Genomic DNA, 69,751 nt, shown 5'->3' on the forward strand with positions numbered 1-69,751 from the left:
GAAAACTTCGAAAATCAATTTGACCGAGTTCAAAAAAGACGTCAAAGTTTTCGGCAAATTTCATAGTAACAGAATCTATGTCTGTTTACCTGGTTTGATTTCCCCATCCATCTGTTTGATAAATTTGTCAAAAAAGCATCATTTCAGTACTTTTCAATGAAGAACGTTTTTTTTTGTTAATGACTAGCCGCTTATTGATCTTCATCACCGATTAAGTCTCGCCTCTTTAAAACCCAATGTTTATCTGAGATTCTTGTAGTACCATATGCCATACTCATATTCTTAGTCCAGCATATATGCTTACTCCATAACATAAGTTTGGGTCTGACCAATCGGAAGCTCACCGTCTATTTCTACCAAATGATGACGATGAGATTCAATTGAGCATTAAACACTATTGTGTAGTAAATGAGTAATAATTGGTAATATAGGAATGAAGCAATTCACTTTTTAGAGATGCGACTTATCGGCCGGCCACAAAGACAATTATGCGGCCAATTCTGCATAGCTGAAGGCACCTGATGCCTTAATTTTGCAGCAAGACTAATTTTATTTAAAAAAAGAATTCATCATTTTTGGTTCATTTTGTTTTACATAATTGAGCTAGAAAGGTTAAGTCTAGAAACGAGGGCTATCCCCCCCCCCCCGCCCCTCACGCGAGCACTGATTGTTTGGTGTAACGAGTGCCCGCATCCAAGTTTAGGCGTAAGTAATCGAATTTAACGGATTATTTTGATGATTTTTTGACAATTATAATTGATTATAATTACCAAAATTAGGTGTTTAAAGGATTTATAATTGATTCTAATCGTGATAGTTTCCAAGAGATTCTTATCTCTTATAATCGATTAATATTGATTATAGTTCTTACAAAAAATCCTTAAAATAAATTCTAATCGATTATAATCGATTATAAATTTTTATTTCGCAAAAATTTTGTCAATTCAAAATCGTATTTAAATTTCATTTTATGAGATATTTTGTGTCACTAAAAAAATCTCTTAAAAGAGAGATCTTTTGAACACTTTGGTTCATCTGAACACAAAGTTTTACCACGGAACAAAAGTTTCATAGAGATCCTTTCATATTAGTGGAAAGGTTCCAACGGTAGATGTAAAATAAATCTTTTGAATCACTCATGAAAATAAATCAATTTGCTGATGTTTTGTTATTCAAAAAACGCATCACAAAATAACTCTAAAAGAGAAAAAAAGAAAAAAAATGAATTTGATAGGAAAACTTAAAAAAAAACTTTTTCTCATTTTTCATAGGAACCAACGTCTGCAAACTGCATAAAATACAAGCAAGTTAGATGCAACGTCGATGACAAAAGGGAGAATCAAAAAGGATTATAATCAACTATAATCAATTATAATGGATTTTTGTGCAAAACTGAGGAATTAGAGATTTGAATAAAAAATTGGATTAAAATTAATTACAATTTGATTATAAAAAGAAAAGTTATAATTGATTATTAATTGATTAAAATCGATTGTTTCTCAATTTTAGTAAAACTAATACTAAAATTGTCTTATAATTGATTATTAACGCTTGCAATTGGATGCGGGTGGTTTTAAAAGGTTGGTTTTGAAGACTAAATATGTTTACCGGGTCGAGATGGTGGCTTGATGATCAGACGGTCGCGACTAAAACTGGACATTTTCAGACTGCCGCGACAAAAATTCGGTATTTCCAGACTTTGCAGACCGAGGCAATGTGTCCGCAACCGGCGCAACTGAATGAAAGTTAGCAGCAATCAGCGCGACCAAAGGAATCTTTACCACGACCGGAGCGACCTAAAGAAAATTAGTCGCAGCGGTCGAAAAATTAGTCGCGGTGGTCGAAAAAATAGCCGCATCGGTCGATAAATTAGTCGCGGCTTGATCAAAAAATTAGTCGCGGCGGTCGAAAAAATAGTCGCGGCGGTCGAAAAATCAGTCGCGGCTGTCGAAAACTTAGTCGCGGCTGTCGGAAAAATTAGTTGCAGTGATCGAAACATTAAACGAAGCGGTCAAAAAATTAGTCTAGGCGGTCAAATAGTTAGTCGCGGCTGTCAAAAAATTAGTCGCGGCGTTCAAAAAATTAGTTGCGGCATGTTCGAAAAATTAGTCGTGGCGGTCAAAAAATTAGTCGCGGCGGTCAAAAAATTGCTCGCCGCGGTCGAAAAATTAGTCATGGCATGGTCGAAAAACTAGTCGCGACGGTCGAAAAAATCATGGCCTAATTAGTCTGTATATCAATTTTTATAAAAATTGGACAATGAGAACAATAAGTGTACCTGTAAAATATTGTAGGTGGTAGGGGGCGGGGGACGAGCCGAAACGACAATTGAAGAAAGTTTGCTGAAGTACAGATTATTGAACCGCATTTTACCAGCCCATAAATTTCGGGATATCTTTCAAAGGGGGCTATTCTCATGCGCGAAGGACCGAATGGGCGAAAAAACTCGTGAGCGAAACACCTCAAACCAAATAAGCCGAAAATCAATTTTTGAAAATAAGCAATTGCCATTCAATTGAAATGGATTAATTGAAAAAAAAAAAATTGTATATTTTGTATATTTCGTATATTTCTGTATTTCTGCCGTTTTTATATCCGGCCAAAATCAATATTCAGTCCCTGGAAATATTTCCTTTCTTTCCAAATTTTAGATTACTCAAATCTGATTGGCTGATTTTTGTTTTAGCGCATTTGGTCCTTCGCGTATGAGGGATTCCAACTATTCGAAGATATCAAAATCAAAGGGTTCAAAGGATTGCAAAGTACAAATAGTATTGCAAAGATTATATCAACCGGTCTGTTTTCTCGAATGTGTTCAGTTTTGTCACATCGGCACAACCATAATTGCAATCGACTGTAGTATCCGATATAAAAGACTGGATTTGCTGTGATGGGTTAAGCTATATTTGAATGGGGTCAACAATGTATGCTAAAAGAGAGTAGGCTGCATGATCTAAGTTTTGCAAAGATTATGTCTTTGAAATAATGATAGTTTGTACAGCATTTTGGGTAGCTTGAATGCATACGGGATTATCACTTTGGCAGTGAGATTAACCCGGGTTGATCAAAGGCCGCTATTTTTTATAAGACTTTTATAAGTATTTACAAAATTAGGCGGCTTCAAAAACCTTACAAAAAAAGTTTCTTTTTCAAATATTTTTTTTATAATCAGTACCGATGTCACAGAGTACCGTAAAATTTCACATGAGGAAACTATTGGTTTTTGCAGTGAACGTAATTTGCTTATTATCAAATTTTATTTCAATAAGTATCTGAAACCCACATACAACATCTCCGAAGCAAAACGATTTTGACTTTCTATTGTCTCCAAAACAATTTTAAAACGCTAGGAGATTTATGAAAAAAATCTATTTCGCAGCTTTTTCAAAATTGGTTATTAGAAATGGTTTAGAAGCACCTTCAAAAAGTTATTGGCCATTTATAAGTTGTAAGATATGGAAAAGTTGCCTTTTAAAGTTGAAAGATGAAGGAAAATTGCTAAGAAACCGTGAAGAAGTTCTAAGATAGGAGAATTTTTGTAGGATGTTCAACCCGGAAAGACTGAGGCTAACGTCGCTCTAAAACATGGCAACAAGCTTAGCACTAAATTAAATAGCCCCTGCACCATCTTGAAGGGTGTATCAACACATCATTAAGATTGTGTTGCAATATTTCTAGCTCTGTTAAACTCAATTAGCAGGCAAAGTGTGATAGTTATGTGACGCGAGTAAAACCCAGTCAGTAATTTATAAAATTTTTGCATTGAATCTGGATTTATCGGCCGATTACGAACTTGATTATACCATCAACAATATGGTTGACAAAATTTCAAAAATGTTTTTGTGTGAACATTCATTGGGAGAAATAATGGCATGCCATTAAGACGACGGGACATTAAGACGACACTTAAACATTATTACATGAAAAATAAGCAGCTCGAATTTAAGCGGGTTAGATTAAAAAAACTACATTGTAGAGAATTCCGTGTTGCGTCGCCGTAAAGTCCCACAAAAAGCGGTTGTCGTCATAGCAGCTGTCGTCTTATTGACCGAACACCCAGTGCATTTAAAATAAGTGCAGCCGGGCTTAATTTATTGCGATACACTAGCGCAGTTGCCATTCTGGCCAACAATACTATTTTGATTTAACCTTAAAATTTTAAAAATATTTTAGCATCGATTCAAAGGATGGAATAAATTTTACTATTGATTCTTTAGGATTAACAAAAAACAGTGAGTTTATCTGTTTAAAATTGACGCTTTATATCTGCGATTTCATTGTGAGAGAAAAATGTGATTTTATTTGAATAATTATTGAAAAAATGTTTTCAGGGGGATACGATGACGCACGAAGTCATTCTTGTGCATCCGGCAAAACTCAAACACCGATTTTTCAGCAAGAACCATTCACTTTTTTTAAACTTTTTCTGACTAGCCTGTAATATTGTTAACATAACCCGGAGTATAGAAAATACATGTTGATATTGATACCATTTTACAAATCAAAAAATATCAAGGCAATCCAGGCTGGCCTCTGAACAAAATTAAAAAGAAAAAAAAACAAAAAAAAAGGTAATTTTCATCAAAATAAAAAAGATTTAAAACGCGAATTACTTTTATTCGGCAGTTAATTGAAGTAATTTTTTTTGTATTCAGTTTAGTTTTCTACTTTTTGTTCTCTGGTTTCTAGGTTGAAAATTCATTATCTTGACACATATTCTAATAATTCAAAAACTCTATCAGTAACTAAATTCCAAAAACTTGTCCAGTAACCATTTTTTTATCCAAGCTGTATCGGTATTTATGTTGTAAGCAATATTTTTCCAGCTGAGTGATTGCTGGTTTCAGTGATTAGATTGAAACCTTTCAGCAAACAATTTTTTGTTATAAATAATTCTGCGGAAAATTTGTTGTTTTTTTCTAATGTTCATCACAACACCTGCGGAAATTTTTTCTCACGAGTTTTTTTGGCCCGTCAAAAAATCGATCTTTTATCTGCTGTAATCTATTGAAAATTATTACAGTAAAGCTGAAATGGGAAAACACAAAGGTTTTCAATAGCAAAATAAGAGCATAAATAGCATAAAGTAAGAAAATTTATGCCGTAAGACGTATATTGACAGAAACCCACACGCCAGCTTGCAAAATTATTTAATTTACAAAACTCAAAACAAAACATCCAATTTAACGCTCAGATACCGTGCTGAATCTCGGGTTTTCAAATCCCTCATCAATTCTGAACTGATTGAACCTCTGATTAATCTTATTAATCTTAGTTTAAATCTGATTAAACCTGTTTTCTCTGTATTAATCTTGATTTCCTTCAAAGATCAATATAGCGATAAAGACTTTAATCAACCATGTAGGTTAGCATTTTCAAATCCGGAAAATTTTGAAGCTGTGTCATCGCCAAGTTGAACGGTTCTGACACGAATTTCCAATTAACTCCTAAAATCGTTAACGTAGAATAAGTATTGTGCTACCCGTGATCTACCGTAACCCAGCAATACTTTGTATCAGTTTTTTTGACGACGTGTTTGCTACGCAAGTAAAATCAAAACTGCGGAAGTAGATCACATGCTTGAATGGAAAAAACACATTTAAAATTAGTTTGATTGGAAAAATATGATATGAAACAGTATTGAATGCTTCTTAATGCTTATAAAACGAGCTAATGTATAATTGTTTGTTTGAAGAAATTTCTCGACAGTTATTATCTCGTCATTCAATTACTTTTTTCTTGGAACCTAATTTCAATGTAGCGTAAAAAATAAACTTTTTTCTAGGCATGCAAAATTTTGTTTGAGCAGAAGACGCTAATATATTTGTAGCTAATTGCTTCTATTGGATCTCTTTTATGTATTTTAGGATCAATGAAAACTTCCTTCAGAACATCAGGAAACAAAGAAAGAAAATCTGTAAACGAAATAGTTAGTGTTAAGCAAAGTAAAGGAAACCTATAGGTCCTGCCAATTTTTTGTCAAATCAATCTAGTTCCTTGTGCGGTTTTTTTTGCAAATTGAAATGAAAACCGACACGAAAAAATTTTACTCCGACTGTCTTTTAAACTCATAGTCTAGAGTATTTTCTGCGAGTCATAGTCATAGTCAGAATTGCGCAAATACCGAGCTAGGTATTCTGATTATGTCCCTTCTTTTTTTTCAAATTTGTCGGGTTGTTTTGTTTTCTTCCAATGAATTTTTAAGAGATTTCTCTTCGTTTTTGGAGCGGAGATAGCTGAAAATATTGTTTTACAATAATCATTGTGAAGTTTTTTAACTTCAATCTTACAAGGTTGCGAGTAATGATAAATGATATGAAGGTTTTGTTCTTTTTTCTTTCTCTTCCACTCATTATACAGGGCATGTTTATGTAAAAATAGTTGTTTTTGCTGTTTAGTTAATTGGTATGAAACATTTGTGAAGAAAATGAACAAAACACAGATAGTTTTACGGTTTTTCTTTTGCTTATTATAATGGTTGAGTGATCTTAGAAAGATTTTGCACTTGTGTTTCAAATTTTGCCTTATTGTTCCAAATCTTGCACTAGTTTTTCAAACACTGCACCAGTTCTTCAAACATGAGATAGAAACATACTGAACACGTGCCTTCAACCGCTCATCGACTAAATTAGCATTTTGTTTTTTGCTTTGGTATTTTAAACAATGATTTTTAAATCAGTTTTCAATCACTTTATAGGTTAAATATTTTTAAAAAATTGAAATGAGTGGGTAAGTTTTTGTTTCATTCTTTCCTTTACAGACAAGGGTCAATTTTTACAAGTGGACCGATTTTACAAAAATTAATCAAAATTCGAATTAGAAATTTCGTCAAATGAGGGTTACATTTTTATTTAACAATCTTGTCAAATCAAAATTTGATGTTTTAAAACAACGTTTGATTGTTCGTGCGGATCAGATTGCTAAGCTTGGTGCTGAAAACACTTTGCATATAGATCCAAGTTTTTTTGTTCGAAATTAAGGATCTTTGCAAGGTTATTATATGTATTTTTAATTTTTTGAGCTTCATCTTTAATTGTTTATTTTTTATTTGCCGACTATTGGTAAGTGTTTTTCCTCCTATTGCACAAGGGAGGCATTTCGTTACAAAATTTTGGATGAAGGTTACTGCGATCAAATCAACCAATACAAAAACGAGTTAAGGTATTTCTGAGAAAAACAAAATCAACTTATTTGAAAAACCATCAACCCGGGTTGAGGTGTTCGACTCATGATTTTTCCGACATGGTCGAACGGAGTCCGATTTTCGTCGCAAATTAAGAGGTCGAACGAACACTATAGTCGAATAAAGCCGAATCATGAGTCGAACAGGGTCTAATCATGGGTCGAACAGGGTCGAATCATGAGTCGAACAGGGTCGAATCATGGGTCGAACAGGGTCGAATCATGAGTCGAACAGGGTCCAATCAGGAGTCGAACAGGGTCGAATCATGAGTCGAACAGGGTCGAATCATGAGTCGAACAGGGTCGAATCATGATACGAAAGTCAACACGAAAGTCCCACGAAAGTAAGATAAGAGCAGCTATAGAGGTAAAGGTTAGGAAAGTCGCGCGGTCGCCGCCTTGGTCCAGAAAAGCGCGCCGTCTCCGCCTTGGTCAAAATAGTCGCACCGTCATTGCATTGGCCTATTACCCCTATTTTCAGTTCTGATTGATTCATTAAACAGAAAATTTAGCAATTTAAAACTCAGTTGCGTCGATTACAGTTGAAAACAATTTCCTTTAGTTGAGACGTACGAAACACCGCTAATTTCTTCGAGTCATTCAAAATTTTCATTCGGCTGAGTCCTTTCAAAACTAATTGGCTTGCATCAAACACTGTCGAACATTTTATTCTTGGGTCGAGTCGGTCGAAACATAGCCAGCTTGGGTCGAGTCGGTCGCAACATAGTTAGCTTACAATAAACACAATCGAAGCCATTTTTTCTTTGATCGAGTTGGTCAAAACATACCAGAATTTGGTTGAGTCGGTCAAAACATGGACGTTTTTAAACGAACCGGTCGAAACATAGCCGTTTTTTGTCAGTTTTTTTGAAACGTAAGTCCAACAACTCAACTCGGGCTACACGAAACTACGATGCTCAATTTTGTGGCATTTTCTATTATTTTTTTTGGCTGCCCAGGTTAAGGTTTTTGAAAGATGATTTGACCGAATCAGTCAAATGTTACCCGAGTTTTGGTGTAGTTCAGGACTTTTCTGCTAATTCCCGATAAAGTCGAACAAAGTCAAACAATATCAGGCAAAGTCAAACAAAGTCGAACAAAGTCGAGCAAAAACAAAGAAAGTCGAACAAAGTCGAAAACGGACATTGTTCGACTCAAAAAGTCGAAATCGGACATCGTTCGACTGAAAAAGTCAAAAAAGCAAATCGTTTGACCATTTCGGTCTAATCATGAGTCGAGCACCTCAGCCCGGGAATTAAGAATTGAAATACGACAATCAATTAAGAATTGGAATATGCAATCAATCAAGAATAGCATGGACTTTAAGACTTGGTCGAATCATGAGTCGAACAGGGTCGAATCATGAGTCGAACAGGGTCGAATCATGATACGAAAGTCAACACGAAAGTCCCACGAAAGTAAGATAAGAGCAGCTATAGAGGTAAAGGTTGCATGGACTTGGTCGAATCATGAGTCGAACAGGGTCGAATCATGAGTCGAACAGGGTCGAATCATGATACGAAAGTCAACACGAAAGTCCCACGAAAGTAAGATAAGAGCAGCTATAGAGGTAAAGGTTAGGAAAGTCGCGCGGTCGCCGCCTTGGTCCAGAAAAGCGCGCCGTCTCCGCCTTGGTCAAAATAGTCGCACCGTCATTGCATTGGCCTATTACCCCTATTTTCAGTTCTGATTGATTCATTAAACAGAAAATTTAGCAATTTAAAACTCAGTTGCGTCGATTACAGTTGAAAACAATTTCCTTTAGTTGAGACGTACGAAACACCGCTAATTTCTTCGAGTCATTCAAAATTTTCATTCGGCTGAGTCCTTTCAAAACTAATTGGCTTGCATCAAACACTGTCGAACATTTTATTCTTGGGTCGAGTCGGTCGAAACATAGCCAGCTTGGGTCGAGTCGGTCGCAACATAGTTAGCTTACAATAAACACAATCGAAGCCATTTTTTCTTTGATCGAGTTGGTCAAAACATACCAGAATTTGGTTGAGTCGGTCAAAACATGGACGTTTTTAAACGAACCGGTCGAAACATAGCCGTTTTTTGTCAGTTTTTTTGAAACGTAAGTCCAACAACTCAACTCGGGCTACACGAAACTACGATGCTCAATTTTGTGGCATTTTCTATTATTTTTTTTGGCTGCCCAGGTTAAGGTTTTTGAAAGATGATTTGACCGAATCAGTCAAATGTTACCCGAGTTTTGGTGTAGTTCAGGACTTTTCTGCTAATTCCCGATAAAGTCGAACAAAGTCAAACAATATCAGGCAAAGTCAAACAAAGTCGAACAAAGTCGAGCAAAAACAAAGAAAGTCGAACAAAGTCGAAAACGGACATTGTTCGACTCAAAAAGTCGAAATCGGACATCGTTCGACTGAAAAAGTCAAAAAAGCAAATCGTTTGACCATTTCGGTCTAATCATGAGTCGAGCACCTCAGCCCGGGAATTAAGAATTGAAATACGACAATCAATTAAGAATTGGAATATGCAATCAATCAAGAATAGCATGGACTTTAAGACGGAAAAGTTGCCTCGCTAATTAAAATGAAACAATTTGGTCCTACTTCGAGTAATGATGAAAGTGAAAATGAAAGTTGTTGCCTTAGACGAAATTCAAAAAAAATAGATGTCGGAATACGAAGTCTTCACGCCTTAAACTGTACACCTCGATTCCGAATGAAATTTTTTCGCAAGTCCGAACTTTACTTACAACTAAAACAGCGTATGATTGCAAAGTGGGGTACACTGAGTATCACTTATCAGTGCAGTTCGTCAGTTTAGGAGAGATGTCTGCCCGAATTTTGCTTTAAAAGTAAATAAAATTAGGGGAACCATTGTGGTTGCTCAAAATGACGAATGCTCAAAATGACAATCCGGTTAGATAGGTAAATTTAAATTGAGCGGATATAGTCCGTTGATAACTGAAAAAAAAACTTTCAAATGCTTATCTTTTTGGCTTGGTTTTTGAAAAGCGCTACTGAAATTGATTCAGCATTATGGCAGTTTTTTTTTAAAGATGAGAATCTCGTAACAGTGGTGTTTATAGCAGTGATCCCATTTCAAATAAATTGTTTGCGTCCTTTTTTATGGCTTTAACACCGTTGCAAAACATGGAACTGCCAAAAATGTGTTGACTTAATTATTTGCAGCTTAATCCATTAAAAGTTGATAAAATATATATGAAAACTTTCAACAATTTTGTTTACAAAATATGAATAGGTTATAAAAGCTTACATGATTCCTTCAATTTTTCCCATTTTAACCTTCCCAACCAGCCTTACCAAAATATACAGCCCCTTAGACAGTGATTTTATTGTTAAAAAATATTTTTTTCATGAAAGAAAAGGATTGAGTCGATAGCTTCTAGAATTAACAAAAAATTGGCAGCAAAATTTTATGGTTCTCCAAAATACAAAAAAACTTCCTCGTCAAATTTAATTCTAACGTTTTTGAAATCATAAGGCCAGAGAAGCGGTAGAAAACTCTGAACAATTACAAGCCTCTCAACATAGAGAATTCATTTTTTATAAATATTCTCATACGACCTTCATTTTGTAGTTAGTGAAAAATCGCGTTTATTCAAACATATCTGAGCAGACAAATGTTTTGATCTATGTGAAACTTTAATAGTCCAACATTAGTCTAAAACCGCAAAAGAGACTAAAAATAGAAAATAGTGGTGTTGCGGTTTCTACAAGAAAAATGTTCTGGAAGCCGCTTAAAGTTCAGGTTTCGGCCTCGATATGAATCTTCATTGCAAACGTTTGGGATAAGTCAGCTAAACTAATTGACATGAGGAGTTAGTTTTCTAAGAAATATATTTGCTGTAACATTCTCGACACAAACATTTGGCGCTGGTTTATATTTTTTTAAAGTCAGTTTTGTTATTCAATTTGAGCCGATGTGATCTATTATTTCAAAAATGAAGATAAAAACTCAAGACGACATCATCAGCCTAATTACTACATTGATCAAAAATGAACTAGAAAAATGTCGGAATAGGTTGAGTAATAAATCATATTAAAGCGTTATCAGTCTTGACTTGCACAATGAAAAAGTTTCAAAAGCTTCCACAGAGAAACTAGCGCCTGCAGGTAAGCGCCCTACTCTCTCTACCGTAAGATCATTTTATCGTAGTTTGACCCAGAAGTTTGTAATGCTTGAGCAGGGCAGCTTGAGACGTTTTTGCATAAAAATTGGGCACTTCGGTCGCAATTATGATGTTCGGACAAAACTGGACCAGATAGCCTAAAAAACATTAAGGATTTTTTAATTTCTATTTTCGTAATATTTAGCGTCGGATGCTCCTCTGGTGGGACCCAAGAGGCCTACAGAGCATCCTGCAAGATTTTCAAATTGAAAATAAGAAAAAAAAATTTTCGAAAAATTTTTTTCGTTTGTTTTGTAAAAGTTTCGCTAAATTTTTCCAAATTTTATGAATCATGAACGTCTGCGGCAGATTACAATGCCTTTCACTAGTTTAGATATGACATTCCCTATTGCTAGGTATGACTTTTATATTAGAAGTAATTGTATGATAGACCTGGGTTCAAGTTTTTACTTTGTCCTTCAAACTTTATTAAAAAAAAGAAATTAGAGAAATAAAAAAGTGGAAAACTCATGTAAAAAAAAATTTCCTTTTTTTTTTGCTTTTCGAACATTCATATTACCCAATGGCGAACTCTTTTTGTATTCAGAATCAATTTTTTTTTCAAAATATTTTTTTTCATACTTAGATGACCTAAAAAGGAAATTTCATTTTTCTCAAAAACGGAAAAAAGGCCAAACGATTTAGACCATCAAATCACATCCCTTATGCACTATATGAAAGTTTTGCTTCATCAAAGAAAATCACCATCTCAAAAAAAAATCATTGCAAAACGGCATTGATCAACTGCCTTTCTTCCAGAAAGTGACAATTTTTTTAAGTTAATTTGTAACAATGGTCAAATGACAAATGTTTCGAGGAGGCCCCTACCCCCTCTTAATGCGTTTTTATAGCGTCGTGGGCACGCACCCATCCAGTGTGAAATTTTTAAATTTAGTCTGATTTTGACCAAGAATAGCGGTTTCCTATCACAGTAAAACTTTCAATGCGACAAAAAAATAAACTCACAAAAAGCAACTAACATATATCGCAGAAAACGTTTAACGAGAATGAAAATGCGAACAACTTTTTTTCCATGATTAAGTACTACAAGCGCTTTTTTTCGTTGTTTTTTAAATAATAATAAATTCGTTTCCAAGTATTGCAAGAATTTCAAGTGTACAGTTACTACCTTGGGGAGGACGTCAAAAGCAGTGAGCCTGTCAAACACGCCTCAGGAGCATTTTAATAAAATTCATCTTTTTGTAAAAATAGCATTTTTTCTGAGTAACACATGTGTTCACTGAAAAAAAAAATACAGAGAAAAAAAATTGCGTAACCTTTTTAGATGATCGAACAATTTATCTTGCAATTGACTGGTCGACACTACCTTTCTATTTTACAAAGTGTAAGACACGGTTTTGTTTTTCGGAAAATTAATGGGCAACTATATATTATCAAAAATATTTTCACTTTTGTCATGAAACATTAGTTTCACCCTCAATATCGTACAATATTTTCTAGCTTAACACAATATCCTCGTCCTCACTCTAAAACACACTCAAGAAGCTTCAAAACCGGTATATATTCTCCTTACACATAATATACCCAATGTTCATCAAGGTTTCATTTATAAGTAAACTATATGTCTGTTAGGGAGTAATTATAGCGTTTACTTAGGCAGTACACGGGATTATTTGTCCCACATTGTCCCACCTTGGCATGTCCCTGTCAAGGAGTCGCAATGAGCTGTTATACTGCCACAGTCGTCAAAATTGTTGCATTTGCGATTTTCACAAAACTTCTGGACTTCATCTCCCGAATTTTTTCCTATAACACAGAAAGGTTACTAGTTAGAGTGAATTTAGCATCTAGGCTCCAAAAAAGAAAAACAGCGTTAGACCATCAATTTTCCACGCAATCATATCACGAGGGAGAGATTTAGGGTGGGCGGGGGGCGGACGCACCTTTTCCTTAGGTTTCAACCACCTGCCGAACTGAAGGGTCCTCCCTTTGTACTATTTTGAGACATCGAATTTTTGGCTGACGGACCCTAAAATTGTTCTAAAGGCAATTTCGGCGCCAATACACGCTAATTTTCTAATAAAACTTTCCAAAATGTGCGTAAAAAAAAGACTATTTTTGGCCTGTTTTTCAAAATTTTACCTGAGCCGGAGAAATCTTGGCCAAAACAGGGTCTTTTTATTGCTTTGAGAGAGCTTGCGAAAATAATTTTGGTCGACCTAAAAAAGGACAAAATTTTGAGAAAATCCTAGATTCGTTCTTGCATATTACATGGTTTTAATCAGATAAGTACCACGTGTTTTAGATTCTAGCGTTTTTAATTAACTCTAGTTGATGGCTATTTTTTGCATCGCCGAAACTATTTTTAGTTAACGCTTATTCCTTGCTGCAGCGTTTTTCGTCTACAGCGAAAGTTCGTGCGACTATAACCCTTTCAAATGCCAATGAAGCAAAATTTTAGTCTTTCATTTCAGATCAAACAGAAAAAACTTCTTGCGTTCAAATGTTGCATTTATAGTCAATTACGGGTAACGAGTTTAGGCAGCATTTTCTTTTGATCTAGCGAGAAAATGGACGATTACATTGCATTATAAAATTATCAAACTGGCATGCCAACGTCGAGGAGCTGCAATGACTGTTAGACTTGTAGACTCGTCAAAATTCATGCATTTGCGATTTTCACAGAATTTCGAGACCTCAGCTTTTATGCTACGCCGAATTTTTATCCTACAATGCAGTAGACTGAATAATTAAATTGGACGTTCGCCGATTGTAAGAACAGGCGAATAGGGTTGAGTCATCGATTTTCTCCGCTATCATTTTAGATTTAACATTCCAGACATTCCAGCTTTCAAGTGAGCAGAACTAAGTGTTTCAATTTTTGTTTTCAAAAAAAGACAAATAGATCAATGCTACCTTGATTTGAATAAAAATCGTCCGTTTAAAATTTAGTTTTTTCAAGAAGTTTCCAGAAACTTCCATTCATTTTTAGTTCCGTTTATCATAAAATTGCAGGCAATAATTTGGAAAATGTTAACTGAAGCGTTAGCAGAAATGTTAGCTCTAAGCCTAATTGTTGTGATAATTTTTAAAATAGATGTCCTTTTCCTTTGTTCAAACCATGAGTTTTCAGATGATTTGAGCTAGAGGCATCAACATTTGATTAAGTTCGATAGTCATAAGTTGTCCACTATACAATAAAAAGCCCACAAAAAAGTCCCGGCCGCCTTAGCTTTGGGCGCGTAAAGATTACCTCCAAAATCTATAGTGCAGATCATCGGAGCTTCATCATTGGACCGAGCTATAAAATTTGCCACTCATTCCTTTCAGTAGCGATTACAAGGAAGATCGTTTACTGTCCTCGGCCTCGGCTTCAATACCAATAACAAAAATCGACTGAAAACATTACAACGATTTCAAACCCGAGGAAGCCTGGAAAAAGAGAAGGAACTTGTCATCTGGCACGACAAGAAGAAACGCTGCAAAACGAGGACACGTACAGTGAAAAGGAAATCAAGAAAAGAAAATAAAGAGGGAGACAAGAAACAAAAATTGAAGAAGAAATCGAAAAACCAGAAAAATGAAAAAGTTCAGTTCAGTTCAACAAATAAAGTATCTCTTACTTAACTTGCGTTGGTAGCTCCTGAGGTTTTATTATCTTGGACCGGTGAAGTAAGTTTGTAGGAGTAGAGTTCATAATTGTTTTCTCGAAAAGACCTGCTTTTGTAGCTTCGGATGTTTGGTTATCTTGTAGGGGCGAATCGAGTTTCTTCGAGGTGGCACGAAACTATTATTAGCTCATTTTTTATTAGCTTTTGTAGCTTCTGAGGTTTAATTACCTCGAAGCGGCGAAGTTAGTGTTTTGAAGCTCACTAAACACTATCGCCGTAAAGACACATGATCAGTGAGTGATCCCTTTGATCCTTGAAAACGTAAGCTGTGCATGGTTATCTACGGAAACCCAAGCATTAAAGTGATGCAAGGTGACCGCTGTCGTAATCATTACTGCGCAAAAGGCCTCAAGATGCCAGCTTACCAGTCCATGTGCCAACCAGCTGTAATTTGGTGCTGCAACGATTGCAGTAAAGTTGTGAAGGAACTGATTAATGAAGATGAAGAGTCTGAAAAAAAAACAGTTCTAACATGAAATTATAAGAAGATCTCTACAAAAAGAACACAACGATGACGGACATTTATAAGTTTCTTGCCGGAACGTCTCAAAGAAAAGTTAACAAAAATACATGAGTTCGAGAGAAAGTAACAAATCCGAAAGTCAAGCTCATAAAAGAAACCATAATCGAAGCAACAAAGGAGCAAAAAAAAAGAGAAGAAGCCGAAGAGAAGCGGCGAAAGAAAAAGATTATCCTATGCGAACCAAAAAAAATATGGCAACCAATTTCGAAGCGAAAAATAACGAGGACGAACAGTTAGCTAGGAATCTTCTATCAAGCATCGACAAGGCAGAAAAGCAAATTATGAGAACTGCTCGACTAGGTAGGAAAACTGACGAAACTACCAATAGACCACTCCTGGTTTCCTTCAATAACGAACAAGATGCTGTCGAACTAAATCGAAATCTACCAAAAAAGAAAGATGCAACCACTAAAATCAGAAGTCTCAGGATCAACCCGAAATGAAGTCTGAAAAAAAGGGAAGAAGTACGAAAGATGATTAACCGAGCAAAAAACTTGAACGTTCAGGAAAAAAGGAACTTCATGCATCTGGTCCGACGAATGCAGATGATAAAAGTCAAAAGAAAACGTCAAATCAGGAAAACTGGCATTCTGGTACACGAACTTTGTCACTTTTACTGATAAAATAATCGAAGAAAAAGACATCCCGCCAGATTTAATTGCGCTAGTAGAAGCAAAGCCAAAAAATTGGAACATCAACTGGAACCCTTTTTGCCACAAAACTAAAAATTAAAATAGTGAGTTAATAAATATGAGCTCAAATGACAACGGACGCGGAATTTTTTTCTATATCAATAAAACAATAGACTACTCAAGCAGACAGCAAACGAAAGAATACCATGAAATTATTATATGCGACATTTCCATTGATAAAAAAATGATTTGTCTGGCCATCTTCTATCGGACCCCAAACTTGACAAAATTGAAAAATATTTCGTCGGATCGATTTCAGTGGATCGGGCATCTGCGAAAAATATACCAAGAACTTCACTGTATTAATGAGAGATACAAATCTACCATCAATAAACTGGGAAGACATGAGTAAAAATCAGGACGACTACAGCAAAGAGTTTAGATTCTTAGAAACCTGACGGGATGTTTTCCTAATTCAGCATATTACGGAACCAAATCGCATTACTGCTGGAGACAAAACTTCACTTCATTTAAAATCAATGATCAAATCACCATTGCATCACAGTGACCATGTTTTAGTTGAAGCAGAACTACCCGTAAACTGGGTCAATATCAAAAGCAAAACCTGCTATAACTTCGCCAAAGTTAATTTTGAAGGAATGCGGATAAAGTTTTCAAATATCGAGATCGAATATGAAAATGATGTTGATAAGATATGGAGAAATTTTTGAAAAAATCCAACAAAATCAAAAGAGAAGTATGTACAACTATCAAAAATGAAACATGGATACAAAGAGGTACCACTCGTAAGCACTACTAAAAAACCAATAAGAGCCAAAAAGAAGGCTTGGGCCAAATTTTGCAGATACCAGACAACGAATAATTTTGATGAGTACAAAAAAAACAAATGCTGAGAAAGCAACCATCAGAAAATATCAATCAAATAAGGAGAAAGAAACATCAAAACAAGTAAAAAGACGAAACCGAAAAACGTTTGGGGCTATGCGCGACAAAAAAATTGTACTAGAAAATGCAATACCCGCGTTAATATAAGAAGACGGCTCGTAAACAACAAACGAAAGTGAACAAACCTGTGGTCTTATCAGTTGTTTTTTTCATCAGTTTGTACACATGAGCCTCCCGGTGAGTTGAACATTGCAGATATAGATTTCGCTTCCGAAATTAGTAACAATCTAGAAATAACTGAACAAAATGTCAAAGAACAACTGGACCTGCTTGGAACATCGAAGTCACCAGGACTCGACAAAATCCACTCTAAGCTACCATTTGAGCTGAGACAATTCTCGGCCGAGAAACTGACAAAAATGCTAAACAAATTTTGTGAGGAGAGCAAATTAGCGGAAGTTTGGAAATTAGCTCACATAGCATCCATCTTCAAAAAAGGCAAGAAATTACTGGCGGGCAACTATCGCCCCGTAAGCCTGACATCAATAGTTTGCAAACTCTTCGAAAAAATCATCAGACTCCATCTGATGAAACATCTTTAGGACAATGAAATCTTTGTAAATGATTTTTTCGGGAGATCGTCTCAACTGCAACTTTTGAGAGCGCTGGACGACTTTACCGAAAATATATACCGTCGAAAAGAATTGAACCCACATAGAAGGTTGGTAGGAATATTACACCAGTATGGTATGAGAGGCAAAAAATTAAAGGATTTTCTTTCAAAAAGAAGACAAAGAGTGGTAATAAACGACACGAAGTCAGAATGGAAAATTTATTTGTTTGCAGATGATGCAAAACTATATACGGAGATAAAAAACGACATGGCCGTCAAAACTCTGCAAAAAGATCCTAAGAATCTCGAGAAGTGGTCAAACAACAGCCTTCTAAATATCAACGACGACAAGTGTGTCCAAATGACTATCTCGCATGCGAACTTTGATCATACTGCAAGAAGCTATTGGCTATATGGGAAGCAACTGGAGAAGGTGGAGGAAGAAAAGGATCTGGGATTTTCAATTGATAGTAAATTTTCTTTTGAGTCGCACGTTTTCGCAAAGGTAAAAAAGGCCAGCTCAGTAGTTGCCATTTTTCTGAAGACTTTTATAAGAATGACAAAACATGTCTTTCTGAAAATATATAAGGGGTCTCATTCCACCTCATCTTGAGTTTCGTAACCAACTAAGCCATCCGCGATTAAAAAAACATGTATGATTGATAGAAACATGTAACAATGGTTGGCAACATGAATGGTTATTGAATTACAGGATCTAAGCTATAACGAGCGATTGCAAAAACTAGATCTACGTCCCTTGAGTGCCGTAGATGACGAGGAACAACGATTGAAATGTGCAAGATTGGGTACAACCGCTGTGATCTGATAGCGTTGACGGAAAAAAGACAACAGGGCAAACGGCAGCAAATTTTTTTGAAGAAAGGCCAGTCTAGAAGTACGAAAACATTACTCTACAGTTCGAGCAGCAACAGACTGGAACGCACTGCCAAGTGAAATCATAAATTCTAAAACAACGAATGTTTTCAAACATAAACTGAACATTTTTTGGAGAAAAAGTAGAGTAAATGAAATCGAACGAAGAATTGAAAAGGAATACAACACGAGCTGATCGAAAGTGTTAAAAATTTGTCTATATGATCAGAATGAACTGAACTGAACTAAAACAGTTTTTAAAAATTTAATACAAAATTAACTTGCTGAAAATATAGGACCCAATGGGGATCAGACTTGTGTTGGAAAAAAATTTGATTTTTTTGTTTCAAAGTCGAACCCTGATTGCAATGAGACTGAAAATATATGGGGGGGAAGTTTTATTTATTAGTCTATAAAGAAAACAACTGATACTAATTCCAATGTAATTGCTGAGTGTTTTACCTGATACTTATTCAAGCATGGAATTGCCATAAAATTGATTGTCATAGTGGTAACCTTAGGTTAGGACACAAAATTGTCTTATAATTGATTAATACAATGCTTTGCTACGAGCTAAAATTGAAATTTGTTTGAAAATATCACTTCTGATTTTGCAAGGATGACAAGTTAGGAAATTTTTGAACTGGGAAATTTTATTTTATTATGCACATGGTATAAAAAAGCAATCCAAAAGAAAAAGATCGTTTGAGAGTTTTCCAAGATTACGTTTTGCACACAAAAAGCAAATTTTAGTTAATGTACAAAACTGATTTTACGCATAAAAAATATACAAAAAATTTTGATACGGAAAATGTATGATCAACATTCTTTTTAATCAAATTTTTTTTTATGTTTGACAATACACCGATATGTCGAACCAGAAAAAATTAACCCAGGATCTTTAAAAAATCTCTTACACCATTTTGACGAGAATCTTGATAGTTTTTATGACTAGCGTTTACTCATAAGTTTAATCAGCATTTTTAGTCTAAGGAGGTCAACCCGGGTCTAGAATTTACTTCCGCAGGGGGATCTCTCACTAAACCAGGGAGGGCGGGTATGTTTTAGCGCAGAAAACGGCTCGAAATCAAAATTTTTACACCTTGAACTGAAACTCGTGCGGTCGAACCTGGTTAATTAGCCTACCTCCCCACAAACACTAAAATTTCCCCTAACACATCTACACCACCCCCTCCCCTATACCAAAAAGCACTTACTTCCCTTTTATGCCCCCCACATGCACACACTCTTGCTCAACTTCCTGCCACTTGACACCTCAGTAAGATTTTTAGATGGGGGAGGGGCGGCGAAAATGTCTGTAGGTAGGGGACATAGGTGTGTGGTATGGAGGGGGGGGGGGAGCACGGGTTGATAATAATTTTCCCGTAATTTTGCATGGTAAATTTAAGTAACAGGTAAACGGTTGGAGACAATTAGAAGTAGAAAAAACACAAAGAAAACAATACAATTTTTCGCAGTAGCCGAATATAAAGTCCAATTCAACAATTGCAACATTAAAGTTTTGATATTTTATTTACAAGGTTTTGAAAAAAAAACCTAGGCTCTAACACTTAAAGAACTTTTATAATCCGTTATATTCTTTCATAATCCAGTATAGTCTAATGTAATTGATTATATTGGAATAAATTGGTTTGTGCTTCATTTATTTTAAAATCGATTATGATTCCACGATCACCGATTAACTTAAAAATTGAAGGACACAGACCAAGAACAACCATTAAAATTGGTTATTATCCATGAAAACTTATCGCGGGAACCTTTTTTGTTCTCTTTAACTTAAATTATGTAAATCAAAAAGGAATTTTTGAAAATTAAATTCGTTCTGCTTTTTGTGGTTTTTAGAGCATAAGACGCAATTCAGTCCCCGACTAAAAAAATGAAATTCAACAAACGGCTCTGGTTTTTTTCAGCTAATGAATTTTATTGATAAAAATCTGGCTCACAAAGTGTTCGATTATTCCGAAAATTGTTATGCCAACCAATTAGAATACTGCAACATACTTGATCTGAAGCTAACTTTGTAACACAGCTGATGTACTCAATAAAATTGATGTTTAAAAGATGCTGGTGAAAAAAAGAGCTAAAACGTTTGTTATGAATTTCTGAAAATTGAAAATTTTTTTCTGTAAAAGTTTCTCTTTTTTAATTTCGCATAGTTTTGTTTCCCTTTTTTTATTAAGACACAAAAAACCCTTTTACCTTCACCTTCAACTGGCGTGCATATTTGATAATCCATGCAGCCGAGATGATTCTCACATGGTCTTCGTTTTGCTTCGATGTTTCTCGCAAAAGCAGCCAGAAAAAAGAATAGCGAGACGAATATTAATTTCATTATTGCAAATATGTCATTTCAGATTCGCTAAAAAAGTTTTTGTGCTGAAAAAGATCAGTCATTGGATGACTCATTAATACAACTGCTGGCTATAAAAAACGAGATCAATTCAACATCCCTATACACAGGTCAGATTAAAATTAGATTTTTATTTGATTTCATATCTGTTTAACACAGTTTCCGGGTAATTCTTGCTTGATCTGCATATCTTGAGTTTGTTTGCACGCCTAGTGATTTTAAGATGAAGAAAAAAGTTACCGTTTATCAGCTTTTTTCCTCTGATTCTTTTTGTATGTGAATGAACACAACAAGTCGGTTTAGAAGTCATCGGCAAACTCCCAGCTTAGGAGAAGGTCGCTCTCATCTGTGTTTTCATTGTGAGATGAAGAAGTCGGGTCGGTTGATAAGTTATAAAGACATGATATTTTGTTCGTTCACTTTTTAGCTTCCAGTTTCGTAAATTTTGATGCTGGACCAATAATTGGCAACCCTTTAAAGTAGAAAAAAAATCCGACCATAGAAAATGGGGAGAGAACTCTGTATCCGGGTATGTTCTAGTTTTTTTTTTCTTTTTTTTTCGACGCAAAATTATCTACCACAAATAAAGATCGGACTGGGTTGAGTGATATATCAAATTAAAGCCCTCTCAGTCAAAGGTTCAAGATTCGAACATTATCAAAAAATTTCGAAAAAGTTTCCCTTAGGAATCAAAAACTTCAAAAGTTTGAGGAAAAATGTTTGAAAAATTATTCGAAAAAATTTCGATTTTTTTTTTGTTTTTTCGATTTTTTGTTTTTTTGTCTGCAAAAATTGCTTTCCAATTTGCTTTCCAATTTACAATGACTGACGATAAAGCCTCAGTTTTTTGCTCAGATTCCTTTATCATATCAAGTTGAAAAAACGACGCAAACTGGAAAAAAAAAGTTGTAATTTTTTAAGACTGGTCCGAGCATTATGTGCTACTTGCACAGTAACCGGCTATCGTTGTATCGTTTGTAATCGATTTAAGTATGATCCCAATACAACTTAATTTGCATGCTTTTATTTACGTCTTTTTCTGATCAAATCGATTCTAAATCAATCTTAATCCAAAGTCGTCAGTGCGGAAAAAAAACTAGCATATCATTTCCGCAAATGTACATTTAAAAAAAAACTTTTTTTTGACTTCATACTATATGAGTTACCATTCACAAATTGAGAAAAACAATTATATCTTTTCAATGTTGAAGCAAGCAAGCATTGTAAGACGAAAGAAATCTTCAAAATCATAGTTCTTACCTTTAACCTAGTCAACTCTTTTTTTTCCCACAAAAAACCACAAATTGCGGTCGGTGTTTTTGTTCTGCTTCGAAGCTTAATGCAAAAACAACCAGTGGAAAAAATTTGTTGGCGGATTTTAATTTTCTTGATCGTTCCGTTTTTTGTAACGAAAGTAATGAAATATTTGTGCTCGTGGTGGTTTTTTTTCTTCAGATAAATTTCGACATTTTAACAAGCCATTTTTGACGGATTTTTTTATATCATTCGGAAAGTGTTGTTGTCATGAGCTCAAATTGAAACAAAATTCCCTGTGATCCTTTTTGGTAAGTTTATAGGGATTTAAAGACTGCCTTTTTGGCCAATGTAAGACAATTAACGCGCAAAATATTTCGCGCTATTAACGCGTGAGCGGAAGCGGAGGTTTAATCCGTCTTAAAAACCGTTCCAAATTGATCGAAGGAAGCTTATTTGCCATAATTGGTTTGTTACTAGGAGCAAAATTTATCACTTTGTACTTTATAAGGCGTGTGGGGGGATGATTTTCACAAATTATCTCAATATTTTCTATAATTTTTTTTTCAATTCACTTGTTTCTTATTTATTTCATTTGTTATATTTTGTATGGCGTGTGGGGGGGGGGGGTTGATTTTCACAAGAAACTCAATTTTCAAATAGAAAAAAAACTTTCGTTTCATTTTTTACATTTAACTTTTTCGTTTTATTACTGCTCTTTAGTCGTTAAAAAGCAGACGGAACAATCAGGGCTTCGCTCTGATCCGTGTAGTTTTGTTGTTCCGACTTTCGATACGAAAGTAACGGAATATTTGTGCTCGGGATGGTTTTTTTTTTCTTCAGAGAAGTTTCGACTTTTTAACTAGCCATTTTTGACGGAATTTTTTTATATCATTCGAAAGCTATTGTTGTCCTAAGCTTGAATTTGAAAAGATATTTTACCTGTGATCATTTTTCATAAAGTTATGGGGGTTTAAAAACTGCCATTTTGGCCAATTTGGGACAATTAACGCGCGATAAATTCCGCGCTATTAACTTGCAAGCGAGATTTAATCCGTCTAAGAAATCGTTCCAAATTGGTTCAAGGAAGCTTATATAACATAATTGATTTGTTAATAGGCGCAAAATCTATCACTTTGTACTTAATATGACGTGCGGGGGGATGTTTTTACATAAAATCTCAAACTTTTTAGAAAAAAAATTTTTTTTTCTTATTACATTGAAATTTTTCATCTTATTAATGCCCCATAGACCTTAAAAGGCAGTCGGAACTTTCAGGGCTTCGCCCTGACACGAGCAGTCTTGTTCAGTTTTAATTTCAGCTTCGCTGATAATTTTTCCGAGGAAAGCAAGATCATTCACCAACCAACTGCTGGCTTTGAGAAACGAAATCAAGTTAACATCCTTTTATGCAGGTCAGATTAAAAATGGACTTTTCTTTGATTAAATACCTTTTTAACAGAGTTTTCAGTAGTTTAGCATATCCTGCACTTCTTGGGTTCTTTTTAGGCTTAGTTACCTTAAGAGGAATCATACTGTTCTTTACTGTTTATCGGCTGTTTTTTTCATCTGATTCTTCCTGTAATGTGACAGCAGTTATAACATTTGATTTAGAAGGAATCGGCGAAATCACATCTTGGTAGAAAGGACCAAAAAAATACTTCAATAGAATATATCTCTATTTTTGAAAATTTTGTTCTCATTTTATTCAAGAAAATGACACCAAAAAAGGTCCTTATTTTTACATACATCAAAGAAAAGACCCCAAATTAGAAACGAAAAGAACACAGAAAACTCAAGTTTGAGACAGGCTATGCTGAACTTCGGATACAACTTAAAAAATTTTTGTAATAGAATGAATGAAATAAAACATTATTAACTGAACCGTCAAAATTAACTGCATACTGCAAAAACTTAAAAACAAAACCCCGTAAAAAAACCTTTGATAGCTTTTATTAAGCTCCGCATTTTCTTTTAAAAAACAAAAACTTTTGTTTCCATTTGAAACTTTTTTGAAGCAGAAGGCATAGCGCGCTGATTAAACAGTAGGCTTTTTTTGAAAAAAAAACGCCCAAAAATAAATGAGGCCTAATTTGTAAAATAAAGCTCAATTGTTGCACAGAAGTTTTTAGTGCAAAAACGTAGCAACAGTGTTTTTTAATATGGCCATTCTACAAAAAACGTTTTCTTGAAAAACTCAAGGTCACCTCATAAAAACTCTAGATACGCGCCTGTTCAATTCTCTGGCAAATAGAATTGAAACTGTGGTGTCATTTTTGCTTTAATAGCGACATGATTAATCATAGAAAATGGAATCAATCTTGGAAAAATCTGGGCGAAGTTTTGATCAAAAAAGCATCCCATCTAAAACTTACTGGATCAAACTCCTATCATATCTTCCCTCCATCGAAGCTGAAAAGGGTGGAGTGATGTTTCATTTATCCAATTTAGTTGAAATATTGGACTGTGGCACATTCCGTTCAATGACAGATCTCGTCCCATTTTAATTTCAACATATTTCGTCTCATTTCAAAGCGTACACAGATTCCGTCCCACAAATTTCGATATGGGATGATAGGGTGTTGGATAAGGGACAAAATCTGTGTGGGACGAAATCTGTTAATTAAATCAATAGGACGAAATCTGTAGTATACGAAATATCGAAAAATTGAGCTTGGTGGTCAGCTCAGATAATCCGATGATCCGACAAAAAAGACTCACAGCAGATCAACTAGTCACCTTGCCTTAATTTCACGCCCCAACTGCTTAGGAAAAACATAAATAACCATAAGACACTACCGATCCAAGAAAAAATTCTATAATGATCAAGTGTTGATGAATTTATCCATAATTTATCCCGTACTGTAAAAATTAATTTCCCTTGAGTCAATTAGCATACCAGACACAGAGTTGTAATTGTTTCATCCATATGTAACAGTTTGCAATTCCAACAAGACCGCTCGTATCAGGGCAAAGCCCTGAAAGTTCCGACTGCCTTTTAAGGTCTGTGGAGCAATACTAAGATGAAAAATTTCAATGTAATAAAAAAAATTTAAAAAAATTTTTGAAAAAATTTGAGATTTTATGTAAAAACATCCCTCCACACGTCATATTAAGTACAAAGTGATAGATTTTGCGCCTATTAACAAATCAATTATGGCATATAAGCTTCCTTGAACCAATTTGGAACGATTTCTAAGACGGATTAAATCTCGCTTACGCGTTAACAGCGCGAAATTTATCGCGCGTTAACTGTCCCGAATTGGCCAAAATGGCAACCTTTAAACCCCCATAACTTTACGAAAAAATGATGACAGGTAAAATATCTTTTCAAATTTAAGCTCAGGACAACAATAGCTTTCGAATGATATTTAAAAAATTCGTCAAAAACGGCTAGTTAAAAAGTCGAAATTTGTCTGAAGAAAAAAAAACCCACCCCGAGCACAAATATCCCGTTACTTTCGTATCGAAAGTCGGAACAATAACTAAAAAAATTAATAACATGGTAAAAATGTCGATGTGCAAAATAAAATTGCATTGAAGCAAAAGAGATAAGTTTTATTTCGGTGTCGGCGGAATTTCATTGTTGCGGTTTTGATAGGCTGAAAAATTTTTTGTTCCAGTGACCGAGTCAACTTTATCTCTCCTACACTGGATTGGGTTGGGGGAACTTTCACTTGGTCAGCTGTTCCAAATAAAATTTAAGCCAAAATTTGAATATGCTTTATCGCTCAATGCAAATTGAATTGACATAAGATAAAAAATAAACGGTAGATCTTAAAGCATCACCTGTCAATTTTTCAAATTTATAGGAGAAATTGAGAAGATCATGTCTATCTTTGTTTACAAAGAATGATAAGACTAATTTCGCGGCAGGTTATGACGCTCAACCCAAAAAGCCACTGAGTGATAGCAAAAAAAACTCAAAATTCATTAGCATTATATTCGCAGCTGAAAAGTTACACAATAAACGACCTTGAAGTTGTCAAATGCTTGAGAAAAATCAAAACACTCGTTTTTTATACGGCTATTGCACTTCGCTGATAACGCTACGAGGCTCATTCAAACGACTGTCACATTCAAGTTGTCAGAAAACCTACTAAAGAACACCAAAAACTATGCTATCTGTTTTAATTTTGTTTTCTGATTTCTTAAAACAAAAGTTTGAAAAGTTTTTTCTGCGCTGCTTTTTTTTATCTACTAAAGCTCAATTTCGAGGACAAAGTGGATTTTAAAAAAGGTTCCAATTTTTATTTCAAGCAATTCGTGCATGTCAAAATGAAAGATTTATCACATATCGTTAATGAATTCAAGACCCTGAGCTCAATTACAATCACAACAGAATTGCTTTTTGAATTGTTACAGCACAAAACATGGTTTATAATTACATCTACTATGAATAAATGCTTTCCTCTTAAAGCAACTTCAATTACCAAAATCCTGGTCTGGGATTTGAGGAAAATTTAAAATTTTGATTGAAATCACTGCTTGCCAGAAATTATTTTTTAAATACATCGTATAAAAAAGTACAAAACGAATACTCTAGAATTTGTTGTAGAATTTGTTGTAAATCGATTCAGCAAGATCGTAAAATTTTGCAAACAAATCAAACATGCGCCAATATTTGAGTTAGTTTTCGGTTATTAGCTCCTTTTTTCAATTTTTTTGTCAGTTTAAAACTTAAAGCGGAATTTAATCATAAACATGATTAAAACAATTTAATCTAATCCTCTCTTTCATGAAGTTTTGCGACAAGGTATTGCATCACACCCCCTTGTCAGATTTCATACGCGTCCTGTTCTCTCTATGCACCCCCCTTCGCCTCAATCGAATCCTATGCCCCCAATGTTGTGTTCCTGCTGTTCGGCTCTCTGCATGTCTCGCTCCCGCTCCTCCTCCACGATCAAGTCCGTGAATCTTTTCCTCACCCAACGGGGAGCCTTGCTAAGACTGTCCCTCTCCTGGCGCACCTGGAAGGGGGGAAATTTTACAACTAAATCAGTCTGAAAACTTTTCACGCACTTTTGAAAAGATTGAAAGCTCGGTTTTTTTTTCAGTGTTAAGTTTTTCATCTAACCGCTTGTTTTTTTGGCGGTGGGGAGCGGGGGGATTGGGGGGGGGGGCAGTTGTGAAGCAAAGTCTTAAGTGAAAATAAGATCCTCAAAACAAATTAAAAAATTATTCTATTATTTTAACATGAAATATTGATTATAAAATCAAGTAAAAGACTGCTCGTATCAGGGCGAAGCCCTGAATTTTCCGACTGCCTTTTAAGGTTTATGGAGCAGTAATAACATTTAAAAAAATTGAATGAAATAAAATAAAATGAAAGTTTTTTTTCTAAAGTTTGAAATGTTTCAAACCCCCACAAAATCATCCCACCACACGCCATATAAAGTACAAAAAGATAGATTTCGTATTTCGTTCCTTGTAACAAATCAATCATGGCAAACAAGATTCGTTCAACAAATTTGGAACGATTTATAGGACGGAGTAAATCTCCGCTTACGCGTTAATAGCGCGAATTATATCGCGCGTTAATTGTCCCAAATTGGTCAAAATGGCAATCTTTAAACCCTCATAACTTTACGAAAAATGATCATAGGTGAAATATCTTTTCAAATTTAAGCTCAGGACAACAATACCTTTTGAATGATATAAAAATTCCGTCAAAAAAGGCTAGTTAAAAAGTCGAAATTTGTCTGAAGAAAAAAACCCACCCCGAGCACAAATATTCCGTTATTTCGTATCGAAAGTCGGAACAATAAATTATTAATCACTTTTATCTAACAATCTGTGCCTTATATGTTATAATATCCAGAAGAAAAAATTTTGAAACACGATTACTTTGATTTAATTTTATCCAGAAAGACATAGAATATGATGGGTGAATGCCCAAAAATTTTAAAAGCCTCCATTAATTATTTCTCCTTCTGACGCTACCCTGCAAGGTTCACTCAATGAAACATCTTGAAAAACTTTTTTTATCATATCTGCACAATAAATTTTAAAGACTTCCCTGTTTTTTTGCAGAAGTCAATATGTGGAAAAATATTTGAAGAAAATTCGAAAATTTGTATTACCTGTTGGTGGAACTTGTCGAGGTGGTGCAACACTAGTTCTATGCTCGCCTCACTCATCGAAGACTGCAGCTGCACTTGCACGGACCTAGAAACCCACACACACTAATTACACTGAACATCTCAAGTGTTTTACACCCAAGGTGGCGCTAACATATCAAAAAAGTAATTTTACTTCTGTAAAAGTGAAGTTTCGCGGCTTATCTCTCTATAATGCTCGCTTTACTTGCTCAAAACTGAACTGAACTTAAAGCCAAACTTTGTCATTACTGCAACTATTTTTTAAAATTTTCTTGTCCTTCCAATCACGACTGCATGGGCTTTAATTCGACTCATCCGATGATTCTTTGTGGCAACTGATTTTCGTAAGGTGACAACTTGCAAGAAAAGATAATTGCAAAAAGTACAACTCGTGTAAATTATCTAATAGGATGACTCGCAAAACGCGATATTTCGCAAATAAATGGTAAGATTTTTACTTAATTAACCTTAAACTAAGAACCGTAATCCCCCACTAAATATCCGTTGAGTTTATACTTAATTCTAAACAAGTAATTGGGAGAGACAAGAGTCTTTTTGTTCGTTTAACACCAAAAATTGATTCGAAAAATTGAATGCATTTATTGGTAAAACATCATTTAGTTTCAAAACAATTTCCTACTTATTTCTACAGGAAGATATTATACGTGGAACTCTACAAAAATATCCACATTTCAAACCAGCTGTATTGAACCAGTTCAACAATGCGATAAATGGAAATCAGAAAACCAATAATTCGGTCGAAGAATCGCATAGAGCTATATAATAAGTAAAGGAGTATGTCATCCCACTCAAAGTTCCTTAACCAAATACGGAAGGAGCAAACTTTAACCGTAATTTGCTTTCTTCGGTTCAAATCCGAGAAAGCCTTACAAATGTCCTAAATATGAACTGTTGCAACAAAAGATATCATAAAGTCCTAAAAATTTTCTATAAAAAAATCTAATTATGCAGCTGAATTTTCTTTCAATTACCTTTGATCAGTAAAGTCCCTTTATATCAAAAAAACTCTAGACGCCTGAAAGGCTTTGAAGTTTTATCGCTTTTTTGTTTCACATTTAGGTTAAAGGAAAACTTAAATTTTCCGAGTTTTTAACGAGTTGTCTTTATTTGCGAGTTGTCTTTTTCTTAAGAGTTTTTGAATTTTCTTCAAGTTGCCTTTTGTTGCGAGTTGTCGCGGTACCCCTGATTTTATGTGGAAAACAAAAAAAAACAACCGAATACAAATTTCGGTCCTCCCCATTTTCAGAACAAAACAAATTGGAACAAAAAGTTGGAGCGAAGTGAAATTAGAGAACCAACAAATCTCAGTTTGTACTAAGATCTAAAACAGTATATATTGTAGTCGGTAACAAAGGAGCCTTATCTGCATGTCGCATCTCGTTTGATAAACTTCCCTTTTCATCTGCGAGGTCATTTGACATTTCATTTGGGCAAACGTTGGACGTACTACACCATATGAGAGCATAACTTCAGATTTTTTTAACTACCCCCTTCCCCTCCCCTTGCAAAAGAGGTTGATTCGCTACTTCGCTACTAGGTCCAAAATCTATATATGATTAATCGTTGAATTATCTTTTATAGGGATGGCAGTTCGGTTCAAGGCACCATAGGGGGGGATAGTAAAAGAGATCTTACTCTTCACTATCACATCAAGAATTAACCGATCTCCTTTTAAATGTACAGGAGATTCCAAATAATGATATAGGAGCAACTAGCCAGTCAAGAAGTAAACGCACGAAGTGTCTGATCAAATTTCTCGATAAGCATGACAACAAACTCGATAAGCATGGCCACATGGGTTGAGGTCCGCGACTTTTGTCCAGACATTCGCGGCCAAAAGTAGCCATTCATACGCTTTAGCAACCAAAATTATCAGTAGCATTTTTCGCGATCAAGGCGGAGATGGCGCAAACCGACTTTTGCAACCTTTATTTGATATTTCCTGACTTTCGCTACCAAATCTTACAACTTGCAATTTTCAACGACGAAGATTGAGACGGGGCGACCCAGGGAAAAGCGCAATTCACAAGCGTTGTAATCCGGAGCACTAATGTCACAAGAAATCGCTCAGAAAAAAAATTAATCATAAGATTTTTTCTTGTTTCTGAAAATACGAAGCTTCCATATTGATGTATAAGAATTTCTTCTGTTAAGGACTTTTCTTCAGTAGGATATTGCTTCTCGAATTTTTGAGATCAATCCAATCAGATTAATTCTTTTTTTTTGTTTAGACTTTCACAGTTGCGCCAATTGGAACCTGATATAAACTACATTTTATGATTGGATAAATTAGATTTTTTACCACTGTAAAGTATTTAATATTAACCAATCATGATCCATCTAACTAACAACCCACTTATTTGTAAGTGCTGAAATTACTTGTAATTTCAGCACCAGAGAGATTTGAATTTAACTTAGAAATTAGTTGCCTCTCCAAAGGAACTTCAGCAGCCGCAATAAACCAGTATACCCTAGATCTATTGAGCCTAGCAGAGACTAGTTAAACAACCTGAGACTAGATAGTATAAGAGTAAGATTAGGATCGGTATTAGACTAAGAAGTTGCACGAATCTACGTTGACACACTTTCAAGACGAACCTATTTCTGGGATACCGCAGTCCCATGTGGATCAGAAAATAGCCACAATGTAGTACAACTGAACCCTGATGAAGATACCCAAATATTGACCTACAATCAATTGGAATATATTCAAAATCCGATATCCAACATCACATTAGAACACAACAATTCCAACAATTATTAACACAAATGGACACTATACAAAGACAATCAATTGACCAAAACTTACGCAAACTTGCCGAAACCGCAGGATTTGCAGACATCTATACGCAAGACTATAGCGGATATTTTAAAGACATTAAAGACTATATATATCTAAACGGTGAAAAATACCGACCACAAGATATCCCACCTTTAAATATTTTTAGCTTTGTTACACTCAAAAATGAAATTCTTGATTTTCTAGGATGGCCCTATTACATCTTAGAAAAACTAACTATTTTATACGCAATGTTTAACTTTATAGGATTTCTTTTTTCACTCTTAAAAGGAATCTACAACACATGCGCTATACACACACAAGTAAATAGACAAGCAAGTGTAGCACGCATACTATTTGCAGGATTTTTGGGAATTTTTTCATCATAAATAAACAAAATTCTTTTAGACGCACAAATAAAAGAATACAACACAAAAATAGCAACAAGACAGAACACATATGACGAAGAACATAACAATGTAGACATAACGCCTACAGCACCACAGTTACCACCCCTACCACATAACCATCCATTATCACTAGTCCCACGAAATTTTCGAAATTTAGCAATAACACATAATCAAAATTTTAGACCAACCATATCACAAAGTCCCATTCAACATATAATGACACACCATTCACTAGATGAAAATACATATGAACAAATTATAGAACAACCCCATACCACCACTTTTCAGTCTCAAAATAACAATTTTTTTAGCCCACGATGAGCCGACAACTTGGATCCCTACACCGCTCAAATTCCCACCCAACCAACCTCAACATTCCAATTACAATAATTCCACTTTTTGCTTTCCCGCCACCCGATTTCCCAACCAATAATATAACATCAGGCATGAATTCAGACACTAATTCACATATCTCAGTTTTATACTCCATTTCACAACTCAATAACCCAAATATTGAAACCCCTGATGAATTTGCAGACTCTGAACCATCTCCATCCAATAATTTTCAAACCAACCCCTCAGTTTTTTCAAAACCCCCTTTTTAACCAATCCCACCAAATAACCCACTACCATCCATTTCTACACCCTCTTATGCTTCACAAGTCACCCCAACCTACTCTTCACTTCATTCAGACCGATCATCCAATTCTCCAGACACCCCCCAAATCTCCCAAGAACTAGATAATTTTATCACCCTACAACAACAACCCTTCCACCTTGACACCCCCACTATAAACCAGATTTCATCCATAATAGAATCATCAAACCCACCTACTCCTACACCCTCTTCAGCTTATACCGCATCATTAGCACCATCATCCACATCCACCGAATCATCAATTAGCACTAATAGAGCTTACCGCACTTTCAAAAGAAAATTCCCAAACCATCCATTTCCAACAAAACCATAAACAGCCCGTGAATATATTAATCATCCAAATCACACTAACACGAAAGATTTTTTAGCCATCACCTTACCCTCATTTCCACAGTATACTTTGAATACCCCTAACGACACTAACGACACACGTAGTTTTGTAGATGAACAAGTTTTAATGCCTACACTTCATTGGACATCATATTATCATTTTACTAACCCCCTTTGCCTACCTTTATCTAATACTCACATCGATATAGAAAGAAATCAAGATATGCTATATCGACTCACTACACAACTAACACATAGACAATTTACTTATATAGGATATAAAAAGTCACTAAAAACATACACTGCACCCCGAGCTAACGAATATACGCTAGAATATTACGATCATAACATCATCCGAGCTAACCAAGACCAATTTTTAGATGATGACCGTTTCGCTAACCCACAAATCACAGAAAAATTCTTCATCAAAACACCATATGTATTTACACTCAATATATTTGATCGCAAATTCGATCACATCATTTCTGAAGCACTAACCGACACACAAGCTTACGAAAGTTTTAAAGAAAATTTTCAATTATTTTCACTAACCTTTCATTTTCTTGCACCACATGAACGAGATTTGCACTGCTCACACGACATTATGTTACGCACTAAACAAACCCACATATATACATATTATCGCTTCATACAAAATCACTTTGATCTACACACTCCATCAAGACAACCACACCACCGTTTTCAATTTATTAACTCTAAATACACTTCACCATTTTTTCTTAACTTCACATATTGCATCAAAGATACTAACCTTCACGGTATTCTTCGCAATTATGATCCCATAACCCAAATGTATATTTTTTGTCCCATCACGAAGACCTTCAACGCAGAAGAATCCAGACCCTTCCTTATCCCACATGAATTTATTCAACCTATAGAAATCCCGATATTAGAATTCATCCACAACACTAAATACAATCACAAATTATATAATCTCATCCAAAACACACCTTATGAGTTTGCAGTTGGCACTGAAGAACTAAAAACCATTAAAGCACTTCAATTGCTTTGGCCACTGCTTCAAACTAAAAACATCCTTCGCATACTAGCAAAATTACTAACTAATTCCGACATAATACACGACATCTTCCCCCACGGTTTTTTCCCCGACGACTAACAGTAAGTATAATTTATACATATTCTTAACTAATAAATTCAAATTAAAAAACTAACTATTCTTTATCCATGTCTTATTTAGATTTTTAGTCTTCATCCCACGATCATCTGCAAAATACACAAAAGAAAAATAAAAAATAGAAAACTTCTTCAAATTGTTCAAAACTCTATTAATATTTTGCACCAGCTAAATTAAATAAAATTCATACCAATGTAGTAAATTAATTTATAAATTGTTTCCCCACAAGCAGTAAATCTCATAATAATGAAAATTTGTAACTTAATTTTTCCCAAAAACTAGCAGTAAAATTGAAATTCTATGTAGTAAATTGATAAAACGAAAATGCAGTACTAACCTTTTGATATTTCTATTCACTCGCACAAAAATTCTATCCAAACTCGCACAGCTCGCACACGAAGAATTGTTTAAATAATGAATTTCAGTTTCAAGCTTTCACACTCAACAACTCTAACACACGATAACACGTTTCTAACTTTCCTTTAACCCGGTTGGAAAGGAATTATATACTAAACAAAACTAACCAATGCAGCTTACTAAACACCACAAATCATAGAATAACAGCATGACTAAGAAAAGGAAACCAACGGTACCCAAACCGGATTAACCCAGTTTAAAACTGGATAATTTATTCTTTTGAAGACTATTATAAAGTCTAAGAAAGAAATAATAAAACACAAAAAAGTCGAAAGACAAACCCATACCAAAAACAATTTGATTTTTGGAAAAAGGACACAACCAACGAAACATAAGAAAAACCACAATAAACCCAACATAAAACGTTATCACATAACAGGACCTCTCACAGAAACCGCACGAAATCATACTCCCACTCCTGGCCTAACCCACCAGAGAGGACGTCCTGAGCATGCTCTATAGCCGGCCTAACCCACCGCGCTACATCCACGCTTTGTGACCACACTCCTATTTTTAATAAGAGGTACTCAAGGGTGAGTAACTCTTCAAAATAACCGAACTAAAACAAAAAGCTTTTGTGAAAACAACTAACCAAAATCATAATTAAAACACCAAACTAATAAAAAATTTATAAAATGTAAATTACACCTTGCAGTATATAGATCAGCATACAACACCAAAGACGAACATCCAAAGACAAAATGACCCCACTACACTCGAAAATAATGGCCAACCACAATCAATATGCCGCCCACAATCACAACTCAAAGGATTTAGAGTACGACTTGACTTCGCAGAAAAGGACTTCATTGAACTAGACCAATGACCACCTCGATGTTCAAGTATACGTACAGATCCGAGTAACCAGGCATCCCCTCCACTCACAATCTCCACGCCATTCCCAGACAAGGTCAACCCAAAAGAAGTTCTCTACACGAAACAGAAAAACCTGTCATAGCCAACCATTCTGAAATCAGATTTGAGTTTGTTGCGAAAACCTAGTCGTTGTCATGAGAAGACACAGCGATTGAACCTGGAACTTCTCTAACAAGAGAACCCAGAAGACTTATGATGTTCACCAAATACCAACGTCCATCATCCATCCTTTGAATTGCAGAAAGACTATTCTAAAAAACTCTGTAAACCCGGATGGGTGGAACCTGATATAAACTACATTTTATGATTGGATAAATTAGATATTTTATACGCAATGTTTAACTTTATACGATTTCTTTTTTCACTCTTAAAAGGAATCTACAACACATGCGCTATATACACACAAGTAAATAGACAAGCAAGTGTAGCACGCATACTATTTGCAGGATTTTTTGGAATTTTTTCATCATCAATAAACAAAATTCTTTTAGACGCACAAATAAAAGAATGCAACACAAAAATAGCAACAAGACAGAACACATATGACGAAGAACATAACAATGTAGACATAACGCCTACAGCACCACAGTTACCACCCCTACCACATAACCATCCATTATCACTAGTCCCACGAAATTTTCGAAATTTAGCAATAACACATAATCCAAATTTTAGACCAACCATATCACAAAGTCCCATTCAACATATAATGACACACCATTCACTAGATGAAAATACATATGAACAAATTATAGAACAACCCCAAGACCCATTTAATGTGCAACTTTATATCAACAATTTGTCGACAGAATTTTGGTAATTACAGACATTCGCGACCCTTGGCACGAACTTCACGACTGTTTAACCAGACTTTGGCAACTTTACCCCTCCAGACTTTATCGAGCAAACTTTGGTTTGTGGAACGACTTTTGAATTTTTGACACTTTGGAGCAATTTTGAGCGGTAGAGAATTTAAGCTACTTTGTTTGTGGAATCCAAAACAGCAAAGAAGATCAAAGAAAAATAGCAATGTTGCGGATTCCGCGGCAAATCTGATTTCGGCCTGTTACGAAATCCGCTTACAATTCAACAAACGCACAGTTTGGCCCGTAATGAATCTTGATCCACGACCCGGGCACGTTAAAAAAATGTTGCTTTGGGTCAATTTTATTGCAACGCCCAGTAAGATTTGTCTATTAATTATAAGCGTACCTTATATGGTTAGCTAGGTGAGTGTAGTTCATGGCCATTCTCTCGTAGTCAGAAGACATCTTAGTGAGAGACAGAGACTGTCTCAGTGCCAGCCAGGAGAGAGTGAGTATTCCGAACAGAGTAGTCACCACTAGCATGCCCTTGCTACCCCCACACGAAGAGCTATCAGAGGCACCCTTCAGTTCAGAGTATCCTGGAAATAAAAAAACTTTCAATGAGAAATATTGAAAGAGGAGAGGAGATTGCTGTACAAGTAGCACAAAATGATCCGCTTGCAGTTTTCATCCAAAAACATTAGCTGATTGAGACAAATTTAAAAACGTTTTTTGTTGTCGATTTCGCTCAAACATTTTGTGTCAAGAGAGCTACTAAAAGCTAGGCTGAGAGCAAACTGGCGATGGCTTCATTCATAAAACCCAAAAGATATTAATGTTAGTGCAATCTTTAGTATAGATTTGTCCAAAAACAAAAAATTAAAATCCGAATAAAAAAAAATTTCAGATGTTTGGTGAGTATTGGTCGAATTAAGGCTTAAAGAATTAAGTCTGACAATAACCCATCTAAAGATTTTGGCATTGTTGTGATTTGTGTTTTATTTTTTGTATTTTGACCTCTAGTTCTTCATTAGATACCTGTTAATTTCTGTCAATTCGAAGTCTATTGGACTTCGCGGCCTTTATCTATTCTCTTTAAAAAAGACAGTTTTAATTCAGTTCATTCTGTTTTAGTCTTTAAGCCTTAGCTTAGTTAATCTAAAGTATACGAGTGGTATTTGAATACTTTTTATTAGGCACCTTATTCTACAACTGAAATGAACTACTTCATATGCTATGGCTACAAGAATAGTCGCAGGGAAAAAATCGACAATTTTTGACTGATGAACATATTTTTAAGTATCAATTTTTCAATTTTTCACAAAAACCGAAATCCTTCCAAAATTTGGCTATCAAACAAGCATCCAAGGGCAGATATAGCATTTTTTCTAGGGGGCGGATTTTCAAAAATTTTGCTGACCTTTTATTTTTTTAGGCCGACAAAAAAAATTAGAGGCGTTTTAGGCACTTTTTGGAAAGCTCCCCCCTCAAAATATGTATAAATTGGCGCCAGAGACGCCTTTTAAAATTTTAAGTGTCCGTCAGCCACAAATGGATATCTTAAAATAGTGCAAAAGGGGATCAAAAATTTTTCCGACTCAAACTTTGTTGGTCAATAATTTTTTCGATTTTGGTAACGAAAAAAAACGAAATGTTTGTGCTTGAGGTGTTTTTTTCTTCAGACAAATTTTTAACTTGACACATTTGACGGAATTTTTTATGTCATTCAAAAAGTACTGTTCTCCTGAGCTTAGATTTGAAAAATATTTCACATGTGATCATTTTTCTTAAAGTTATGGGGGTTTAAAAAATGCCCCTGGGGGTTTTAAAAATTGTCGCGATATATTTGGCGCTATTAACGCGTAAGCGGAGATTTAATCCGTCTTAGAAAATGTTCCAAGTTGGTTGAAGGAAATTTATTTGCCACAACTGATTCGTTACTAGGAGTAAAATAAAATCTATCACTTTGAGTTTTATATGCCGTGTGGAGGGATTATTTTTACAAAGAAAAACTCAAAAAAATTTTTTGTTTGTTTTATTACCTTTATTTTTAGACATTTTTACTGCTACATAAAAAATATTGAAACTATGATAAAATTGTTACATTATTGTCTTGATATTTCGGTATCAGTATATGGGGGTTTGTTGAACATCCGCCGTGATTTGGAACAATTAAAATAATGTATTAAAAACCGACGAAATTAGAGACGAATTTGGAAGGGACAATTTGGGTTTTAAAAAATAATTTAAAAATCAAATCTAGAAAAAAACAAGACTGCTCGTATATCAAGGCAAGGCCCTGAATTTTCCGTTTGTCCCTTAATTAAAATCGAACGGTTTTAGGGAAACGAAAATTTTGAAAACATTCACCATTTGGACAATATCAAGGAGTAAAGTTTTGAGGCGTACGAAATTATAACGACCAATTAGCTAGCCTCAATTCAATTTGGAACGAATGGGTTGTGCGGGATAATACGCCACTCATAAGTAATTTGCGTTATGCTCTCAGCATTATTATTAAACTCTTCAAAGGGCGCATAATACAGTCCAGAACATGGCAAATTTGGCAATTTTCAAACCCACAGAACTTTACAAAAAATAATTGGAGGTTAAATATCTTTTTACACTTGAACTCAGGATGTCCATATTTTCAATGGGGCATAAAAAATTTCGATGAAAATTGTTATTTCGATCGGTTGACTGATTAAAAAAAAAGCACACCGAACATAAATATTCCGTTTTCTTCGAAAGTCGGATCAACAAATGCTTGCCATGTTTTGCAACTGTCCTTTGAGGTTTTTTAACTACTGCAAGGTTTGCCTTCCAAGTACCCAGTGTATTGAAAATTTTATTTGGAAATTCGTCAGATGTAAAGATTTAAAGTGGCTTTGAGTTCTAAAAAATTCCATTACCCACGTATTAACAACAAACTATTTAAAATCAGAGTGATAAACTCAATTGGTTCCCGTCCAAATAGCAATAAAAACGCTCTTAAATTATTCATCACTCAGCGCAGTTTATTTCCTCAACGATAAGTGGGCACTTCAAAAATTTCACTGCCATATTAAAGCATTGTCAGACTACCTTTGAGAGTGAAGAAATTAATGACGTAAAGTGTTTTTTAACCAAATTTGACTATAACAACAAAAACTCTTAGCTCTCCGCCATATTTTGATTTATAAAAAATTATAAGTTATTTGTTTTTTTTTAATCGAAATATGGTGGGGGGAAGACCTGAAACAAGCAAAAACGTGCGTTTGAGTCCCTGAAACGCACGTTTATGAATGTCTCAGGTCTTCCCCCACCATAATTTGATTAAAAAACCAATTTATAAGTATTTGGTTTTTTTTCTATCAAAATATGGTGGGGGAAGAATTGGGGAGAAGCATAAACGTGCGTTTTAGGCCATGAAACGCACGTTTATGCATGTCTCAGCTCTTCCCCTACCATATTTTGATTTAAAAACCAAATACTTTATAAATTGGTTTTTTAAATCAAAATATGGTGGGGAAGACCTGAGAAAAAAAAGAAAAATAAAATCGAAAAATCAATCGGTGTTCTAATTCTTTTTTTTAAATTTTCATATTGCTCAATTACTCTGAATAAGGTGCTCTCTTCAAGTCTGGAGATTGAAATATATAGTTAAACCAAATTGTCGTTAAAACCCATGTAGAATGGAATTGAGAGGTGAATTGGTTTGCACTGGCTCTTTTTGAATGAAAAATTTTGCTGCCACCGTTTTTAAATCCAATTCATGGCTGAAAACCAACCCAAATGACAACAAAAGGCACGTTTATGCATGTCTCAGGTCTTCCCCCACAATGTTTTGATTGAAAACCAAATACTTCATAAATTGGTTTTTTTAAATCAAAATATGGTGGGTGAAGCACTGAGACATCCATGAACATGCGTTTTGTTGTCATTTGGGTTGGTTTTCAGCCATGAATTGGATTTAATTCAAAAATGGTGGCAGCAAAATTTTTTATTCAAAAAGAGCCAGTCCAGAACAATTCACCTCTCAATTCCATTCTACACGGGTTTTAATGTCAATTTGGTTTAACTGTATATTTCAATCTGCAGACTTGAGGAGAGCACCTCATTCAGAGTAATTGAGCAATATGAAAAAAAATTTGGAAAAAAGAAGAATTTTTAGAACACCGATTAATTTTTCGATTTTATTTTTCATTTTTTCCCTATTTATAGCTATAATTGCACAGGAAACGACTTTTTTCTTTTATTTAATCTTTTTTTCACTCTCTTGAGAAACTTGACTTAGTATCTGACCTATGAGTAAGGGGACGACTGAGAGTATGCATCCGAATATGAAGAGGGGCACATTAGTAACTGACCTATGAGTAGGGGGATGACTGAGAGTATGCATCCGAATATGAAGAGGGGCACATTAGTATCTGACCTATGGGTAAGGGGACGACTGAGAATATGCATCCGAATATGAAGAGGGGCACATTAGTATCTGACCTTTGCGTAAGGGGACGACTGAGAGTATGCATCCAAATATGAAGAGGGGCACATTAGTATCTGACCTATGAGTAAGGGGACGACTGAGAGTATGCATCCGAATATGAAGAGGGGCACATTAGTATCTGACCTATGAGTAAGGGGACGACTGAGAGTATGCATCCGAATATGAAGAGGGGCACATTAGTATCTGACCTATGTGTAAGGGGACGACTGAGAGTATGCATCCGAATATGAAGAGGGGCACATTAGTATCTGACCTATGAGTAAGGGGACGACTGAGAGTATGCATCCGAATATGAAGAGGGGCACATTAGTATCTGACCTATGGGTAAGGGGACGACTGAGAATATGCATCCGAATATGAAGAGGGGCACATTAGTATCTGACCTATGAGTAAGGGGACGACTGAGAGTATGCATCCGAATATGAAGAGGGGCACATTAGCATCTGACCTATGAGTAAGGGGACGACTGAGAGTATGCATCCGAATATGAAGAGGGGCACATTAGTATCTGACCTATGGGTAAGGGGACGACTGAGAATATGCATCCGAATATGAAGAGGGGCACATTAGTATCTGACCTATGAGTAAGGGGATGACTGAGAATATGCATCCGAATATGAAGAGGGGCACATTAGTATCTGACCTATGAGTATGGGGACGACTGAGAATATGCATCCGAATATGAAGAGGGGCACATTAGTATCTGACCTATGATCAAGGGGACGACTGAGAGTATGCATCCGAATATGAAGAGGGGCACATTAGTATCTGACCTATGAGTAAGGGGACGACTGAGAGTATGCATCCGAATATGAAGAGGGGCACATTAGTATCTGACCTATGGGTAAGGGGACGACTGAGAATATGCATCCGAATATGAAGAGGGGCACATTAGTATCTGACCTATGAGTAAGGGGATGACTGAGAATATGCATCCGAATATGAAGAGGGGCACATTAGTATCTGACCTATGAGTAAGGGGACGACTGAGAATATGCATCCGAATATGATGAGGGGCACATTAGTATCTGACCTATGAGTAAGGGGACGACTGAGAATATGCATCCGAATATGAAGAGGTGCACATTAGTATCTGACCTATGAGTAAGGGGACGACTGAGAGTATGCATCCGAATATGAAGAGGGGCACATTAGTATCTGACCTATGGGTAAGGGGACGACTGAGAATATGCATCCGAATATGAAGAGGGGCACATTAGTATCTGACCTATGAGTAAGGGGATGACTGAGAATATGCATCCGAATACGAAGAGGGGCACATTAGTATCTGACCTATGAGTAAGGGGACGACTGAGAATATGCATCCGAATATGAAGAGGGGCACATTAGTATCTGACCTATGAGTAAGGTGACGACTGAGAATATGCATCCGAATATGAAGAGGGGCACATTAGTATCTGGCCTATGAGTAAGGGGACGACTGAGAGTATGCATCCGAATATGAAGAGGGGCACATTAGTATCTGACCTATGAGTAAGGGGACGACTGAGAGTATGCATCCGAATATGAAGAGGGGCACATTAGTATCTGACCTATGGGTAAGTAGACGACTGAGAATATGCATCCGAATATGAAGAGGGGCACATTAGTATCTGACCTATGAGTAAGGGGATGACTGAGAATATGCATCCGAATATGAAGAGGGGCACATTAGTATCTGACCTATGGGTAAGGGGACGACTGAGAATATGCATCCGAATATGAAGAGGAGCACATTAGTATCTGACCTATGAGTAAGGGGACGACTGAGAATATGCATCCGAATATGAAGAGGGGCACATTAGTATCTGACCTATGAGTAAGGGGACGACTGAGAATATGCATCCGAATATGAAGAGGGGCACATTAGTATCTGACCTATGAGTAAGGGGACGACTGAGAGTATGCATCCGAATATGAAGAGGGGCATATTAGTATCTGACCTATGCGTAAGGGGACGACTGAGATTATGCATCCAAATATGAAGAGGGGCACATTAGTATCTGACCTATGAGTAAGGGGACGACTGAGAGTATGCATCCGAATATGAAGACGGGCACATTAGTATCTGACCTATGAGTAAGGGGACTACTGAGAATATGCATCCGAATATGAAGAGGGGCACATTAGTATCTGACCTATGAGTAAGGGGACGACTGAGAGTATGCATCCGAATATGAAGAGGGGCACATTAGTATCTGACCTATGAGTAAGGGGACGACTGAGAGTATGCATCCGAATATGAAGAGGGGCACATTAGTATCTGACCTATGAGTAAGGGGATGACTGAGAGTATGCATCTGAATATGAAGAGGGGCACATTAGTATCTGACCTATGAGTAAGGGGACGACTGAGAATATGCATCCGAATATGAAGAGGGGCACATTAGTATCTGACCTATGAGTAAGGGGACGACTGAGAGTATGCATCCGAATATGAAGAGGGGCACTAAGAGGGCGAACACATCTATCCTGTTGAGGAGTCTACCCATAGACTGGTACATGGTCTTCTTCCGCTTGCACTGCTTGCAGAACCTAAAAAAAAAGAAACCAAAATAGCAGTGATTCATTTTATAGAATAATGAATTTATATCTTGTAGCATGTATACTTTTTGTTCTTCGGTTTATATTAAACTTCAGATGTTTGCGAACAAGTGCGGATCTAGGATTTTCACGAGGGGGGGGGGGGATTTTCAAAAAAATCGAAACTTTGGCGACTTTTTTTAGATCGACTAAATTGATTTTCTGAGCTCTTCCAAACCACTATAAAGATCCCATTTTGACCACGTTTTCTGCACCGCATTCATGTTTTTGAAGAAAAAAAACAGGCCAAAAAAAGTTTTAAGGCACTTTTTGGAAAAATTTGACCAAAAAATCGATTTTTGGTCAAAAAAAAAAAGATTTTTTTTTTTTGGCGCGCGCTCCTCCCTCAAAAATTAGTATATACTGGCGCCATTTGCGCCTTCGAGAAAGTTTTAGGTTCCTCACCAAAAATATATATCTGAAAATAGTACAACGGGGTGACCTAAATCCGCTACTGTTTGCTAAGTTTAAATGTTTGTGAAGAAAAAAAAGAACAGTCAACCAAGTTCTTCTGCTTTCGTTACAAAGTTGCAATCTCAAGAATTGCTAAAATTTGTCTTTTTTTTCAAGGTTTGCATTTCATATAAAAAAAGACTGTTTTTCAACTACTGTTGAAAAGTAGCATCAAACATCGTGTGTAATTCCTACGAATTTCTAGCAAAAATTCCCATTTACTGCATAATATTCCAAACAGCCATCGGCAGAAAGTGAACTTTTTACTACTTAGTGAACCAAGACAGTAATGTATTTATGGTTAAATATAGGTATTTTTTGCGCATATTTATAATTTAGCCAAAACTTATTAACTGGAAAAACATCAATATTTTATAACAGAAAAAAAACGCCTAAAACCCGATAAGTTTGAATTATTTAGTGAGCACATATAACTAACAAGCATCAGTCATAAGATACTCACAGGGATCGACTCACGGGCCCTAAGGCCCATCGAGGAGACGTCCATTAACATGTCAAGTCTCAATTTCTAAGAACTCAATCTTTTTTCAAATAATGTCACAAAAGTTTCCATGCTCGACAAAAAATAGCTATTCTTTTTCAGTTTCTTCGTTATCTCAAAATTTGTTATGAAAAATTAAACCGTAATAATTCTACCAATACCGAAAAAAAACAGACTTGCAAAACAGACATAAAAAAATTTTCTTCTTTTATTATATGTATAGGGAAAAATCTATTCCTAATTTTCTTTTCTGGTATATACTTATTTTCAAAGAACGCTTAAATTAAGGCTTCGAAATGATTTAAATGGTTCTTTACGATTTTATATTCTACTACGGTTAGAAACTCCTCTCATCTTTCTTAATATTTAAAAAAAAGACATTCAACAACAAATTGTGATAATGGTTATCTTGCAAGAATCTTGCAAGAAACTTGGAAGATAAACATACATTGTCAAGAAAAATTGGCAAAAATCTTGCAAAATAACTATTGGCTATCGACTGGGGTACCTGCTAAGGAACTCGATGTACTTGGCGTTGGAATCCTCCTTGCCATCCGCCTCCGTGGATCCCTTGCCAATCTTGTGACTCCTGGTGATCTGGTACTTGAGAGGGGTCTCATCGTCCGAGTCTGCGGCATCCATGAGTACTGCATTGATTGCTGTCTTCTTGATTGTTCTGCTCTTTTTGTTCGATGCAGAGTTGGTCGAATACGTCGAGGTCATAGTCGCTGATTTGTTATCACTATAAGCAAAATCTTATTTCACACATTCACAATTTTGTCACGAACACGTATTTTTAAAATAACCATTAACATGATTAACATAAGTAAGCTATTACAATAAATTATAAATCAACTATGACACCGGCATGCAATTATGCAGAAAAAAGATAAGCGAAAACTATAAAAAAAGTGAAATCACCAACCACCAGCGGATTTAGGGGGGGGGGGGGATGCGGACGCCCGCTCTCTCAGGAATTCTACCCACTGCCGGCCCAAAGGCTCCCCCCTTTTGTACTGTTTTGAGATATCAATTTTTGGTGACGGACCAAAAAATTTTTTGAAGGAGCCAAATTTGAGGGGGGGGGGGGTAATAAAAGTGTGCAAATACCACTGGTAAACTAATCTAACTAAACTAAGTTAAAAGACAAAAGTAATGTCGTTAAATTAAAACTGACCGATGTCTAAATAGAGCAACTAGTGACGCGAAGTCCACTGGACTTCGTACGGCTAACAACTAACCGGTATGTAATTAACTGATAGAGATCAAGGTCACTACTTAACAATACAAAATCACAACCTTCCCCAATGCTCGAAAAATTGTATCTGCACTATCACTGGGTAGCCAATGTCGCACATATACTCTCCATTCTCCCCTCACTCCGCAAGGGCTAAAGTTTGAGACAAAAATAATCATCCTTTAGCACCAATGGCATTTACAGGGATAATACAAATTAACGTGGAGATGAATATGGGATAGTTTTTACAGGCTACCTACACAAGGATACAGATATATACAGCGAATGAACAATTAGTTAAAACAGTGTTATGAACAATTGGGGTTATGTATCATATAAACGAAAAGAACAAACTAAACTAAAATGGTGATTGAAATAAAATAGGTTCATCTAAAGGCTAATGTAAAAATTCACTATTGTTGAGAAATGAAAGATAAATTGAAATAATTTCCAATGGTAAAAGATAAGGCTACCTCGAGTTTGAATTAAACATGTGAGTTCTATGAGTTTTATGATGTGGCATTAAGTGTTTCATGAAAATTGTCGGCCTCTTTTCTGGCTACTGAGTCTATAATCGATGATACATCGCTTCCGTCGTCATCTTGAATATCCACTAAACGTTCTACCAATGAAGATGATCTGACTGCAATTTTCGGATTCATTGAAGAAGTGGTCGAGGTTGATCCTTGAGTTGTTTCAGCCACTAAGGTTGGTTTGGGTAATACATCCTCCAGTGGTGTCAAGTAGCCTAAAGGTGAATCTAGGGAATTAGTCGTCAAGGCTTTTTTGGTCGCCGAGAAAATTATGAGTTGCTTTTCTTCCGAGTCCAGGGTATCCGTAATTGTGGTTGCAGGTGACACCTGTTCAATGAATCGCCTTACTCCATAGAATTTGGGTGAGCCTGGATTTCTGCACATAGGGACTTCTGTTACTGCCTCCGTTGTTTTCTCCGGTGAGCTCTCAATTGATATTGGGTTGTCACTAGTGCCAGCGGTTGATGTGATGAACGCTGGGAAAGTGGCTTTACTTGTAAATGTTTGTCTTGACTGATCTAAAGCACTATCGCCACTAAAAGGTTGGGAATTATGAACAGCCTTTTGTGTATTTCCGACATAATGTCGTTATCAAAAATTAAGGTAATTCCTGGGCTTTCTCCCCGAAGGGAAATTTTTGATGTTTTCTCTGACGAAATAAATTCTGTACTTGTATTTTTGTCTTCTTGATTTAGAAATGACCCGTTTCCGAAAAAAAAGAGATGAAAAAAAGAAATAAGTTTTGTCCGAAAGAAAAAGTTGATTCAAATTGATTTTGGCATAATTTAAAGGAATTCAACCGGTTGTGCAAGACTCTGAACTGGACTTCGTACGGCTAACAACTAACCGGTATGTAATTAACTGATAGAGATCAAGGTCACTACTTAACAAAACAAAATCACAACCTTCCCCAATGCTCGAAAAATTGTATCTGCACTATCACTGGGTAGCCAATGTCGCACATATACTCTCCATTCTCCCCTCACTCCGCAAGGGCTAAAGTTTGAGACAAAAATAATCATCCTTTAGCACCAATGGCATTTACAGGGATAATACAAATTAACGTGGAGATGAATATGGGATAGTTTTTACAGGCTACCTACACAAGGATAGAGATATATACAGCGAATGAACAATTAGTTAAAACAGTGTTATGAACAATTGGGGTTATGTATCATATAAACGAAAAGAACAAACTAAACTAAAATGGTGATTGAAATAAAATAGGTTCATCTAAAGGCTAATGTAAAAATTCACTATTATTGAGAAATGAAAGATAAATTGAAATAATTTCCAATGGTAAAAGATAACGCTACCTCGAGTTTGAATTAAACATGTGAGTTCTATGAGTTTTATGATGTGGCATTAAGTGTTTCATGAAAATTGTCGGCCTCTTTTCTGGCTACTGAGTCTATAATCGATGATATATCGCTTCCGTCGTCATCTTGAATATCCACTAAACGTTCTTCCAATGAAGATGATCTGACTGCAATTTTCGGATTCATTGAAGAAGTGGTCGAGGTTGATCCTTGAGTTGTTTCAGCCACTAAGGTTGGTTTGGGTAATACATCCTCCAGTGGTGTCAAGTAGCCTAAAGGTGAATCTAGGGAATTAGTCGTCAAGGCTTTTTTGGTCGCCGAGAAAATTATGAGTTGCTTTTCTTCCGAGTCCAGGGTATCCGTAATTGTGGTTGCAGGTGACACCTGTTCAATGAATCGCCTTACTCCATAGAATTTGGGTGAGCCTGGATTTCTGCACATAGGGACTTCTGTTACTGCCTCCGTTGTTTTCTCCGGTGAGCTCTCAATTGATATTGGGTTGTCACTAGTGCCAGCGGTTGATGTGATGAACGCTGGGAAAGTGGCTTTACTTGTAAATGTTTGTCTTGACTGATCTAAAGCACTATCGCCACTAAAAGGTTGGGAATTATGAACAGCCTTCGGGTCAGTTCCCAAATAATCCTCTAAAACATTATCCCAATGATCTAAGTCTAGTGAAGAAGAAAAATCCGATTTAACGAAATTTGAACCTTTGTTGGCTAAAGCTTTTGTTTTCCTCCTTTTCGTAGTATTTAGGCTCGTTGGTGTGTATGCTGTTGATGGGCCGGTTTCATTGGAATCCTTTCTTTTCAACGGAGAATTTCTCTTTCGGTTCCCTGCTAAATCATAATTACTAATTAAGGTATTCGGTACTGATGAAAGTTTTTAAGGAGCCAAAGGTTGAGTTTTCTTGAAGGCGAGATCTGATTTCTAAGTATATGGCCATTATCTAAGGTTACCGTATGTGTTGTATCAGACAAATGTTTTCCGCCAAGGGGTTTAAAATACGGTTCGCCTTCCCTTCTGTTAACCGTCTTCCTTAACCAATTACCTCTTTGGTTGAAGGGGTTAGATAGTGGGGCTCTTTGCGGGTCTTGATCGGTTTTATCCGTCGTGTCGCTCTCGTATCCCCTCCTGTCCAGTATTGTTTCTTCCAAATAACTGTCCTCTATAATGTCATTCACTCTCCAATCCTATGGTCTATCTCTCGACAAAATTGACTTCTCTTTATCTAAACTAATGGCCCGTGAGACCAATGATTTACAGAATGTGTTTGGGGATCTTTTAAAATATTTAGAAAAAGGGGAACATCCAATGGATGATTGTTTCCTTGAATGAAGGTTCCAAATGGTTTTATTGATTGCCGCGTTTGGAGTTGGCTTAGGTTCGTTAAACGACGTTACTAAAAGTTTTGCTTTAATCGTATAAATGAGGCCTTCTACGACTCCATTGAACCTATGATCTCCGACTGTAAATGAAATTAGATTATTATTCTTCTTCTCGCAGAAGTTTTTAAAATCGTTCGAAATGAAACATGACTCGTGGTCCGCTCTAATAGACTTCGGATACCCATGTAGATGACAGTGATCCGACATAAATGTTAATAATGAGGAAGCTGAGGTTTTGTTCACTACTTTAGCCGACGGAAATTTTGAGAATCGATCTATGCATAAAAGAAGGTATTTTGAATTTCCCCATTTTTTCTCCAATGGGTCAGCAAGGTCCAAGTCTAATTCTTCATTTGGTTCTGATAAGACTGGTAATTTCTCTGTATTGTTTGAGCCCAAAAAAGCTTTAAGATTCTTACCAGCTATTATGCACTGAATGCAGTTTTTCCCGTGGTATATTCTCTCTATACAAGTGTGGCCACCATATGTTTTCCGCTAACGATTTCATTCCGAATTGTCCTGGGTGCGTTTCGTGTGGTAGTGACATGAATGGAGATCTCAGAGCTGCTGGTACTGTCAGTTTGTTGTCATTAAACAGTAGTCCTTCCTTCACGTGGATGTCCCGTCGGAAGGTTTTTAGATAAGCTCCAAATCTGTCCAGGGGTCTGCCGTCTTCCACTGCCTTCTTCACGTCCTTTAGTATTTTGTCCTCGTATGTACTTAATTTGATTAATTTGTTTGGATAGTGTTCCGTAAATACTAATGGGCAACTGGGCAACTTTAGTTCTCACTTGTATTTGGCGAGAAGTTTTCTGTGTATTTCCGACATAATGTCGTTATCAAAAATTAAGGTAATTCCTGGGCTTTCTCCCCGAAGGGAAATTTTTGATGTTTTCTCTGACGAAATAAATTCTGTACTTGTATTTTTGTCTTCTTGATTTAGAAATGACCCGTTTCCGAAAAAAAAGAGATGAAAAAAAGAAATAAGTTTTGTCCTAAAGAAAAAGTTGATTCAAATTGATTTTGGCATAATTTAAAGGAATTCAACCGGTTGTGCAAGACTCTGAACTGGACTTCGTACGGCTAACAACTAACCGGTATGTAATTAACTGATAGAGATCAAGGTCACTACTTAACAATACAAAATCACAACCTTCCCCAATGCTCGAAAAATTGTCTCTGCACTATCACTGGGTAGCCAATGTCGCACATATACTCTCCATTCTCCCCTCACTCCGCAAGGGCTAAAGTTTGAGACAAAAATAATCATCCTTTAGCACCAATGGCATTTACAGGGATAATACAAATTAACGTGGAGATGAATATGGGATAGTTTTTACAGGCTACCTACACAAGGATAGAGATATATACAGCGAATGAACAATTAGTTAAAACAGTGTTATGAACAATTGGGGTTATGTATCATATAAACAAAAAGAACAAACTAAACTAAAATGGTGATTGAAATAAAATAGGTTCATCTAAAGGCTAATGTAAAAATTCACTATTATTGAGAAATGAAAGATAAATTGAAATAATTTCCAATGGTAAAAGATAACGCTACCTCGAGTTTGAATTAAACATGTGAGTTCTATGAGTTTTATGATGTGGCATTAAGTGTTTCATGAAAATTGTCGGCCTCTTTTCTGGCTACTGAGTCTATAATCGATGATATATCGCTTCCGTCGTCATCTTGAATATCCACTAAACGTTCTACCAATGAAGATGATCTGACTGCAATTTTCGGATTCATTGAAGAAGTGGTCGAGGTTGATCCTTGAGTTGTTTCAGCCACTAAGGTTGGTTTGGGTAATACATCCTCCAGTGGTGTCAAGTAGCCTAAAGGTGAATCTAGGGAATTAGTCGTCAAGGCTTTTTTGGTCGCCGAGAAAATTATGAGTTGCTTTTCTTCCGAGTCCAGGGTATCCGTAATTGTGGTTGCAGGTGACACCTGTTCAATGAATCGCCTTACTCCATAGAATTTGGGTGAGCCTGGATTTCTGCACATAGGGACTTCTGTTACTGCCTCCGTTGTTTTCTCCGGTGAGCTCTCAATTGATATTGGGTTGTCACTAGTGCCAGCACTATCGCCACTAAAAGGTTGGGAATTATGAATTATGAATTACACTATTTATATCAATTGCATCCACTGGATTTTTGATTAACAATTCGTTCTTTTTACAATTCTTCTTTGTGCAAATACTTTTTACAGTTAAGTTTTCTAAAATCTTGTTCAACGTTGCCACCACGAATTCATTATCGTAATATGAGGTTGGGAGGGTTTTTCGTGTTGGCAATCTCGATAATAAACCTCTGAATCCCGTTTTTCTTCTTGGGATATGTTTGATTTTAAAGTTGAACAGTAAAAGTCGATTTACCCAATGGGTCAGTCTGCTGTGCATTGTTTTACTACTTTGATGGCTTTAATGCCGATAAGAAGGCCTTGTGGTCAGTAACCTTTTCGAACTTGGCTCCATATCAGTAATTCTTGAAATGGTCAGTAGCCCAGACCACTCCCAAAATTCGAGTTCATTAGTCGAGTATTTCATTTCGTGATTGTTTAAAAATCGTGAGACAAATGCTATAGTCAGCTAATTTTTTCGTCCCACTGTTTTAGTGTGGATCGCAAACCACTGTGCGAAGCATCTGTTTTTAGTCTTGAAGTCCTTTTTATGTCGAAGTGGTTATTCTCTGTTATATTTACGATCTGCCTTTTTAGTTCTTCAAAAGCTTTCGTATGTGATTCGCCCAATGGTAAATTGATTTTTTAAGTAATAATGGACGTAACGGAGAACTTAGCGTTGATAAATTCGGGAAAACCTTCATGTATTGGCTTATCGAGCCAAAGAATGACCTTAATTAGTATATTTTTTTCGGGTTCGGGTGATTTTTTATCGAATTTGATTTCGTCACCATTGGTTTTAACCCCGATTGGAATATCTTGAATCCCAGCCATTCTATGTCCTTTTGAAAGAACGCACATATCTCTCACTTGACTGCCATCTTCTTACTATCCAAAATGCTTAAGATCTTCCAGAGTATCGCTTTGTGTTCTTCAAAGGATCCTTTTGAGGCTATTAAATTGTCGTCGATGTAACAGTTGGTAAATTATATATCTTTTAGTAGCTAATCCATTACCCTTTGGAGTTCATTAGGCATATGCCCAGTCCGTAGAATCCCGTTAAAAACGAATCCCGATATGTCACGGTGGTATCGCCCCCTACGATGCTGAAATTGCATTGTTGGCTCGTGTCAGTGCATAATTGTATTTGTTTGTATGAACTTTTTAAGTCTAAATTGCTGAACCATAATGCCCCTGAGTTTTTATTTGAAAGTAGGGAGGCAATGTTTTCGATAAGTTTGTGTATGTTTGGCATTCGATATTTGTTCTTGATCATCTGATCTTTCAAAATTTTTAAGTCTAGGGCTAATTTGATACTGCCATCCTCTTTCTTTGTGATTACAATTGGACAAAGAAACAGTCTTTGCAGCTTTTACTGACTTTCACAACATGCCCCAATTGTTCCATCCTATTTAATGCTATTTTTACACTTCCTTCTAATAAAAGTAAGGGAGTTTTTTTGGCTTTGGATTGGATAAGTTTGAACGGGCTGTAAAAACGAGTGATTTTTCTGTCCAATGGTATTTTTTCTACTCTATTAAAAAGAAGTGTCACGTTGTTGACTTGTAGTAATGATTGTCTTTGCGCTATTTCTATTCCAATTCTGAGTAAATTGTCGTTTCCTAAGATATTCCTCTCATGTCCAGTGGCAAAAAAATGGAGTAACTTCAGAGATCCATCCGTTGGATTGTATCCTGACTATTTCTTTCCCAAAGATTTTGATTGTGTCGTTAGTGAAGCCACAGTATAGTTCTTGAACACGAATTTTCTTGCCGACTGGATGAATTATCAGTTTCGGATTTCTTAATTTCAGCTCTTGTAAAACATTCTTTTATAAGAAGCTTACCGGGCTAGCCGATTCCACTGTTTTGTTCATGTTAACTATTGCGTCTTCTCCCAATCCAATGTTTACGAGTTTTTTTTTAGTTTCGAGGCCGTTGTTTTCGAAGATAGTTCTGATGTTCCTCTCTTCCGTCCATGCGTTAATCACTCCACAAAATTTTTTAATCTGTTATTGCTTGTGGGTCTTCTGGGGAATATGAACAATTCTGATTATATACAAATTCTTCTTCTTCATTATTTACAACTGGCCTTCTCCCTTTCGATTTACATAGTCTTCCAAAGTTTACTTTATATTAACAATTATTACAAATTTTTTCCTTCGCCGGAAAACGTTCAAATGTCCTTTGGTAAAAGCGTTTCCACAATTCATACAGGTGTTGGTTCTTTCTATGTTCAGGCTTGGTTCTTTTTTTCAGCATTAAAATTTTTGGACACTCTACCGCTAATGACGTTGCATGACCTTGTCATGTTTGTTAGTTTAAGGTGGTTGTTGTATCCTTTCTCGTCTATTATAGCTTGGTTAAGTGCGTCAACTGGATTAAGAGTTTCTGAGAGTAGTCTTCGTTGTAAGTCACAGTTCTTCAGTACTACACGTCTCTTATCCTTTCTTGTTCAGCGTTGATGCCAATCTCGCAAGATCTTGCAAAGTCCGACAGCGCTCCCCAGAATTGTTCGTAGGATTCCCCATCCTTTTGTTTTCTGCTAAGCAGTTTATAGCGCTCAAACGTGATATTTGTAGGTTTTATAAATGCTGCCTCCAGTAGGTCAAAAAAGAAATTGCTAGGACTTTCACCCTCGGATGTTTTGAGAAAACACTCTCTTTCCTTCAGTTCTCAAAGTCAGGTATAGGACGGATCTTACGTTTTTATCATCCTCGTATCTCCTCATGCCTCCGAATTTCTGTTTCTCCTCCAACATTTGTTTTTCTTCTGATTGTTCATAAACTTGCATGGTTTCTTTGATTCTGGCCTCCCTGGCTTTCCTCTGTGGTTAATTTTCTGAATCCTGGGCGCCTTCTATTATAGGGATTGTACTTTCTTGTTCCAATGATTCTTTTAGGTTATCTATGTCAAGATTCTATTTGGCAAAATTGGCCAAATGGAACTGATCTATCCAGTTAGTCCAATCGGTGGGCGAATCTATAGTGTGTTTTGATCAAAAGGCGGGAATTCCCCGCAGATTCGAATCAGTTAATGACGGCGCCATATTAAAGGTGTGCAAATACCACTGGTAAACTAATCTAACTAAAATAAATTAAAATACTTTAAAAATGTGATAATGTGGATAAATTAAAACTGACCGATGTCTAAATAGAGAAACTAGTGACACGAAGTCCATTGTACTTCGTGCGGCTAACAACTAACCGGTATGTAATTAACTGATAGAGGTCAAAGTCACTACTGAACAATACATAATCACAACAGGGGAGGAGGGGAGCGCGCGCCAAAAAATTGCATTTTTTTTGGTCAAGATTTTTCCAAAAATTGCCTAAAAACGGCTTTTTTGGCCCGTTTTTTTCCAATTTTAGCCTGCGAAATGGAATCTTTATAATGATTTAGGAGAAGGCAAAAATTCAGTTTGGTCGACCTAAAATTCTTTATTTATTTTGACGAACTCCGACTTTTTTCCGTTTTACCGCTCCATCTTTTTGATATATTGATTGAGATCGGGCACGGATCTTGGAACTTCTTGCGGGGGGGGGGGGGGGATTTTCAAAAAAAATTCGAAATTTTTTTCGACCTTTTTTAGGTCGAGAAAAATTTCAAAATTTTTTTTGAGAATCCCCAGGATCAACTTCATTTTCTGAGCTTTCGCAAATCACTATAAAGATCCTATTTTGACAAAAATTTGTGCGCCACAAACAAATTTTTTAAAAAACAGGCCAAAAAGAGGCACTTTTTGGATAATTTCGACCAAAAAAATTGCGTATAGAGAAAAATTGGTATCTGTTTAACTACATTTATCCCTCTTTTGTAGTTAAAGAAATCCGCTAACTGCTCAAGAGCTGATATTGATTAGTGTTAAGGATTGACCTTTGCTTTGACTTGCGGGGGGATGCGGGAGGGAGTGGGGCGAGGAAACTATCCTTTTCGCCATCTCGGGTGGAGTCGTTTGCGTTCTTCCCTTCTTCCTGCCGACTGTCGTCGTTGTTCGCTTTAGCCGGACTGGTTTCTTCCTCTGGTTTAGTACCAGTGTTATTCTCTTCTTCATCCATAGTTTGTGGCTCAAATTGCAGCATATAAAGCTATGTTTAAATAAAGCAAGAAAAATAAATAATGAATTAGTTTTTATGCGACCAATTTAAAGGAAAAAAAATTGTAAAAACCTAAGTGCTTGAAATATTTGCAGTTCACGCGCGGTTTTTTTTGGTCGGTTAGAAATGAATCAATCGACAAATGACTAATCGATTGGAAAAATAGAAATGTATTAGAAGTAATATCCAAGAAAAAATTGTATGATTAACTTCAACTTATGAAATATATTAAGAAAATATACACAAGAAAAAACGGTTAAACTAAAGCAGATTCAATGGTTCCGCTGAAAATTTGAATCTTGAAATTTTCTACTTTCAGGTATGTCAAATAAGTAGTAAAAACAATAACGAGAGTAAGAAGTTCAAAAGCAACGGAATGGGTGCAAAAGGAAGTTGCAATATTCCCTTGATTGGGTGCAAAAAGTGCCCAAACTTCACCAAAACTTTCAGATTGATACAATTACAACCACAAGGGACAAAATTTAACCGGCGTAAGACGGGGGTTTACCCAATTTAACTCTACTCTAGTGGCCCAAACTATAAAATCAATGGTCCATTTTGAGTGAGAACTGATTTTATGGTTATGCGAATCAAATTGGGTACTTGGGTACTTACTTATACAAAAATTATACAATCTAAACTCCAGCTTTCGGCCAGGTTTTGCCAGTTTTGCCTAGGTTGACCAATTACTTTTAAATTTAGTCCAGAAACTTCAAAAAAGGAGTCCAGTACCTGTACTTACCTAGTATGTTTTTCAATACTCTCGTTGATACCTAGGGAAAATAAATGGCCGCTAAATGGGTTGTTTATCGCGGAAAGTTGTCAAAAATTGAACAATATTTTGGGAAAACGGAAACCGGGTAACTTCTTAAAGGTCGTTATATTTGAGGCTATATGTTTATTTTTGTTACTATATTTCAGTAAACTTCCCGTGAAATCTAGAATTGAATGAACTGCCTATACTGCTGTTGTAGGCTAAATATGAAAAGGGGAATTCCTTGCCTACCTCTGCTGGGCCTCTTAGCGAAAATGGCGCTCAGGGTAAGTAAGTTGTAAAGTGTGCAGCGTAAAGAACTATAGGGTTACTCTTTAGCTACTATTTACTATATATAAATAGTAATTTCAGGTATTCCGCGCCAAACAGGGGAAAAAATCAAAGGAAAAAATAAAATATATCAAGCAGTCTTATCCTGTCTTATAGTCTCTCTCCTACAATTGCCGTATAATTTAGAACCGGATTCATAAAAGAGGGGATTTTTCACAAAGAGCGGGAAAACAGATAGATAAAATTTGTGGGCATACAATGAAAAACAGGCTGCCAAATTGGAAATGGAAAAGGAAATGGAAACAGGAAATCGTTAATTATTGATAGGTATTGTAGTGATCAGTAGCGTGCTGAATAGGGGGCTTCATTTTTGAATGCCAAATTTTCTCTAAAGGATTGTGCTTTCAGTACTTTTTTACAATATAGATTTTGGTCGATCATTCCTATTTTTTTCGAGAGAGCTTTTGGCGCCAATCATTGAATCAGAGATATCTCAGTTTTGTAGAAAATTTTATGTCTAATTCAGGCCAATCCCAGTTGTACGAAAACTTTTGCGATGGTTCAGGGTTATTTCATGGCTTTTTATCAGCGATGGTCATGGATAAATTAGCCATGTTAAATCCCTGAATCAGCGATGAAAAAAATTTCAGAAAATTTTGATTTGATTTTCAAGTTTCGTTATGTGTCTAGTTTGTGGTAAAAATTAATTAAAAAAGGTTGGAATTGCTGAAAATTCAACCATTTTTCCGATTGCAATTTCGCGCGTGCAAAATTTTATATTTATAAATCTTTTGAATGATAGCATAGTATTATCTGGGACAAAAAGTCATGTGGCCCATAGAAAAAATCTGCGAATTAGAAAAATACTTTTTAAGGTTCATCTAAACTAGCGAAATATATTCCCAACAACCTATAGAATTTGAAAACAAAGGTTTAAAAAAATTCATTACTTAGCAGATATCAATTTTATAACACCTGACTTTATATTCCATCGTTTTGAATTAATTTTTTCGCGAAAACTTCAGGGTGATTGTAAGAATTAGTTTTCAAAGAGATCAAAAATGAAATATCAATTGAATCAAAATTTTTCAAAAACTGCATTGATCATTGGAGCTTATTTTAGAAAAATCAAGTGACAAAACAATTCAATCAAAATTTTTATCGGTTGAATTGATTGTTAGAAAAATCAAAATCGAAGCGTGAATTGAATCTTTGATAATCATAAAGACAATAAAGGGAAATGAGGTATACAGTTCAGGGATACTGTCTCTCTAAAGTTTTTTTATTCCCTGTCATTTTCTTTAATGTCATTATCATTTTTTATAGTCTTTGGCAAATTTTTTCTAAGTTTTGATTGCATTCAATATTCATTGATATAGCATTGATCTAAATCGGGCTGCTTCTGAAAAAAAACACTGAATGATGTGAAAATTTATTGATCATCGTCTTTAAAAAAATCGAGAAAGTTGATTGCAATTCATCAAATACTAACATCAAATTCAAGTGCGAAAATGACGCGAAGAATTTTCGGATTTTGTGCAAAACAACTTTAGTTTCTTTTAAAAGTTTCCAATAATCAAACGGAAGATAATGTAGCTTCAGAGAGGATGTCGGTAGAAAAACCGTACATTCGCTGTGAACCAGTTTGCGAACTGGATTAAAAAAAACTTCTAGCAACAAGAAACTGCGTACATATTGTTGCACTACTTATAACATAATTTTTCAGATATCCATCTTTGGCCAGTTTTTTTAACCGCCTGAGAGTCATTCAGGATGACGACATTAAAACTTCTAAGACTGAATAGCTTACGTAGAGTTTTCAAATCTAATCCAGATAAAACATCTGTCAGGTAACCCTCTTAATTTTCTGTAAATTAGCTCTCGAAAAATTTGTGCCCACACCCCTACTTAATCTATGGACTATGCTAGTAACCAGCAACTGAAAAAAAAAGTGGCTAAATTCAAGCTCATTTCAAATCGGGGACAAACTTTGTAATCGATCTTAATTTTTTTTACTCCGTTTTTGTGTAAGCTTTTCGAGACGAAACAGCCTAAAAAGAAACAAATTTCAATTTTTCAGCGGCATTTTTAGGCAGTAACAAGTTTCTTTTTTCATAATCTCAGCTCGCAATTTTCGGCCCTACTTTTTTAACGGAAATAAACAAACCGTCTGTTTTATAAGTGTAGGCAAAGTTGACGCTGTATTGAACTACTAAACCAAAACTAGAAAAAAAGAATACATGAAAACCAAAAAACAGAGTTGTAATTTTTAAAATAAATAAATAAAACTAATACATCTGGGAAGCGTCTACAAAATAAAACATAACTGGAACAAACTCATCAAACATCTATAAGAGGATGAAGGAAAAATTCTGTCGAGAATCTTGCAAAATTATTTTATTTTATTAGAAGTTAACTGCAAGCTTTGGATGTATTGCAAGTGTTTTGCAGTTTGAGGTTTTTTTAGTTATAATGGTTTTGTATTACTCACTGTTTTAGCTCTGTGACGGATGGCTATTAAGACATATGTAAAAACTAAATGCACCAAACTTTCTAACCTTCAAATGTTTAATAAAGCACTTAATATTTTTTACATAATACTGCTTTAACTCGGCTTGAATATGCACAAAAGTTAATGACTCAATTTAAACTGCAGCTGCTTAAAATATAAGAGGTAGTTGATGATGATTAGAAAGTCAAGTGTCATTTTAGATTCATTATCAGTGGTACTTTTGACAATATGTTTAAAATTTAATCGCAAATAATTTGGTTTTCCAGATGCAAATTGATTAATTTTTCAGATGGAATAATATCAAATTTTGAGTTCAATCCATCTGAAAGTGTTGTTTGGCAGTGGGCCTGAGTTTCCTAGCAAGCGGAACTTAAACATTTCCAGTATTCTTTCAAAATTTGTTTGTCTTTTTCTTGCTTTTCGCTTATTTTATTGAAATTGTTGTATCCGTTTATTTGATTAAAAAAAAACGCACTGAAAGTTCCACTTGCGAGTTTCGATTATGCAAAAAATTCAGCAAACTGGGTATTATAAAAGCACTCGCTCAGGTGTTCCGGGTCTTGTACATTACGATGATAAGGCCAAGTACTGTGACTGTGGTTTGAACTCTTCATGCCTTACCTCTGAAATCCGCAAATTGGTTTTGGGTTCCTCAACATTTCTAAAACTCCGAAAAATTGGTAATTTGATAAATCGAAAGGTAAAGACAACTTTTTAGAGGATCCCGCACACAACTTTTCTTGCATTTCTCACTGGGTTCCAATATTTCTAATGGGTTGCACGATTTGTCAATTAACGATTATTTTAGGTCGATAAAATTCGGTTATCGAGCACCCCCAGAACAATATGAAGACACTTTTTTTACTAAAAACTTTGCGCCGCAGACAATTTTTGAAAAAAGCAGGTCAAAAAAAAATTGTTTTTAAGCGCTTCTTGAAAAACTTTCACCAAAAACTTGCATTTTTCCGGCGCGCGCTCCCCTTCAAACGTACTATACGTTGGCGCCAAGGGCGCCTTTAGAAAAAATTTAGTGTCAAATATCAGCGGTTAAAACTAATCTTGCATTTTGATTGTTCAGGTTTCATGATTTATCAGTAACTTTTGTTGACAATAAAAATAAAACTTTTTTTCAGCATCGACAAGTTGAGGAGCCTGTTGTGATTGGATCTTATTTTGCATTTATTGCAAACCTTATTTACCCTAATTAGATTTAGATAACAGGTCACTCTTATATGACCTTAACTGGCCATTTTCTCCGGCGGAGAGAATGATCTCTCATTGTTTTAATGTTTTAACTTACCGACTAATTCACTTTAATTCTTTATTCTTTTTCATAGTTTTAACTTAGAATTAGCTACAACAAAGTAACATTTTATCATGGCGCAGTCAAATAACGAATCTAACATAAGAGGAATACCTTCATTTTGGCAAAACCATACTGTAGATCCCCCCATTCCCTGGGAAGATTGGAGCGATCTGTTTCACTTAGCTATAATTGGTAAAAGGAATATAGACATAGAAAACTTACTAAATCCTTCGGAGAGACATCACCCTCAACCTCCAAATTTAAAAATCCGATGGACGGTGAAACAGATAACCAAAGACAGTCGAGAATGGAGAGAAACACCCAAGAACAAAGACGATATGACGAAGAGGAATCAGCCTCCACTAAATCTGAAACCAACCAATTCAATGGAATGCGACTAGAAGAAGCAGATAAAAAATTACGATCAGTCCTATACCTAGCATTGGGAAACGAAGGAAAAAGGATTTTCGGACAAAAATTTACCAAGGTGAAAATCTTACAAATCTCTTTTAAAGAATTTTGGGACTTCCTAGCGATCGCTTTCGTAAGAAAGACAAACGTCACATTTGAACGAAATAAACTGCTATACCGAAAACAACGGGATAGAGAATCGCTGGAACATTTTTGGGTTGCCTTAGCAGAAATGGCAAAAAAGTGCGACATAGCCGCAGGAGAAGAAGAGTGGATACGAGACATTTTCATAAACAACATGAAAAACTACGACATCCAAAGAAAACTGCTAACAGAAACTCTTCCCCCACGAGAAGCACTAAACGTAGCGCTCATAGACGAAAAGGAAATTTTAAATCACCTAAAACTAATAAACAATTTTAAATCCAACGGATCATCCGTACATAAATCACACTGCCACTTTAACGTTAAAAGAGAGCCAACTCTCAATATTGAAAAAAGCAACAACTGTATGAATTGCGGCGGAATCTTCTCAAAAGGCCACCTAGCAGTTTGCCCAGCAAAGGACACTACCTGTACTTCTTGTAAAAATAAAAGTCATTTTACCAGACTTTGTAGATCTCGCCGTAAAAATGTAAACATTGTAAATTGTCAAATTGTAGATAATACAGATTTCAATCCGTCGGATATTCCGGATGTAAATACACACCATGTAGATAGAAAATGTTGTGGCGTCATAAACGCATGGTCGGAATCTGGACAAAGCGATAACGACGATTATTCTGTATTAACTACGATTTTTGATGAAGTCAGAAAAGAATTGAAGAAATTATTGAATTTTGCCCTCGGAAAAGAAAATCAATTAATTTTAAATATACAAGTGGATTCAGCTAGCCCGATCAGCTTCCTCAAGAAAAACGTGTTACACGAATTGAAACTACGAGACCCTTGCTTGAAAATGTATCCGGTGGACAAGGCACAATGACCTTTACTGTGAATTCATGGATAACGCCATAAACATTTCTGGAAAGGTGATACTTCCCATCTTCTCAAACGGTTGGTCACACAACGACTGTCATTTCTTCTTGACCGAGGGACACGAGAGAAATATCTTAGGAAATGACAATCTACCGAAAGTGGGGATAGAAGTCTCACAGAAGTACTTCCCGCATTTCCAGACTAACAAGCAGTGTAAGTCAATAAATTCCATCTCTCAAACAGACAAAGATAGGGAAACTCTAAACATATAAAAAACATTAAAAAAATTATTCCTTCGGATTGGCAAAATTAAAAACCAGATGAAAATCACCCATCTCACGAACCCCTAAAACCAATCCAACTAAAAGAAAGACGAGTCCCCCTACACTTACTGGATTCTGTTAAAACAGAACTCAACAGATTAAAAGACGAGGGACATATTAAAAAACTAGAAAATTGTGACGAAGATCGTTTTTTCAGTCCAATAGTCATTACTTGCAAAAAAGACAAATCCATCAAGTTAGCTTTGCATTCAAAGTTTATAAATAAACAAATCTACAAGAACAAATACCAAATGCCGAACATCCATGAACTGGTAGACAACGTCGCGGCGCAAATTGCTAATGATTCCATTGGAGAAGTGTGGTTTACTAATTAAGACCTAAAAAATGCATACAGTCAACTTGCATTAGATAAATTTACTAGCGATCAATGCAATTTTAGTATCGTGGGCGTTGATATTACGGGTACTTACCAATTTTTAACCGGCTTTTACGGACTAGGTGATATGCCTAACGAATTTCAAAGAGTAATGGAATATACGTTAGGTTCTATTGATTTTACCAACTGTTACTTAGACGACATTTTAATCGCTTCCAAAGGAACATTTTTAGACCAAAAGAACATTGTGTTAAGAATTTTATCAACACTGGACGAATTTAACTTCGCGGTCAAATGGTCAAAATGCAAATTTTTTCAAAAAGAAATAGAATGGTTGGGATTCAAAATCTCAAAAACAGGAACTATACATTTATTTGATAAATCGAAAGCAATAAACGGCTTACCTGTTCCAAAGAACTTGAAAGAACTAAGATCATTTTTCGGATCTATAAATCCGTACATCAAGTTTGTCCCGCATTTAGCCTCTCTAGGAAGCCCACTTCGACCGCTACTCAATAAGAAATCGATCTTCTAATGAAATGACGACCATACGAAAGCGTTTGAGAAAATTAAACAAGAAATTGTAAATCTAACAGAGAATACCCATTTTGACGTAAAACGCAACACTAGAGTAAAAACGGACGCATCTCACAATGATTTGGGAGCTTTCCTTGAACAATTCCATGGGAATGACCGGAAAACAATTTCTTTTGCCTCTCGTTTTTTAAACCAACTTGAGTCAACATATTCTACGATCGAGCTCGAATTTTTAGGGGTCGTATGGGCCGTCGAACACTACAAAAACTACCTTTACGGATCGGAATTCGAAGTAATAACTGACCACAAAGCTTTACTTTCCGCCCTCTCACCAAATTTTGGAAATAAAACATATCATAGTAGATTAAAAAGATGGGTGGACAGATTGTTATCTTTTAATTTTACAATCAAACATCTAGCAGGAAAGGATATGGGCTTCACTGACTTTATTTCTAGGATTCCATCTGGAAAAGCCCTCCCAATATCTCATTACGACAAAGAATTTGTAGTGGAAAAAATTAATAAGATTAACAAATCAATTAATCCGTCGGAGAAACAAAGAATTACCTGCTCAGCCATTGGTTCAAATCTGGAAAATTCCGATGACGCCAATTCATGTAATTACTTAATAGCGTCAGTACTAAAACTAATAAACTCGACTTTCCCAATTTATTCATCTAATCACAATAGAACGGAATTTTGTACTTCAAATTGTATTCCAAGAGATTATTCAAACACAAACCCAATAATTATTTCTATTTCTAATCCCGCATTTTTTTACTTCTTAGTTCTTAATTGTAGATTGATTAACTCGCCTGTAGATAGAAAAATTGTAGATACTCTTAATATGAACAATAAGAATATTGTAATTAATCCCTCTACTTCCGGTATTTCAGTAGATTTAGATCTCCCGTTATTACCTGACCACGCTAATCTCGTTAAAAAATACCGCGAAAAGTTGAAGTTGCCGGATCGACCCTTGGACTTGAAAATCCTCTTTAACGCCAAGCTGGTAGCCCTTTTGACAGAAGACGACCCCATGTTGAACCCGATAGTCAAGGCACTTCAAAACAAAGTGGAGAAGATTAATGCAAATTCCACTTACTTTGAACACTTCACCAGAGATTTACACGAATCCGACGGATTGTTATACATGGACGGTAAAATAGTTATACCTTTTACCCTGAGAAACGCGATGATAAAGACACTCCATGAAACTCATCCAGGTCAATTCAGAATGAAGTATTTGGCCCAATACATCTGGTGGCCTCATATTAACAGGCAAATTTACTTTCATGGCATAAACTGCTCAGAATGCACATCAGCGGGTACGAATTTGAAAACTGTTATCCCAAATTCACAAACTAGTAAACTTCCTCCATTATTGGAACCAAACGAAGAACTTAACTTAGACTACGCCGGACCCTTGGATTCCTATTGGGGGTCAAACAAATATATTTTACATTTCCAAATTTTCCGTCTGCAAAAATTACGTCTTCCACTTCTGCAAAAACAGTTATCGAATGTTTACAGGATTACATATCTTTACATGGTATACCGTATTCAATAAGGGTAGACCACGCGACTTGCTTTACAAGACAAGGTTTTAAATTATTCTGTGATTCGAACAATATTAAAATAATATTTTGTACAGTAGGTGACCATCGTTCCAACGGATTAGTCGAAAAATTGGTACACACTGTAAAAATTAAACTACTTGCTATTTCACAAGAACTTCAAAAAAGTACTCTTCAAAACACCGTTTCAAAAATTATCTGGAATTTACGTTCATCTTATCAATCTAAAATCAAATGTTCTCCATTTGAAATTCATTATAACAGAAACCAAATACCATTTGGAAACAATTAGCTTCTGGTAAACCTTCTTTTGGAATTTTAGACAAAGGGAAATCTATACTATCTAAAGAACGGGCAAATGACTGGAACTCGGACGATAGACTCGAGGATGGATACAAGGACGACTTGGTAGCGAAAAAGAACAAAACACCAGTCGAAAAGGGCTATGACACTGATTACGCCTCATCCTCGAAAATCAAGTCCGATAGAATACCCCTCCAACCCCCTTCAAAGGTAAAACCCTTCGGAAAACAAACGGTAACATCAATCGAGACTGTTTCTATAAGGAACTAAACAAAAGAATCGTAAATTCGTCTACTTCGACAGTAGAATTATCCGACGGAAAAATAATACGAAAGTCGGACCTTGCAATTCCTAAATCTACCTCGAATAAAATCAGACCTTTTGAAGAAAATATTTCATTCTCTTACTTCCCTAATCCTAATGTTGAAGTAGGTGAGAAGCAGGAGGGTTCGAGACGAAAACCAAAATCGAGAAAACCAATTCCTAGGACTCGCAAACAAGTTGAACTGGCCACATCCTCCAAATCAGTCCGAAGACAAACTCGCCGCTCGAAGAAGTCGTTAATCCCTCCATGTTACCTAGCTTCAGATGAATCCATGCTAATTCCTTCGGATATTTCGGATACTAGTGAATGGGAATGGATAGCGGGCGGTTTCCCTTGTAGAGATGTAGCTAGAGAGCGTTTTATTTCCGACTCACGCAAGACTCATATTCCAAATGGAATTGGCCCTAATTTTAGTGTAACCAAAAATGACATAAAATCTGAGGTTTTAGAAGACAATACTGACCAATTTGGGGACCACACTTCTGAATGCCCAATAAGCATTATCCGCGCTAACCGAACCTCTAGTGCACTGGAACAGAATACTACACCACAGGTGGAGGAAGAAACAATCATCAAGCCACGGGAACTTCAGGACGATCAAATTTCGTATATTGTGGTACCAAAGGACCCTTTGGCTGGTGAGGGGGCCGAAACCCTAAGGAAAGAAGCGACCCCCCCGCCCTAAATCCTTCTCTGCGTGTATGAATACACATAAATCATCAGAAATTGTGACGATATAAACAGCTATAAACAAATTAAGGGCTGATAATACTAAGTTTGAATTGTAAAAATTTTGACACTTACCATTGAGTTACGCAGATATTGCCACAGCCTTGTCTCCAAATTCTTCACTTGAGCTGCGCATGTTTGTTATAAATCAAAAGTGTGTTTGTGGAATCCACGTGAAAACTGTGATATCAGCGACATTTAATGTAGTCGCTTCTACGGACAAACCAATTTGTCTCCAAAAAACAATGAGAAAAAAGTCAAAAACTTTTAGGCATCATTGGGTAGTAATTTAAAATGACTAAACCCTCCCCTGTAACACATATAAAAACTGTATCTAGGGAAGCTTGAAAGCACAAACGTCTGCTGCAAAAATGTAACACCGAGCTCGGAGTCATAATGTACAATTTTCTTTCTCTGTTATGTCTGGTACTGGATGATCTATTTTGTGTAAGCTTTAATCAGTTTTTCGATAATGCTCCCGACCTTCAGACTTTCAAAGAATTTCTTGTTAAGCAGCTCATAAACTTGTTCCACATCTAAAAGTTAAATCCAAAGTTAAACTGAATAAGTAAGAGATTAGCTGACACAAAAAGGGCAAACTGTTTTCGACACGTTTTTAATGCAATTTTTTAAATCAATATGCATTTATTCTTGGATTGACTGGTTGTAAGGAAAAATCAGGCACCAGAATAAGGTTTCAAACCCGTCCGAGTTAACCGCGAATACACAAACGCAGTTTACACACTTTCGACAGCTTTTAATAAGAAGCGAACATTACGACGCTGTGGCTGTAAATGGAAAAAAAAACGGAAATCCAGAAAACCGAACCATCAGTGTACTTCTGAATTCAGTGAACTACAATTGCTCGCTTTTTTATTGTATCACTAACACTACCATAAACTGCAAGTCTTATATTTTCCAAATAGTTTAACAGTATTTTTTTGAATAAGTTTTTTTGCCTAACTTTCACCCTATATAAGTTATCATTTAAAAGGGACTTTTAACTCTTTGTTAGAACGTTTCTTGTACACTGGTGGTCAAAACTAATCTTGCATTTTGATTGTTCGGGATTCATGATTTATGAGTAATTTTCGTTGACAATGGTTATAATACTTTTTTCAGCTTCCATAAATTGAGGAGCCCATATTCATAATGGAGATACAAGTGTATGGATACAGATAAATCATCAGAAGTTGTGACAACATAAAGTTGTTATAAACAAATTAAGGGCTGATAATACTAAATTTGAATTTTGAACTCCGCATGTTTCTTATAAATTGAAAGTGTGTTTGTGGAATCCACGTGAAAACTGTGATATCAGCGTCATTTAATGAAACCGCTTCAACGGACAAAACCAGTTTGTCTCCAGAAAACAATGAGAAAAAAGTCAAAAAATTTTAGGCCTCATTTGGTATTAATTTAAAATGACTAAACCCCTCCCCTCTAACACTATTTAAACTGTGTCTAGAGAATCCGGAATCTTGAAAGCACAAATTTCTGCTGCAATGTAATACCGAGCTTGCCGTCCTAAGGTACAGATTTTTTTTATGTTCTTTGTTTTGTGCCTGGTCCTACAAAATCTATTTTGTGTAAGTCTTAATCAGTTTTTCGATAATGCTCCCTTCAGACTTTCAAATAATTTCTTGTTAAGCAGCTCATAAACTTGTTCCATATCTAAGGGTTATTTCCAAAGTTAAACTGAATAAGTAAGGTGAAACAAAAAAGCGCAAACTGTTTCAACACAGTTTTAATGCAATTCTTTATCAATATGCATTTAGTTTTGGATTGACTGGTTATAAGGAAAATCAGGTACCAGAAAAAAGTTCAAACCTGTCTGAGTTAACCGCGAAAACCCAAATACCGTTTTCACGCTTTCGATAGTTTTTGAAATGAAGAGAACATGCGACGTTGTGGCTCTAACCGGAAAAAAACGAAATTCCAAAAAACCAAACCATCACTGTAATTTTGAGCTCAGTGAACCACAATTGCTCGTTTTTACTACTAACGCTATCATATATTGCAAGTTTCATAATTTTCAAATAGTTTATGAGTATTTTTCAATAATATTTTTTTACCTAACTTTCACCCTATATAAGTTATCATTCAAAATCGATCATTCTAAAAAATATGAAAGTGTGAGACCAGCCTTTTTCTCAGAAAAAAAACTGAAGGTGAAAAGATAACAATATTTTGCAGAGGAAATTGTACTGGTTGTTCAAGTGACAGGGCATATCAAACGGCCTTCTATCGCTATCCTAATCACAATCAAAATTTTTCTTGAAAAAAGCTGTTATCCCTCCGCTAATTTTTATTTTTTTTTGTCAAAACAGGATTTATAATTTTTGTTCCAACACGGCAAACTGGGAGAAATTTTGCCATCCAGTGTGTTTTGTTTCAGTTTCTGGTAATAATTTATGCGTTTCCAAATAAGAAATCATTTTTTTTTTCCATTTTTTGGAAAAATTCTAAGTTTTTTTGAAAAAGCACGGAATCTAGTTTCGCAACTCTAGGAATTATTTTTGAATGTCGTAATTTCGACCCTTAGAATCATTTAGCTTGAGACATTTTGTAGATGTGTTCACATAAACACAATGAAAACGTATGTTCATTTATAATTCTCATATAATTTTTCGTTCTTTTATTTTGATTTCGTTAAATATTTTAGGTTGTCTGTTTGTACAACTATTTTTTTGCAAGAAATTGCATCTTTAAAGATTTTGCTTCGAAAAAAGAGGTTATTTAGTAAGATCTTGCAAGATTTTTGTAAGACCTTCTAAAGAGATGCATCGTCTTTAAATGAATTTTGCAAGCTTTTGGCAAAATAACCTTCCTTAATTGCCTAGGGAAGGCTCGGATGTCTTCTAAATGGTATGAACAAATTGAATGGCCCATTTTAGTAAACTTTTTTTTCAAAAAGTCCTTAAAAACTGTTAAACAGGATTGGCTTGGTAAAATTAGATTTGAAATTCCGGGTTAACAGCCAAAGCAAAAAAATGATTTAAAAAATTTTGAAACTTTTTATTTGTTTTTCCCCAAACAGCCAATGTGAAGCATAGTGTGATAATTGAATTTGTAAATAAAATTCTATTTTAATTGGCCTATATTGAAAGTGGACTGAACTGGAGTGCCACGCGCAATTTTTTCGTTTCATGGTTTTTTTCAATCGCATTGACAAGTTTTTTTAAAGCTTACATAATGGACAAATGGAAAAAGTATATAGACTACCAGAAATAAACACCCAGATTGATTGCCGGCAAAACAACCTTATATATAAAAAATTCGCTCAATAGGAGGTCAATATGCTCATTGGAAAAAAGTATTTGTAAAAATTTTTGTTTTGAATTTGTGCTGGGAGCAAACCAATCCAACCATTCTGATAATTTCATCAAAAGCCCCAAAAACAGCTTGGCTAGCCTGTTGAGTGCAAGTGGCACAGAAGGTTTCGACCACAGTCTTACAAAAACAAAAAAAGCTGCATGTTGTGATCAAAAAATGTGAATGAAAAAACCGAATTCAGGCGTATTCGAGAGTCATAGAAAAATAAATCAATTAGAAAACAGTTTTTGAAGAAAACTGACTGGAAAAACCAACCGAAAAAGTTTAAAATTTTTAGGTTTAATATTTTTTAAATTTGCAACATTTTGATTCCAAAAAACTACCTTTACTTGAGTAAAACTAATGTTATACGGCTTAAATTAAGTCTAATTAACCTTTTGTAAGCATACACGGTCACCTCTTTAGCTCGAAACTAAACAAAAAATCAAAAATTTCAAACCAGTTTTTCTTGACACTGTGAAAATGTTTTGAAGTTTTTAATTTCGTTCGAATCACGACTAAAAAAACTTTAATATATTATATCAATCGGCCCTGTCCGATGACTATTTGTGGTAGCTGATTTTGCGCGGAAAAAAGCAAAAAAAAGTTCAATGGTAGGAACATTAATATAACAGTAAATGAAGTTAAATTCGAATAAATGATGTTCCGACCAGGAAAAATTTGGAGGAGTTTTGTATTTGAGTTTGTTTCAATTTTTGTTCTCCACAAAAAATTAGGTGCCACAAATAATGCTCATGACTGAGTTGAGTGATATATCATTTTGAAGCACTCTCAGTCGTAATTCGAAAGACATTAGAAAAATTTCCAAAAACTTTTTCCATTGTCGAGAAAGACTGGTTTGAAGTTTTTGATTTCGAATCTCGAACTAATATGGCGTGATCGTGTAGGCTTACAAGTTTAATTTTTTAGCTTAATTTTGGGTACCAAAAACCACATAACGTTTTTTTCAAGTTTTTTCTACAAAAAATTTTGTCCAATTTACATTTGTTTCTATGAATGTCTAAAATGCCTCAATTTATTTTTACGTCAGATCCTCTATCAAACCAAGCAGATAATACTACACGATTTTGGAAAAAAAAATTTCTAAACCTTAGTTTTCTTAAAAGTATCAATGGTCGGAACATTCTGTTCTATTTGCACAGTAACTGGTTATCCTCATTTTCAGTCTAGAAATGAACAAAATAGTTTGTGTGAATTGAAATTAGCGCAAGAATACTATCTAAGATGCTGGGATCGTTCTGATTTTGATGTTTTGATAGCCGCATGGAAAAAAAATTGGTTAAAACTGGTTAAAAAAAATTGTTGTTTTATAATCAGTTGATCACATTTAGCATGTTAGAGCTCCTATAATTGTCCAAAAGGATAGTTCAAAGCTTTCTATCTTTGTCTTACTAAGATTGGCCGAATTTTTTTAAAACAAAATCTGGAAAAAAAAATTCATTTTGTTTGAAAATGCGAATGCGATAACGTTAAATCAAATACAATCCCATAGAAGAATTTGTCCGTTTCTCAACTATGAATCATGTTAACCATTTTAGCACCCTCGGACACAAGCTGTAGCTGTTGACAGGTACCAAATATTCAGCACCAGACATGGAGGTCAACACTAAG

The 69,751-nt window shown here is 35.6% G+C and overlaps 1 protein-coding gene across 3 annotated transcripts; it reads right to left on the bottom strand.

Moving 5' to 3' along the window:
* Window positions 1-26,377: 26,377 nt before the first annotated feature.
* Window positions 26,378-58,059, bottom strand: LOC134855229 (uncharacterized). Of its 3 annotated transcripts, none has more exons than XM_063871688.1 (7): window positions 57,958-58,059; window positions 54,201-54,412; window positions 44,235-44,468; window positions 42,587-42,723; window positions 36,109-36,301; window positions 28,232-28,316; window positions 26,378-27,118 (listed from the first exon to the last, which is right to left on the bottom strand). In XM_063871688.1, the coding sequence occupies exons 2-7, from the start codon at window positions 54,404-54,406 to the stop codon at window positions 26,972-26,974; spliced, it is 1,002 nt and encodes a 333-aa protein (XP_063727758.1). In that variant the 5' UTR covers window positions 54,407-54,412; window positions 57,958-58,059; the 3' UTR covers window positions 26,378-26,971. The 3 variants fall into 3 exon arrangements, with proteins under 3 accessions (XP_063727758.1, XP_063727760.1, XP_063727757.1); XM_063871690.1 differs by lacking the exon at window positions 57,958-58,059 and adding an exon at window positions 55,428-55,952; XM_063871687.1 differs by lacking the exon at window positions 57,958-58,059 and adding an exon at window positions 55,164-55,421.
* Window positions 58,060-69,751: the final 11,692 nt, after the last annotated feature.

The sequence above is a fragment of the Symsagittifera roscoffensis genome, chromosome 10 (assembly GCF_963678635.1).
Source record: "Symsagittifera roscoffensis chromosome 10, txSymRosc1.1, whole genome shotgun sequence".
NCBI lineage: Eukaryota > Metazoa > Xenacoelomorpha > Acoela > Convolutidae > Symsagittifera > Symsagittifera roscoffensis.

Bases quoted from the DNA above. Each gene is read 5' to 3' on its own strand.
- LOC134855229 (XM_063871688.1), bottom strand. From the start codon at position 54,406: ATGCTGCAATTTGAGCCACAAACTATGGATGAAGAAGAGAATAACACT. The intron at 36,302-42,586 runs GTCAGATACTAA...TTTTATTTCCAG, and splicing joins AGTCGTCCCCTTACTCATAG to GATACTCTGAACTGAAGGGT. The intron at 27,119-28,231 runs GTAATACAAATT...CCCCCCTTCCAG, and splicing joins TCGACAAGTTCCACCAACAG to GTGCGCCAGGAGAGGGACAG.